We start from the raw sequence: 72,089 nt of genomic DNA, 5'->3' as shown, positions 1-72,089 counted from the left end.
GATTTGGCAAACTATTCTTCGGAGAAAGTATATCGGCTCGAAGACATTATCCCAAGTGGTTTGGAAACCTGGGGATTCACACTTCTGGGCTGGTCTTATGGTGACAAAAAATGTCTTTTTTCGCCATGGTACTTTCTCGATCAAGAATGGAGCACATATACGGTTCTGGGAAGATGCTTGGCTAGACAATGCACCCTTAACTGAACAGTATTCTGCTTTGTATAGGATTGTTCGTCGCCAAGGTGATACCATTGCCACAGTAATGGCTACCTCACCTACGAATGTGACGTTCAGACGGGTTTTACTTGGACAAAGGCTTGTGGCATGGAATACCCTAATTCACCGGCTCGGAGATATTCAACTATCACCTGAGCCAGACGAATTTAGATGGAATCTTCATGTAGATGGTACTTTTTCTGTAAAATCATTATACAGTGCGATCCTTCATTCTGATATACCAGTTGATAACAATAAGAAGATTTGGAAGATGAAGATACCATTAAAAATTAATTTTTTTGGATGGTATCTTCGTCGAGGGGTTATTCTCACCAAAGACAATCTTGTTAAGCGTAATTGGCACGAAAGTACACGGTGTGTTTTTGTCATCAGGATGAAACCATTAAACACCTATTCTTTTAGTGCCAGTTTGCGAGATCTATATGGTCAGTCATCCAAGTAGCGTATAGCCTGTATCCTCCGACTAGTGTCGCCAATGTCTTTGGCAATTGGCTTCATGGTATCGAATCAAGGTTTAAGTTGCTTCTTAGGGTGGAGGGCCTAGCAGTTATCTGGGCGCTTTGGCTATGTAGAAATGACAAAAAGTTTAATGATAAAAGTTGCTCTTTGTTGCAGGTCATCTACAGATGTACAGGTATTTTCCGTTCGTGGTTACCTCTTCAGCGAGTGGAGAACCGAGACCTATTTATAGAGGTCTGTACACGGTTGGAGGCTACGGCGAGGGATACTTTTTCCCTACATGGGTGGCAACATAGTCTACGGATAGAAGCCCCACCTACACATTAGGCGTCATATGATTCATCGTTCCGATATGTATCTCGCCTAGTTTTTTTATATCTTTTGACTTGAGACAACAAAACGGCTGTGTGCATCCTGGTTATGCAGAGGTTGGATGTAATTGCTTGTTAAAGTAATAAAGCATCCTTTATCGAAAAAACTGTGTGAAGGAAGCACCCTTCCTGATGTATCTGTAACTTAGGGATTGGTATACTGTGTAACTTCATCCCAGTCTAAGCAATAGCGGATTCAGGAGTCTCCTTGTGCCACCCCGTTGCCACAGCACCGCCCGCGCCGCAGTTCCGCCTCCTCGTGCCGCCCCGCTTACAGCTGTATCCATGTTGATTCGCTCTACCACTCCGCCTCCCACCGCCCCACCTGCAACTATGCTTGTGCATGCTAAAGATACGGTACTGGTGGAGGCCATGTCGGGTGTGCGCCGGTGTCGGTATCTTCATCGCCTATGCCTCCAGCTCCCGAGACCTCCGGTGGTTTGTGTCGTCTCCAGCTCCCGCGGCGATGGCTAGGCCAGGCACTGGCCAATGTTGTACCAGAAGGCCAACGCCCTAGTTGCACGCCAAGCACCCACGGTCCATCGCCTCCATGTTGTGGCAATGACCTCCATCTTTTTATCCTTTTTTCCTGCCATGTTGCATACGCAAAGCAGAGGTTCTACCATAGGTCAATGGCGGTGCTACTATAGGCCGAGGACGGTGCTACATTTCTGTCGACAACATTTGCTACCATGTGTGGCGGAGGTGCTGCAAATGGCAGACGATGATGCTGCAAACGGTGGTTGGGGCTGCTACAAACGGTGCTCGGTGTTTCTACCAAGGGGTCGCGTTTTCGGTTTTTTTTTGTTGTGGATTTGTTACATACTTATATATTTTTGCTATAATAGTTCTATGGTTCTGCTACAATGCTGCAAAAATTTTGCTACATGATATATGTCAATGTCTCCGACAAAGTTTGTTTTGCTACAAGAGAAAATAATCCCCAGCAAGGTATCCGATGATGTCCCCGGCTGTCAATGTCTCCAACAAAGTTTATTTTGCTACAAGAGAAAATAATCCCCAGCAAGGTATCCGATGATGTCCCCGACAAGATCAGTTTTTGCTACAATAGAAAAAAGTTTTGCTACGACGTCTAGTGAGGTCTATGTGTTTCGTGAGTGAACCGTTTTTTTTCTTAGAAGCAAAAGTGAGATTTTGGTAGGAATACATTTTAATCCAAATAAAACATTTTTTGCTACATTATCAAAGCAAAAGCTGGAGAGGATGTCTAATGACTCGATCAAACTATCCAAAATGGTCCAATCAAATGGTTGGGGACCCGGGATATCCGGGGTTTGATCTCCTGGGATGCCCATCAAGCCCCTACGGATAAGGTGCACGTAGTTTCAAAACGAACATTGAACGAAAAAATTGAACACCAACATCTTTACTATACTATTTTGATATCAAATCATACTTTCTAACGATGCTAATTTTATATTAAATATTTCTTATGTGTATGAATTAATTCTTGGTGGAAGACAAATCCTGGAAACGTGCGCGTCTTACTCCTTCATTCAAATAGAGGGGATAGATTTTCCTCGTTATTTTTTACATACGGAGTACTATACCTACTCTAATAAAATTGAACGCCACACCTCTGTACACTTTGACCAGCTAGGTCCTGGCTTCCTGCACATAATAAGTACGGCCGGCGCCGTCCATGACCAACAGATCGAACCCAGCCCACAGTTAAATCCTCCACACAACGAACTTTTTGTTGCAAATGACTCCACACACCAACTTACTTAATACTCCTTCTGATTCATATTGATTGTTTTCAATTTGATATATCTATACATATTTTAGTATTAGAAATAATATAAATCCGAGGAAGTATAACATTTTCTAGAATACAGTGACTATGCAACCGAGTAGCAACTCGAAGAACGCGAAGAACCATCCTGGGTCCCCCACAACATGTTTCATTTCTCCAAGCTTAGTCATGGACGTGCTCATGGGAGAAACCATTTTGTTCCTTCAGTCTCCTACTCTCCTTAGACCAATCACGTGACACTAGCATGCATACGGAGACTAGCACTCTAGCATATACCCTAGCTACCGTCCGGTCTTGCGGTTACCATCGGCGGCACGAGGTTCTGGGTGCCTCGACCGAGCTGCTCGAGTCCAATAGCACGACACTCGGATCGAGGAAGATGAGCCAGGGAGGGTACCCCAAGTCAAGACCGATCGTCCACGCGGTCGGACAGAGCAGCCTCTGTACTTTTCGATCTGGAATATACGCCTTTTCCCTCAACAGTTTCTCTTGGAAAAAACCATCGTGCCGTCGTGAGCTGGTAGTGAAACTCGTGCGCCGTCACAGTTGGCTCTCCCGACCGATCAGATCCTCGTTTCTCTTGTGAGGAAAATAATTAGCACCGTCACCGGCACGAGAAATCATACCTGCTCGATAAGGATGAAAAAGAAAACACAAGAATCAAACTCTTACTACCTCTAATCCAAATTAGCTATCAAAAGGGTTTATTAAAGCTAGATTTTTTTGCCTAAATCCACGATGACGGTTTAATTAGGATCGGAGGGTACTCCACTTATTTACCTGCTTTGAGAAGCCTCAACGATGATTAATCTGAATTTTGGAGGGCACTCCACTTATTTAGCCGCTTTGAGAATGGGTTGGATTGTTGGCAATATGTCGATAGACTGTTGCTTATTAATTTTGTTCTAACAAGTTTGTCTATATTTATGTTATCTTTTTTTTCCTAAATATATCTACGGGTTTCAAAAATATTAGATTTCTCCCGCTCTCGTTTCTTCTGCCAAAGTGATTAGCATAAATGAAAATATAGACTTGCAAGATGGAACATCATTCGTCGATCCAAGGACCAAAGTGGTCTTGGGCTGGAGGTTCTGGAAATTAAGAATACATGTTTGACCAGAAAGTGGTTGCACATATTTCTAAACTAGAAAGGGGTGTGTCAAAGAGTTGCTACGTGATAAACCTCAAGCATAAAACATTCGCTACCGGAACCACCATTCAAGGTGCCGACGGTCGCCATGCCGTTGGCGCAGCCCTGTGCCGACGGCCGCCGTCCGCACAATATGGCCTCGGCACAGACCCATTTTCCATCGGCACAGCCTGATCGTCGGCATAGCATCTTGTGCCGATGGTTTTGTCGTCGGCATAGAACTAACGGATGTTTGGCTGGAATATTAAGAAAATAATTTCAAAAAAAATTAATCTCTCACATGAATCATTTTAACTGTAACTACATTTAATCTTAGGTTGGTCAAATTATCAAACTTCTCAACTTGGTCACCCATCCTCACAATGCTCTAATCCTAGCACACTTAACTTCTTTGTTCCTTTCGGTTGAGCTTTCATGAAAGAAACAAAACCTTATTCCCTAACTCTAACCATATCAATCCTATTAACCCTTAGATGGTAATATCACAACTCTTAATTATTTTGATATTCTAAACAATTGTTTAAATAAACATAAATGATTAAGTAATAATAATCTTTATGCAGAATGCAATTTTTAATTTTAATTTTTTAAAAAATAAAAAATCCTAAATTTCTGGCAAAAACTAAAACCTTCCTCCTTTCATATTTCCGTTCGAAATTTTGAGAATCTAAAAAAATGGCAACCAGGTAAGCCCGGGTGAATTTGGATGTAACTTTTTGAGACGGATTATTTTGATATATTATACATTTTTCCGACGTCGTATGCAAAAGATACAACCATTTTATCAAGAAATATTTTTTTGCAAAAAAATCAAAAATAATATTTTATAATTTTCCTTCAAACTAGATGACATAACACATGCTCATTTCAGAGGATTTTATTTTTTGGATTTTCTTTTATTTTTTTCCAAACTGGAAAGGCGATACCAATCCAAGGAGGGGGTGCGTGGAGAAAAAAAATCTTGTGCCGGCGGCATAGAGCCTACACCCCAACGTTGTTTTGCTCGCTGTCACGGCGGAGGACCTGTGCCGACGGCCAGCCCATGCCTGTGCTCGACGGCCTTTTTCTGTGACGACGGTGGCTGTGCCGATGGCTTCCTTGTGGCGACGGCCTCCTTCGCGGTCTGCATGTTCGGAACTTGTGCCAACGACCTTGATAGAATTTAGCTGTCGGCACCTTGATGTTTTCCTGTAGTGATTTTCACATTTGATGGCTGAACCAACAGATATAGGTTTACCATATTGGGTATTGGACGTTACCATTCCTGGTGCGAATTAAGGAAGGAATAGGTGAATCCCATGAAGAAAATCGCATGGAGCCGAAGCCCAATAACTATGTAAAATAGGTAGGTTAGGCTCATATCGGGTTAACCGACATAGGCAATGTAATCAACCCAAAGGTGGACTTTGATACCTAGCCCACTATATAAGGGCTAGGAGGAGCCACCGAGGGGGGATTCAGATTCACAACCCGCAACACCCAAGTAAACATAGTTTCATAATACAATTTCGGCGATTTTTTGCGCTTGATCATACTTTTCTTCGGCTACCTAATTTGATTGACCGGTCTTCGAATTCACCAGCGCTCTCCTTTCACGAAAACCCAAATCCATCATCAATGGGCATTGGCAAGGTTTAACCTTGTCACCAACTAACTCTCAATTCTAAAAAGGATTAATTGGAGTCAAAGATGAGGTTTTTAGTAGAGAAGTTTTTAGTGTATGAAATGGCCGAAGGACTCGGTTTGGAACGATACTTGGCTAGGTGACACACCGTTGGACAAACAATACCCATTCCTTTATAATATTGTGTGATGCAAAAAATGTTTTAGTTGCCAATGTTTTCACGGGGCTCATCTAGATAGATGGGAAACCTTGCTTCAACTAGTGAGAAAACAAATGGGACTCAATTTAACAACCAAAGAAGATAGATTCATATAAAATCTTTCAACTTCTGGTTTTTCACAGTAAAGTTCATGCATGCGGTTATGATGAATTATCAAACGTTTTTCCTGAGAAAGTACATTTGAAAAATGAAATTACCTTTAGAGATTAAGATCTCTATGTGGTTCCTCCATCACAAAGTTATACTCATGAAAGATACTTTAGCTAAGTGAAATTGGTATCTGCAAGAAATGTGCTTTGTATGACTGAGTGGAGTCTATTAACCATACCTTTTTGGCTTGACCCTTTACTCATCTTGTTTGGAGAGTTGTTCACTTTACCTTTAGTATTCCTCCACCCATCAATGTTACCAATATGCCCAGTAATTGGCTCAGTGAAGTTGAAAAGCAAACTAAAGCTCATATGCATAGAGGCATTTGTGTTTAGTATGGGCGTTGTTCAAATGATATGATCTTTAACCAGGTCGAAACTGCTCATTTGTTACAGGTTATCTTTATGGCTACTTTCTAGATTGGTGAATTGTCCTATTTAATACCGGAGTCGCAATAGACGCACGTGGACTCTGGATGCCAGGGGCGGTTTGTTAGACGTCTTCATGATGCTTAAGAGATTTGTTTTTCACGGGTTGATCCTTATGTTCACCCTAAGTGATCCATGAAGTGGTTAACTGTTCTTGACCCCCAGCCTCCCCAACCCCAACCCCCTCCTCTCCCGACCCCTTCCCAACCCTAATCGCCGCCGCCGCCGTCGGTAGCGCCGCCGGGGCAAAGACCCTCGGGGCGTGGCGGCGGCGGGGGCCTCTCCTCGCCGACGTGCGGGATGGCGGACGGGCTCTCTCCTCCTCGACGCACGCGGCGGCGGCCGGCGCGGATGGTGATGGGCGGCGGCGCTCGGTCCTCCCCCTCCCCCCCGTAGGCTTCCACCCGCAGCACACCGGCAGGGGCTGGTGGTCTGCGGCGGCCAGGCCCTCGGTTAGCACCATGCCCTCCCCCCCCCCCCGCCTCTCGTCGGTGCGTGGAGGCGATCTCGGGCTTCTTCCGCGTCACGAGGGCGCCCGGGGCAGCAGCCTTGGGTTCGACGGAGGAGGTGGCTCTCTTCTACGCCGGAGAGGGTCGGCCTGCGTGGTGGTGGATCTTTTGATCTATCACCGCGATCCGGTGGCGAGATGGAGGGGCATGGAAGCCGGTGATGGTGTCTCCGGTGGAGGGTTGGATTGGCCAGCCCGAGATGGTCGCCGACGTGGGGGTCCGACCTGTTTAAAGGCGGCGGTCCTAGGGCTTCTCTTGCGTGAAGAGGAGTACCTACCGGAGGCCTGGACTCGTGATCTGGCCGGTGGATTGAGTTCCGGAAGGCTCCGCCGGTGAATGTAACAGTGCTTTTCCTGGAGTTTGCTGGATCGGAGGTATTCGGTCGTGCGCACCCATGCTTTTATTCCAACCGATTGGTTCTGGAGGGAGCGGCACGATGCTCTTTTTCTGTGTTGACATCAAGTGACTATGGATCCATGATGAAAGTCGGAAGAAGAGAATTTCATGAAGGCCGGAGGGGAGGACTAGCTAAGGGAGGTTCAAGTCTCCACGCTGTTGAGAGACTTGCTTGGTGTTCCGGGCTTCACAACAGCGGTATGAAAGTGGGGGCGACAACACAGGTGAAGTGCAGAGTCCTACCTTTCAGGGTGAAAACCCAAGGTCTGGCCTTAACTGGTTGTGTCTGGCGATGGCCTTGGTGGAGGCATTGTTTTGAGAGCGGGGACTATCTTCAGGGTGAAAACCTAAGATCTTTGATCGGGCGATGACGGTGTTTGAGCACTGTTCCCTTCTTGGAGGCGTTGTTTTTTGGAGAATCTGTAATTCAGGTGTTGTCTTGGCGGTGGATGTATTGCTGTTGTTAGGCCCGAGATACTGTAGCGGGACTTTTGTTTCTTAGTTTTCTTTTCTTTTTTTGGTTGTGTGCATCCGTAGTGCCATTAGGGTGGTGCGTTGTTGCAGAGGTTGGGTGTAATTGGTATCTTATTGATATTAATATATTCCCTTTATCGAAAAAAAAGTGATCCATGAAGTGTAAACCTTTGTTAATCTGAAACTCTAAAGAATAATGTAATAAAAGGTTGTGTGCATTGATTGGTGCATAGGAAGGAGCTTTGCTTCCCATTTGGAGAAGGGTGTGGCTAAGTCTCGTTTCACTAAGAACCAACTTAGTTCTTGGTATAATATCATCAAATCTGAGTTGCAAGCATGTTGTTGCTCATAGCTATCACAAAGCAAATTTAATAGTTCGGATTATTTTTCTTAGATGCATCACCACTTAAAGCTGAAAAAAACTCAGTTGAAAACTCAGTTGTTATCCAGCTTACAACTCATATGTGCATGAATCGCACCGCAATGACTAAAACCTAACTTAGAGCTAGCAAATCCGTTTGAGGGAAAGAAAGAAAAAAAAAACCTGCGTGAGACTGCCATGTCACCAGTACTCGACAGCGTAGCAGAGTCAAAGTTAACAGATTTGATTTGGGATGCACGAATGCCATCCAGAACTATGGAAAAATGACTACCGGCTCGCTTTCCTGCTTACTTTTTTCTGAGAAGCAAAGGTTGGGTCTTTTCACTCGCTGACGGTGCAAGCGTACGTACACGTGTTGTTAATTTGAGATTTGCAATCATACGACCAGGTGGAACTTTGCAAGACACTTTTCCAAATTTTCATGTCTTCAGATGCATGCCGGTTAGCCTGGTACGAGACACCTGTCCGCCTTTTGTGCTTTGCGCCGCGTATGCGTGCGTGCGCGAGTGGCTGGATTGTTTAGCTGGCCTTCGAGTTAACCTTATTCCTGTATGGTGGGTCTCGGGTCGCATGCACTATGTGGATATGTTTTAACTGATGATTGTACATTATAACGATGTGAAGGGACGAATAACAAAGGATATGACTTGCACATTACTCCACTTTGCAAAAAAGCATACTCAGTCGTGTCTCCTAAACAACTGACCCCAGGGTATATCAGGCACCTCGGACAAAAAACCATGTGCAGCCGCGTGCTCCCAAGAAATTTTTCGTCCAGCGGCACGGTCCAATAACGTGATCGATGCCCGAGGCCATCCTCACCCAACAGGAGATGTCTTGGATGTAGCATACAAAAGTCACGCCCCTCGCCACTCGGTGGGTACCACCTATCAGCGTCACTTCCTATTCACCCCTTCTTCCGCGACGCGCCTCACCTCCCGTCCCTCCCACAAGCCACCACTGTCGTCGCCCATTTCGACGTATGTAGTTCGCCTTACACCTAGGCATTCTTCGGGCCGGGCCGGGTTTTGGGCCAAGCACGAAAAAGCCCAAACCTAATTTCCCAGGTCCGAGCCTGGCCCGGCCCGACAAGCCCGGCTCGAACTAGGCTAAAATCCTGTTTTCTTCAAGCCTGAACCCGGCCCGGCCCGACCTTCGGGCTCCAATTTCAGGCCCGAACCCGGCCCGACATGCAAGCCCGGCCCGGCCCGGCCCAAAATCTCGGGCCGTCCGGGCCGGGCTGCCCATGCCCAGTTGTAGTACTTCACCTACGCATGTTTCCAGATCGCTTCCCCCTCACGTCCCTCCCATTTCCCCGCTTAGAGTTTATCGACGTGTTTGACCGTTTTCTTTGGTAGGCAACATATTTGTAGTTGTTGCCTCTGCTGCTGCCGCTCGTTTGGTTTTTGATTTCTTGTGTTGACTTGTAGTCATGGACTCATGGAATGTGAGAAAGACTGGGACGGACTGTTGGAGAGGGCCAAGTGAAGCGGATACTAGAATCATGACACGAAATAGGTTGGAAACAGATTTATGACTTGTACGTTTAAGAAGTAGAAATTGCAAAAAATTATAAAATAAAATTAACGACATATTCGAAGGACGCGGCTAAAAATGGACGTGCTCCAAACACAACACGAGGTGGGAGCTTACCCCGATCGGGCGTTGGTTCCTAGGACGCTAGCTAGTGCCTGAGCGTGGGTGTTGGCGGGACACCACATCTCTGCGCGCCAAAGATATGTATGCCTGCACGTTGACACGCCCGATCACGAACACAATTAAGCGCCAGCCAGCTCTCTGACAAGGTAGTCCTAGACAGATCATCTCCGATCCAACGGACGGATCCTACGCGAAGGTACGTCAGCTGGACCCAGCCGCCGGCCGTCGCTGTCCCCAAAGCTAGCCAGGATCTTCCGATCGGTGCAGCCCGCGCGCCTCGACGGCGACCGCAATCCGTACGAAGGAACGTCTATCGATCGTGTCAGCTCGTAACTGCTCCCCTCGCCGTCAGCTACCTCCATCGACGCGGTTTGCTGCCCGCCGGAGGCCAGTGCGGCTCCAGCTAGCAAAAGCCTCATCAGCGACGTACTCACCAAATCCAAAACTGGCCGTACGCGCCACCGGCTGGGCTGGCCGTGCGTGCGTCGCCCCCACCGTGCGCGCGCGGCCGATCTCGACGGAAGCTGCGCGCGAAGGCGCATATAAACGGAAAAGAAAATGTTTCCTAGCTACTGTCCATGCATGTTACCGGCAGCTCGATCGATCGGACTTCCTACTACCTTGGTTTGGTAGCGGTGTGCGTGGTTTCTCACTACTGTGCACGCCATGGCCATCCGAGGCCAAGCCCCAGCCGGTAGGTTGGGTAGATCAGCTCGTGCATGCATGCTAGTATTTCGCTAGCTTTTCTGCAACTTTTGCACCTCAAGTCGCGGCAGCCAGCTCGCTAGGCCTGTACGGGGAAGATCGGAAAGGCCTGGCGGCCGGGGCTCTCGCGCGCGTAGAAATTAGTCGCGCGCGCGGGAGTACGTGCTCATGTGGTGTGGCAGCTGGCTACATGTCGAGCTACAACGATTTGGACGGTGGAGCGTGTATGTATAGAGCTCCGGTATGTATATATGCACCTGTAACGGGTTCCTGTACGGAGTCAACACGTACGACATCCGCTCTTCACTGTTGGAAGAAGCTAGCACAGCTGCACCTGCACGCGCGTCACTGTTCGAGGTGAACCACGCTGTAAAAGTAAAACATATGTGCCTGGCCCCGGGGGGAGGGCTCGTTAGAATGACGTCATCCCCGCATAATGTACACATAATTTGTACATGTGGCATGTACAACGGTCAACAAGACAATCTCTCGGGGAGGGTGTTATACAACATGCATGTCATCTGCTAGTGTTGTCTTCTCTACCACCAACAACAACTTACCAAAATACGGCACGATTAAAATTAACCAAAAATTAAACTATAGAAAATGTGTAACTAAGAGAAGTAGTCTTGTGCAATGCAGAGATGAAGTCATTCTTTTTCTTTTTGAAACTTATGAAGTCCGGTCTTCTTTATTAAATTTTTTTTTATCTCAATCTTGGCTAACTTAAGGAAAATGCTCTATATCCTTCGGAGGCTACCAACCTCCCAACCTCCGGTTTCCCCACCGTTGGATCCAATCAATCTGAGTCGTTAGATCGGGTTCTCTGTTTAATTTTGCATTAAATCCCACTTTTGCTTCATTGAAACAAAACACGGTTCGACTAAAAATAAAAACACAAAGACCATTCGGTTGTGGACCTCATCGGAGACTTCGCCGGAGCAACGTACTTCGCCGGATACCTCGCCGGAGCACCGTACTTTGCCAGAGACCTGATGACCCACAAGTATAGGGGATCGCAACAGTCTTCGAGGGAAGTATTACCCAATTTATTGATTCGACACAAGGGGAGACAAAGAATACTTGGAAGCCTTAACAACGGAGTTGTCAATTCGATTGCACTGGAAACGAGACTTGCTCGCAAGAGTTTATCGGTAGTAATGAGTTTTATAGCAATAGCGATAGTGAAATAACGAGCGACGAGTAACAAAGACAGCGGTAGTGATTTTAGTAAACGGCGAGGATTAAAATACTGTAGGCACGGGGACGGATGACGGGCGTTGCATGGATGAGAGAAACTCATGTAACAATCATAGCGAGGGCATTTGCGAGATAATAATAAAACGGTATCCAAGTACTAATCAATCAATAGGCATGTGTTCCAATTATAGTCGTACGTGCTCGCAATGAGAAACTTGCACAACATCTTCTGTCCTACCGGTCGGTGGCAGCAGGCCTCAAGGGAAACTCTCTGGATATTAAGGTACTCCTTTTAATAGAGTACTGGAGCAAAGCATTAACACTCCGTGAACACATGTGATCCTCACATCACTACCATTCCCTCCGGTTGTCCCGATTTCTGTCACTTCGGGGCCATTGGTTCCGGACGGCGACATGTGTATACAACTTATAGGTAAGACCATAAACAATGAGTATCATGATGAAACAATAACATGTTCAGATCTGAGATCATGGCACTCGGGCCCTAGTGACAAGCATTAAGCATAACAAGTTGCAACAATATCATAAAAGTACCATCTACGGACACTAGGCACTATGCCCTAACAATCTTATGCTATTACATGACCAATCTCATCCAATCCCTACCATCCCCTTCGGCCTACAGCGGGGGAATTACTCACACATGGATGGGGGAAACATTGCTGGTTGATGGAGAGACGTTGGCGGTGATGGCGGTGATGATCTCCTCCAATTCCCCGTCCCGGCGGAGTGCCGAACGGAGACCTCGGCTCCCGCGACGGAGTTTCGCGATGTGGCGGCGTTGCGGAGGGTTTACGGCGACTTCGACTTCTCTCCGGGCGTTTTTAGGTCGAGGCGAATAAGTAGTCCGAAGGAGGGCGTCGGAGGCCGGCCGAGGGGCCACACCACCCGGCCGCGCGGGCCCCCCGGGCCGCGCCGCCGGTGGTGTGGGGCCCTCGGGCCTCCACTTCAATTGCCCTTACGGCTCCATTAGTTTCCTGGGAAAATAGGGCCTTCTGCATAAATTCCGAGGTTTTTCCCGAAAGTTGGATTTACTGCACAAAAACGAGACACCGGAGCGAGTTCTGCTGAAAACGGCGTTAGTCCGTGTTAGTTGCATCCAAAATACACAAATTAGAGGCCAAACAATAGCAAAAGTGTTCGGGAAAGTAGATACGTTTTGGACGTATCAACTCCCCCAAGCTTAGCTTATTGCTTGTCCTCAAGCAATTCGATTAACAACCGAGCGATAAAAGAACTTTCACGAACACATTTGCTCATATGATGTATATATTCTCATGCTATGGCTAATACTTAAGCGAGTTCATGATGAGACACATGCAAATAAGATCATCTAACAGACTATGTCAATCATGGAGAGGTACCAACAATTAATAATAAGCATCATGAATCATGTATATAAGCAGGATTGCAATGTTCATAAGAGAGCATGATAAAGTGGTATCTCGCTTGCTCGTATTTGATTGGCAAAACATAAATGCCGGGCACCTTTGAAGTTCATAGAAAGACTAGAAGTAGTGATTGTCAAAGATAAAAGCATCAAAGTTATACCACAATCAATCATATTTTGAGACAAGCATATTATACTAAGAATGACAGGTTGTGCTCTCAAGATAGTACTCAAAGAAATAATGGAGACACAACATAAAAGTAAAAGATTGACCCTTCGCGAGAGGGAAGCGAGGGATTAACATGCGCTAGAGCTTTTCATTTGTAAAGTAGGAGTAAAATTATTTTGAGAGGTGTTTGTTGTTGTCAACGAATGGTAATGGGTACACCAACTACCTCGCCAACCGGACTTCCAAGAGCGGCTCCCATGAATTATTGCATATTTGTTTGGCACTCCTTCCAACCTTTCTTACACAAACCATGGCTAACCGAATCCTCGGGTGCCTGCCAACAATCTCATACCATGAAGGAGTGCCTTTTTATTTTAGTTTTATTATGATGATGACACTCCCCCAACCTTTGCTTACACAAGCCATGGCTAACCGAATCCTTCGGGTGCCGTCCAACAATCACAAACCATGGAGGAGTGTCTATTTAAGTTAATTAATTCGGGACTGGGAATCCCATTGCCAGCTCTTTTTGCAAAATTATTGGATAAGCGGATGTACCACTATTCCATATGAGAGTCCGTCAAAAGTAAATGACAAGGTTGAAAGCTAAACACCACATACTTCCTCATGAGCTATGAAACATTAACACAAATTAAGAAGCATTTTAAAGGTTTTAAAGGTAGCGCATGAGAATTTACTTGGAATGGTTTGAAATGCCATGCATAGGTATTTATGGTGGACACTCGGAATAACTTGGTTTTCATGTGTTTGGAGGTACGAGCAGCGTTCCCGCTCAGTACAAGTGAAGGCTAGCAAAAAGACTAGGGAGCGACAAATCAAGAGAGCAATGACTCGTCATAATCATGCTTGCGGCAAAATAAATTAACCGAGGCATAAAAGTGATACAAGAACTACGAAGCAATGTAAATCATTGAGGCTTAATTGACTTTTGTTCAGTCATATGCATGCGTGAGCATGTGCCAAGTCGATATAAATGAATTATTCAGAGGAGGATACCACAATGCCATACTTACTTATGAATAAAACAATGCAAGCAAACATCCATGACATGCTACTCATATTAATACATTGGAGCTAAACATGAGAGATCATAAACTACTAGACTTTCTCAAATAACATATACCTCACATGAACCAACTAAGCATGCTCACATGGATGAGTATATGTACAAAAATGAAAACAAATAGAGTCCATACCAGCCTCTCACCACAATCAGATTGTCGTAGATCGTCATTATTGCCTTTTCACTTGTGTAGCTTGGATAATATGAAATGAAAACCACGCTCCAGCCACCGAGGACCATTGAACTCATAAAGAACTTTACAAACCAAAGAAGAACAGCAAATATTTTTGGTGTTTTCAAATTGCAAATAGGAACAAGAGGAAACAAGCAAACAAAACAAAAATCTTTTTGGGTTTTCTTATAGCAAACTAGCAATAGCAAATAAAGCGAAACAATTGCAAGGAACCAAGATAAACAAATGATGAAGAGAAACAACAGAAATATTTTTGGTCTTTTTGTGTTTTAGGAAAGAAACAAAGTGGAAACAAGAAATAGCAAACTAAAAGAAACACAGAAAAGCGAGATGGCAGAAATCTGCCAAAACCTGACAGCAGTACAGAAATCGATTTTTACAAAAATCTTACGTTGCTCAGTTCAAAAAGTGTTCAACTAATGAAAGTTAGATAACAACCTGGGGAACATGCACAAAAATTTTCAACTTAAAATAACGTTCTGGCTGTGCACACGAATTTTTACGGTAACAGCCCAGAATCTGTTTTCAGGCAGCACTTCCCCAAATATCATCTTCCTCTTGTTAGAAAACCATTCAAACGAACAAAGCAAGTATATACAAGTATCCAGCAATCATAATATGCAAAGAATGAGTGATGCCGGTATACCTCCCCCCAAGCTTAGGCTTTTGGCCTAAGTGGAGTTCAACCCCATCGAGGGTCCGGATTCCATGCCGGTGGATCATATGTGGAATAGTCATAATAAAGCTCCTGCGCGAGAAGAAAAGCGTGGAGGCTCCGCATATCCATCATGTTGGCGCGAGGAACTTGCTGCATCGGATGATGAGTCGAGGTGCTCCTCGACCTCTATGTCGTCTCTTGCATGTTGGCCTCCTCTCTCTATATGTGCATCTAGTGCACCTTACGTGACCGACCAATCTCCCCGGAATCAAGGTTAGACAAAACAGGCGCGAGCAATCTTACTAGTTTCTCGGTTTTCTTAGTTATTCTCCAAACTTTCTTATAAAATATCATCTTATAATACAGGTTACCCAAGTTGGAGGAATCTGAAACGAATTCATGTTTAATCATAGAGGCTATGTCAAGTTTTTCTACGGGGAATGGAATATCAAAATGATGAGGTTCTATATTATGAAAAGCTAGTAAACGGGAGGCGATGAGGCCTCCACACATTCCACCTTTCTCACGGTTAGTAGCAAGTCTATAAGCTATTAATGCCCCCAAATTATAAGACCTACTATTTTGCGAGTCTGTTACGACTAGAAAAGCCAAATCCGGGATAGAAAGTTTACCACCAATCCTTTTAGCGAGAACGCATTTGGTAATAAAATAAGCAAAGTAGCGGATAGCCGGGAGTTGAATACTAGTGATTTTACCACTTTCACCTGAGAAACTCCTTCCATCGCAAATCATCTTGTAAAGATCCGAGAGTTCTTGCGGCGATCCCCTTATCTTCTCGCACGACCCCCATTGCGGTATTCTAATTGCTTGCACAAAAAGCACTAAATGGCAAGTTGACAGTTTTATTGTAAATTTTATACTTGGACCGTGGGGTTAGATCGCGACCAATTAAACTTGAAGTCCTGCACAAAAGCCATAGTTAATTTTACATATTGTCTTGGTTCTCCTTCAACAAAGTCACTCAGTCCGCACGAGAAATTTAGAGTTTGAACATCTTCAAATATCCCCGCGCTTCTCATGAAATCCGCGCACGGGTAGTAAGAGGGGTATACTCCCTCTTCACGATTGACTATCATAACTTGTTGGACTTCCAACTCTTGCTGGTTCAAGTGGTATCTATTCCGTTCCATTTTCTGAAATTTCAACAAACAATATAAAAAATTTGATTTGGTGACATATAATTGAGGGAAACTACCATAGGAACTTGCTAGAGTACTAATCATGCATCAAAACTAATTTCTACCAATTAGAACAAGCATGCAAGCTCACCAAACATGTTACCTACAGCAGCAAAATATTCAAGATATACTCAACCAAATGAAATTCTACTTGGATGGGTGGAGGAGTCACATACCGAAGAGCAAATGTGCCAAATTTCAGACAGAAACTGCGGGCTGAGCAAAGAGATCGAAAAATCTGGAGCTCTGGAGCAAAAACGCGAGAGAGATGAACTTGGTACGAGTTTTTTCGGGAGAGAGAGTGTGCTGGGAGGAAGAGATGACGAAGTGGGGCAGAGGGGAGCCCACACCACATGGTGGCGCGGCCACCTTGCAGGCCGCGCCGGCCTGTGGTTTGGCGCCCTCTGGTGCCCCACAGGTCATCCCCTGGTGCTCCCAGGTGCCACGTCGAAAAATAGGACCAACGGTATAATTTTCGCGAATTTTTGAAAACTTTGAAAAATGCACATTTTCTGGGTATTAAGTTTATTATTACTGGCCAGGAAAATTTTAGAAATCTCAAATCAACTAAGAAACTTTGCAAATTAAAAGTGCTACAGCAACTAAAGCAAGTGAAGAAAGAAAGAAATGTTGTTTACCTCCTCTATGCATATAAAAGGTATTTGTTAACAAGGTTGATCAAGTCTTGCCACCAAATAAATTTTACATAGCATATGAAGAAATAAACCTCAAATCAATCATGTTACCTTGAATTGTATTGATATGGATCCAATCACAAGAGTTTGATATTCTTCTTTAGGCTCATATATAGGACAATCGATGGTTCCCACTTTGATAGTTCTCACATGAGAGATAGTATTAACTCCGCACGCTTTTTCAATCCTCTTGGGGAAATAGACGGTGTGTTCCTTATCATCAACATTGAAAGTAACCTTTCCTTTGTTGCAATCAATAACAGCCCCTGCGGTGTTAAGAAAAGGTCTCCCAAGAATAATAGACATATTATCATCTTCGAGGCATTTCCAACACAACAAAATCGGTTAATATCAAGCGAGTTAGTAGTAACTTGAACAGGAACATTCTCACATATACCAACAGGAATAGCGGTAGATTTATCAGCCATTTGCAAAGATATATCGGTAGGTATCAACTTATCTAAGTAAAGCCTCTTATAAAGAGAAAAAGGCATAACACTAACACCGGCTCCCAAGTCACATAGAGCGAGTTTTAACATAATTATTCTTGATAGAACAAGGAATAGTAGGTATACTGGGTCGCCCAACTTCTTTGGAATTTTGCCATTGAAAGAGTAATTAGCAAGCATAGTAGAAATTTCCTCATTGGGGATTTTCCTTTTGTTAGTAACAATATCTTTCATATACTTGGAATAAGGTGGCAATTTAATAGCATCAGTTAAAGGGATTTGCAAGAATAAAGGTTTCATCCAATCACAAAATTTATTATAGTGTTCCTCTTCCTTTGATTTCAGTTTCTTAGCGGGAAAAGGCATTGGCTTTTGCACCCAAGGTTCTCTTTCATTACCATGTTTCTCGGTAATAAAATCTTCTTTAGTATACTTTTTATTTTTAGCATGCTTTTCGGGTTCCTTTTCAACCTCTTCTTTATCGGGAGTATCATTCTTATCATTATCTTCATTATTATCATGTTCATTGCCACTTTCGGTTTCGGCATCGAAATAGAAATACTATTAGGATCATTAACGAGTTCGAGAGGATTCTACAACATTTTTATGTTTCTTCTTCTTTTTCTTCTTAGAATGAGCACTAGGTTCAATGCGTTGAGAATCTTGTTCAATTCTTTTGGGATGCCCTTCGGGATATAGAGGATCCTGGGTAGAGACACCACCTCTAGTTGTTACTTCATAAGCATGTTTCTCTTTAGAATTATTCCCTAACAAGTCATTTTGCACTTTAGTGAGTTGATCAATTTGAGTTTGAATCATTTGAAAATGTTTAACAAGCATCTTAACATCATTGGAGGTTCTCTCCACAATATCATGCAATTGACTAATAGCTTGAGAATTTTCCATTAGATGATTCTCTACTCTCATATTAAAATTTTCTTGCTTAACAATATAATTATCAAACTCATCTAAGCATTGCGCGAGAGGTTTCGAATATGGAATATCTTCCCTAGTAAAGCGTTGAAGCGAGTTTACCTCAATCATGGATGAAGGGGGAATTATCTCACATATATCTTCTATAGGAGGTAGATTCTTCACATCTTCGGATTTAATACCTTTCTCCTTGAGAGACTTCTTGGCTTCCCTCATATCTTCATCATTCAATTTAATTAAACCCCTCTTCTTCACTATTGGCGTTGGAGTTGGTTCGGGCGTATTCCAATCATCATAATTCCGGCCTATTTTAGCCAATAATTCTTCGACGTCGTCCGGAGTTCTTTTCTGAAAACACAACCGAGCACAACTATCCAGGTATGCCCTAGAATCAATGGTTAGTCCACTATAAAATATATCAAGTAATTCATGCTTTTCTAAATCATGGTCGGGCAAAGCTCTAATAAGAGAGCAAAATCTTGCCCAAGCCTCGGGCAATTTCTCTTCATCTCCCCGATCAAAACTATAAACTCTTTGCAAAGCGAGCATGTTGAGCACTAGCGGAAAGTATTTCCGAAAGAAAACGACAAGCAATTCTTTTGGACTTTTAATAGAACCAGGTGGCAAATTATTATACCAAGTTTTAGCGTCATCCTTTAATGAGAATGGAAATATTTTAGCAACAAAGTAAGTACGCTTCTTAACATCATCAGAAAACAAGCTACTCAAAGTAGATAACTCGAGTCATGTGTTCAACGAGCACTTTCTTTTTCGAGTACCACAAAAAGGTGTTTTCTTAACAATAGCTATATGAGATAGATCAAGAGAAAAGTCATAATCTTTATCCCTAATGTTTATAGGAGATGTGGCAAATTTAGGATCGGGAGACAGGTTTATATCTAACGAGTATGTTCCGCAAGCAACTTTTTAATTTTTCTTGCATCGGTAGTAGCATGGCATTTTTCAATAAAATCATCATCAAGCTCCACATAATCTTCATCAAGATCATCACTAGAATATTCAAGTTCGAGGTGAATTAACGAGTGTAGTAACATCGGGAATTTCAGCATTTTCAATTTGTCTAGACCTAGCAATGGAAGCATCTAGAAAAGTTCCCAATGAACCACTATCATCAAGCACAGCAGAAATGTTATCGGTATTATGAGAGTGTTCAGATTCAGCGAGATGTACCCGCATGCGAAGCATGTGGCGGTGAAACAAGTTTATCAATCACGGATGGTGAATCAAGTGTAGCGGAGGTACTCGGAATTGTACCTTTTCTTGTAGTGGATGGTAATATGGCGATCTTAGTATCGCGAGGTTTACCCATGATGGAGAATTTGCAGCGAACAATATCAATCCAAGTGAACTTCCAAATAAAGCTATGCTCCCCGACAGCGGCGCCGGAAAATAGTCTTGATGACCCACAAGTATAGGGGATCGCAACGGTCTTCGAGGGAAGTATTACCCAATTTATTGATTCGACACAAGGGGAGACAAAGAATACTTGGAAGCCTTAACAACGGAGTTGTCAATTCAGATTGCACTGGAAACGAGACTTGCTCGCAAGAGTTTATCGAGTAGTAACGAGTTTTATAGCAATAGCAGTAGTGAAATAACGACGACAGAGTAACAAAGACAGCGGTAGTGATTTTAGTAAACGAGCAGGATTAAAATACCGTAGGCACGGGGACGGATGACGGGCGTTGCATGGATGAGAGAAACTCATGTAACAATCATAGCAGGGCATTTGCGGATAATAATAAAACGGTATCCAAGTACTAATCAATCAATAGGCATGTGTTCCAATTATAGTCGTACGTGCTCGCAATGAGAAACTTGCACAACATCTTCTGTCCTACCAGTACGGTGGCAGCCGGGCCTCAAGGGAAACTACTTGGATATTAAGGTACTCCTTTTAATAGAGTACCGGAGCAAAGCATTAACACTCCGTGAACACATGTGATCCTCACATCACTACCATTCCCTCCGGTTGTCCCGATTTCTGTCACTTCGGGGCCATTGGTTCCGGACAGCGACATGTGTATACAACTTATAGGTAAGACCATAAACAATGAATATCATGATGAAACAATAACATGTTCGGATCTGAGATCATGGCACTCGGGCCCTAGTGACAAGCATTAAGCATAACAAGTTGCAACAATATCATAAAAGTACCATCTACGGACACTAGGCACTATGCCCTAACAATCTTATGCTATTACATGACCAATCTCATCCAATCCCTACCATCCCCTTCGGCCTACGAGCGGGGGAATTACTCACACATGGATGGGGGAAACATTGCTGGTTGATGGAGAGACGTTGGCGGTGATGGCGGTGATGATCTCCTCCAATTCCCCGTCCCGGCGGAGTGCCAGAACGGAGACTTCTGGCTCCCGCGACGGAGTTTCGCGATGTGGCGGCGTTCTGGAGGGTTTCGGCGACTTCGACTTCTCTCCGGGCGTTTTTAGGTCGAGGCGAATAAGTAGTCCGAAGGAGGGCGTCGGAGGCCGGCCGAGGGGGCCACACCACGGCCGCGCGGGCCCCCCAGGCCGCGCCGCCGGTGGTGTGGGGCCCTCGGGCCTCCACTTCAATTGCCCTTCGGCTCCATTAGTTTCTCGGGAAAATAGGGCCTTCGCATAAATTCCGAGGTTTTTCCCGAAAGTTGGATTTCTGCACAAAAACGAGACACCAGAGCAGTTCTGCTGAAAACAGCGTTAGTCCGTGTTAGTTGCATCCAAAATACACAAATTAGAGGCCAAACAATAGCAAAAGTGTTCGGGAAAGTAGATACGTTTTGGACGTATCAAGACCTCGTAGCAAAACATTTATACTAAAGTAGAGACATGACAGAACAATTGTAGAAAAAAAAATACTATTACATCATTGCACCATTTGTACTAAAAACAGGACCTCGTCGAAGAACATCGCCGGAGACCTTGTAGCAAAACTTTTCTACTAAAGTCGCAGAATAGGGGAACAATTGAAGCAACAATATTGTACCATCGTAGCATCGATGCCCACTCCTTGAAGCACCGCCTCCACTAGATGGAGTGCCATCGCCCCGGCTTGTAGCACCACGTCACTGGCTTGCAGCACCAACGTTGCCGGTCACAGTATCCCCCTCTGGTGAATCTCTGGCGAGGTCTCCAGTGAATCTCCAGCGAGTCTCCCGACCTGCTCCATCCGACATGTATTTTTATTTTTTGTATTTACGTGAACCATTTTTGCTTCAATGAAGCAAGGATTTTTTTGTTGCAACGAAACAAAGTCTGAACGAGTCGCAACACTCCTTCTATTTTAGTCGAACCTTTTTTGCTTCAAGGAAGCAAAAGCGGGAGGTTTTTTATTGCGATGAAGCAAAGTCTAAATTTTAGGTGAAAGTGGACACGTGTCACGCATGCAAGCAGGAGGCTAGAAAGTTTAAAGCCTCCGGAGGATTTCTAGCACTGCCCCTAACTTAAGCATGTTTTTCTCTCTACTCCGGCCCAACAATCATCCTACGTGACTTTGCCAAATATATAGTCTCATTGTACATTGCCCTAGAGTGCACCAATCTAGTAGCTAATAGGTATGCCCTTTTCAAAAGCGCAACCGCATGAATAATCTAAACGTTGCTGCTAATTTAACACGCATAATGAAAGATATAGAGGCTTTATCACACCCACGAATCGTGATCATAACTTCCCTCGTGCATGTATACATCGGTAGGAAGAATTACATGCTAATGCAATTTTTTTCAGGGGAGGGGGGCATTGGCCCCCCTTTGCCTCAGTTTAAAGCTCCAACACGATTGGATTTGCGGTTACCATGGTTAACGGTATATGCCCAGTGAACAATACAAAACAACAAATATGATGTATTGTAGTATAACGAAGGCTCTTGTATGATCAAGAGATAAAAAAAAAGTATTACGTACATTGTAACAAATCCATTATTCAGTCACAGCTGTATGTGAGGGTGTGAAACAGGCGCAGTTGCAAGCATAGGTTCCCAAAATTTACTAAGTCTAGTTACTATTACTGTTAAGCTTTTTCAAAGAAAAAACCAATAATATTAGTACTACTTGTGTCTATAAAGAACTAAAGTCTTTATGCCACTCACACAGCAAGGATATTATAGAGTAAGTATAATGTAATATAATACGAGTAGTATATGATAAAACAATGATACTTCCTCCATACCAGTTTATAGGGAAATTACACATTTCAAGAAAAAAGTTTGACTACAAATTTAGTTAACAAAAAATAAGATATGTGCCATAAAAATCATACCAATGGAAACTTCTTTTGAATATGAATCCAATAATATAATTTTTGAGGCATATATCTTATTTTTTGTTGACTAAATTTGTAGTCAATTTTTTTCTCGAAATGCGTAATTACCCTATAACCGGTATGGAGGGAGTAGTATCTTAAAGATATCTTTTAATAGTATATAAACATGGTGACATTTACGATGGACCTATCCTCATTAAAAAATCGTATTGGGCGCCATTATATCATACAATATCATAATATGATATTGCTACTACTATTCTTTTTTTTCTTAACTGCAATGCAACCTCATCTTTTTTTTACTTATATGACATTGCATCGTGCCAACTATGATACTAACATTGGGGGAGGCCTTACTCATATTGCACAAAAACTAACATGTTAAGATTCTTTTGAGATAGATTTGTACCACATGCAGCGGGGGTGGGGGGGTACCACCAAGTTATTATAATATATTTCAATTTTTATATACTTGGTATTGCATACAATATTTTGATCCACATTTGGACCATATGTGTACTACTCCCTCCATTCTTATGGTATTAGCATAATTTTTTTCCAGGATTTTCGCCAAATTTTGATATGCATATTTACCACATGGGTAGGAGTAGGGGGTTTGGTTTGGGGTACTGCCAAGTTATATCACAATTTTTACTTGCTATTGCATACAAAACTTGTATCCATATTTCTACCAGATTGGTACTAGTAAGTGGGTGGGGGGAGGGGGAGCTTCTTTGGACTCAATATTAAGCTCCGGCAAAGTTTTGCCTACCAAGTGAATACTTTTACGGAGGGAGCTAGTATTTGTAGTACCTTAATAGGTTGCTACTATCAAGTTATATTACAATTTCGCTATACTTGACCATGACATGCAAAATTTTGATCAACATTTATACCACATGGGTAGCAGTAGGGGGTTGGGAGAAAGGACACACATACCGCTTAGAGGGGGTTTGAATAGGCAGTGTAAAACTTTTACGATGTTGGTTTGAAGAAATGCAGAATAAAACTAGCATTTAAATCGTCAAGCATAAAACCTATATATACTATGTTTCACATATATGCACCAACAACTTATGCTAAGCAAGCCAAGCAACTATGTGATAGCAAGATATATAACTTTAGGGGTTCATAGCAGAAAACAAAAAATTCTATCTAGCGCATCTTGTTTGCATATATCTATCTAGGAGTAATGTTGTAACGGAGATAGTTTCGATGACATGCCCTCGTAGACCGAAGGGGGTTAACGTTCCGCTAGAACGTGGATGATGTAGTCGTACTTCACCGCCGACCTCAGGGTCGAGTTCAATCCTCCCCGCACAACGTGTAGTGCCGCAAGTGCATCACCTCATAGTTTCGCAAACATACGGTGCTCCTTTGGACTCAATATTAAGTTTCGACAAAGTTTTGCCTGCCGAGTGAATAATATTACGGAGGGGGCTAGTATTTGTAGTACCTTAATAGGTTGCTACTATCAAGTTATATTACTATTTGTCTATGCTTTACCATGACATACAAAATTTTGATCAACATTTGTACCACATGGGTAGCAGTAGGGAGTTGGGAGAAAGGACACACATACCGCTTATAGGGCGTTTGAATAGGCAGTGTAAAACTTTTACGATGTTGGTTTGAAGAAATACGGAATAAAACTAGCATTTAAATTGTCAAGCACAAAACCTATATATACTACGTTTTATGTATATGCACCAACAACTTATGCTAAGTGGCATAGGTATGCCTAACAGGCATGTCGAATAAAGTACCCTGGGTCTATAAGAAAGTACGAAACCCATGGACTCGGAGCTTTGGAGGCCCAGAAGGTTAAAGATCTTCGGGTTAGAAAAGTAGAGTTGTAATAGGAAATTTGTATCAATATAGGAAAGGCCCAACACGGCCCGAATAGTTTGCAACTTGTACGACACGAAAAGCCTCAGCTTTGCCTCCAATATAAAGGGGAAGCCGAGGGAGGAAGAAGGGATCAAAAATCATTGTAACCCTAGCTACCGTAATCTTGGGAGTTGAGCACCTTTGTTCGGCTAAACCTTCGAGATCTACTTACCCTCTACTTCTTACGAAACCCTAAGTATACAATTTGTAGGGATTGGCGAGTTAATCAGTCGTCAATTGGCGCCGTTTGCAGGAATTGGAGGTTGCAAGGTCCTGATCTCGATGGCATCTTCAACATCATCGTCAACAGCAAGCAACACGATAGATGGAGGTAAACGAGTCCAACCTGATCTCACCGATTTTGTTCCTCACCCGCCTGCCCGTTTGCATGCAAATGCCGATCTGGAGGAGTCGACGAAGATGACGTTCGAGAGCTTCTGCTTCCTCGTCGGGAAAGAAGGATCGTATCGTCTCGCGGCACCAAATTTTCGGGACCATTGGTGGTCGATCCCGATTTCTCGGGATCGTCAACATCATCTGTCGAGTTAGGCGACAAGGAAGTTTCGTCGCCATGCTTCACCAAGCCCGCTAGCGGCGGGGCACTCGTTAATCTGTTCGGTGACATGACTTTCGGGTCGTTCACAGAAACCGATCTAGAAAGCGACTCGAAAAGCTTCACCAACTTCGACTTCACCAACACCAATAACTCAACTGCTAGTAGGGAGGTCTTCACCGATCTATACAACGGTGTCACCAATCCTGAGGCTGATGAAAACACAACTGCAACATATCACCAGATCTGTTTAATCACGGGAGTAGGTCATCAAGAGGCTGAAGAGTCTGAGGCTTTCGACGATTTGGGCAATCCCTACATCGATCCCGCAGATCTCACACGAGGAACATAAAATAAATACATTGGAACTGGCCCACGAGAAAAGGTATAGCTGTCGCAGGAAGCGTGGGATAGAGCTGCAAGAGCCATGAACGGCACGGAGCCGATGACTACACAAGCTTATCCGGAGAAGCAGCAGGAGGAGGAGAGTTTGTATGAGAAGAGCAAGAACCTTGTCCTGACTCCAAGACTTTGTCAGAGGAACCCGCACTCTTATCAGATTCTACGGGTTCGCTCTCGCGAACATAAGTTTCTTGCGAGTCGTCGGTGATGATGGCTCGCTCGGATACATGTCCACCTTCAGGTAGTGGAGGAAGGGAAGAAAGGGTTTGGTGATCTGCTTGTGACGGTAAAGCACACGTCCGTTGGGAACCCCAAGAGGAAGGTATGATGAGTACAGCAGCGAGTTTTCCCTCAGTAAGAAACCAAGGTTATCGGACCAGTAGGAGATGAAGATCACGTGAAGGTTGTTGGTGAAGGAGTGTAGTGCGACGCAACACCAGAGATTCTGGTGCCAACGTGGAACCTGCACAACACAATCAAACTACTTTGCCCCAACTTAACAGTGAGGATGTCAATCTCACCGGCTTGCTGAAAACAAAGGATTAAACGTATGGTGTGGAAAATGATGTTTGCTTGCGGAAAACAAAAGAGAACAATGATTGCAGTAGGTTGTATTTCAGATGTAAAAGAATGGACCGGGGTCCACAGTTCACTAGTGGTGTCTCTCCAATAAGATAAATAACATGTTGGGTAAACAAATTACGGTTGGGCAATTGACAAATAGAGAGGGCATAACAATGCACATACATATCATGATGACTACTGTGAGATTTACTTAGGGCATTACGACAAAGAACATAGACCGCCATCCAGCATGCATCTATGCCTAAAAAGTCCACCTTCGGGTTAGCATCCGCACCCTTCCAGTATTAAGTTGCAAGCAACAGACAATTGCATTAAGTACTGTGCGTAATGTAAACAATACAAATATCCTTAGACAAATATTGATGTTTTATCCCTAGTGGCAACAACACATCCACAACCTTAGGGGTTGCTGTCACTCCCCCAGATTCAATGGAGACATGAACCCACTATCTAGCATAAATAGCCCCTCTTGGAGTTACAAGTATCAACTTGGCCAGAGCCTCTACTAGGAACGGAGAGCATGCAAGATCATAAACAACACATACATGATAGATCAATAATCAAATTGACATAGTATTCCATATTCATCGGATCCCAACAAACACAACATGTAGCATTACAAATAGATGATCTTGATCATGATAGGCAGCTCACAAGATCTAAACATGATGGCACAATAGGAGAAGACAACCATCTAGCTACTGCTATTGACCCGTAGTCCAAGGATGAACTACTCACGCATCAGTTCGGAGGCGGGCATGGTGATGTAGAGCCCTTCGGTGATGATTCCCCTCTCCGGCAGGGTGCCGGAGGAGATCTTCTGAAGCCCCCGAGTTAGGGTTGACGGCGGCGTCTCTGGAACTGTTCTTGTATTTTGGCTCTCGGTACTAGGGTTTTCGGGGACGAAGGAATAAATAGGCGAACGGGCAGCGTTGGGGGAGCCAGGGGGCTCGCTCCCCACGTCTCGGCGCGGCAGTGGGGCCCCCCGCGCCGCCATATGGGGAGGGCCCCCTGCTGGCCTTCCTCGACTCCTCTTTGGTCTTCTGGAACACTCCGTGGAAAATAGGGACGTGGGCTTTTGTTTCGTCCAATTCCGAGAATATTTGTAAAACAACTTTTCTGAAATCAAAAACAGCGAGAAAACGAGAAGCGGCACTGTGGCATCTTGTTAATAGGTTAGTCCCAGAAAATGCATAAAAACATTATAAAGTGTGAATAAAACATGTAGGTATTGTCATAAAACTAGCATGGAACATAAAAAATTATAGATACGTTGGAAACGTATCATGATCCTGCAGGCAGAAAGAGCGGGAGAGCACCGCATAATTATCAGACCCGAAGAAAAAACAATTACAATTAAAAGGAGGAGTAAAACTCGAAGGAAAAACACTTACAGAAACACATGGACACCACTGAATGGTTCCACGCGACAGGAAGAAGGAACTTCACTCTTTTTGCTCAAAGAGGTGAAGTGGCATACTAGTTTCTCCAAATCCTTCAAAGAAAGACCTTCGGAAGATCTGTCAGTGTCTTCAGCGCGCGAATACAACCAAAGGAGATTTTTGCGAGCCTGAAGAGGTTGCACTCGAATACGCAGAAAGTGTGCAATGATATGCACACCCGATAGTTCCTCCCTTTTAGTGTTCTGGAGCTCTTGGATGCGAGCAATTAGAGACTCGGTGGCCGCTATTTCTTCGGTTGTAGCTTCTGCGTCCCAAGACTTGCGCCTTTGAATGTCTTCCGACGAGTAAAAAGAAGCAAGGCCATACTCTTGAGCATCCGAGGATTCATCCTTGACGTAGAGTCACTTCTTGCGCCAGCGTTGGACGGAGTTGGCAAACTTCAAGTCAAAATAGCCGGCTTCTGGCCGCACACAGATACAAACACCACCTACATTGTAGATGTTGTTCTTCGAGTTGTTGTGGCGGAGATTAAAAAAAAGTGCGTTTCCATAGGCCCCAGTGAGGGTGGATGCCCAGGAAGCACTCGCATAAGGTGATGAACATGGAGATATGGAGAATAGAATTGAGGGTCAGATGATGGAGCTTAATCCCATAGATGAAGACAAGACCACGGAGAAATTCATGGAGAGGAACAGATAGTCCGCGAATGAGGAAGTCAACGAAGCTTACCTGGAAACCTGTCGGAGGACGAGGAGTACTCTCATCCCCTGACATCTGCATCGCCTCCTTGTTGAACAGGCCCAGGTTCCTGAGCATCCGGTGGTCCTAGGACGAGATCTTAGACCTCTCCCATCCGGAGATCTTCTGCTTCTCCACGTGTTCGCCGGTGCCGGGAGCGACATTCCTGGTGAGTTTGGTCCATGGAGGCATGGTGGCGGAGTTGCAAAGCAGAGAGAGGAAGAAGAAGATGGTCGCATGTGATGCTCAAGGAAGGAGAAGAGCAGAGCAATGGTAGAAGCGAATGTTTGTGCGGCGCAGTGAAGGGAAAAAATGAAGCCCATGGTAAGACTTTATAACCTGGAAGACGATGAGGCTCGACCATTGGATGAATGGGGGAAGATACTGGACCATACACATGTCTGCATGGTAAAAAAAATTTACAGTTAATTTTGGAGAGAAGGAAATTACCACGCGCGTGCTGGGAATATCGGAGGACGTGCAAGTCCCACTCGCGCGACGTGGGGGACGAGCAGAAATTTTGGACCCACAAAACAGAGGTCCACCAGAAGACGTGTCTTCCCGAGGTGGCCACACATGGTTTTTGTCAGCATTGACGTCATGGCGATGAAAAAATCTTTGAGTTGCTGAAACAATACAAAGTCAGAGGCAAAAATTTCAGGAGCCTATGTTCAGATGCATGCACCTATTCATATGTTCGGGGGCTACTCTGAACAGAAGTATTCAGAAGTTTAGCCTACAACAGAGTGCAAACACTCGGTTGTAGCCTCGGGGGCTACTCCCATTGGGAGCGTTGGTCCCGCACCCGATGAAATATAGAGGGAAAAGAAGGAGAAGTAAAATAACAAGTCAATATAGAGCTGAAGTCGAAGAACTTTTACATACATCTTCGAGTTACATATAACTCATCATGTACTCCCATCGGGAGGTCAAGATATTGTTTAATGTGTCGACTCGGAAAAATGAAGAATTCCACCGTACAAAGGCACTCGACAATATATTCTCGGAGCGCGTCCGCCGTGGTAAAAACTCTGAATGCCGTGAATTGAAAAAGAGTACGTGAAGGTAAGACCCCAGGATCCTTCATGTGCGGTGTGGCATCGCACATGAATGCGCTCTCCCACTTTATCCGCATCAACAGATGTGAAGAAAAATCCCGACGGACGCGTTGGGTACTTGATAAAGTAAAGCTGGGATTCCATTCACGATAAGTCCTGAAGCGGCGCGTGTCGAATTACACCAGTATCCTAGGTTCGAGTCCAGTGACTTGAACTTAAAGTAGGTTTATGCGGGTTTGCCACGAGAGAAATTAACTGGTACCTGATCCATCAGATGAGCCAGCTTCATTTACCATTATCCTTGTACAAAATAAAAATTAAGTAAAAAATTCAGCATGACTCGAAAGTTTTATTAAACAGACGTACGATGGATATTTTACTCGACTCTACGATTCAAGCAAAATCTCGGAGGCTAATGACATAGGTATGCCTAGCAGGCATGTCGAATAAAGTACCCTGGGTCTATAAGAAAGTATGAAGCCCATGAACTCGGAGCTTTGGAGGCCCAGAAGGTTAAACATCTTTGGGTTAGGAAATTAGAGTTGTAATAGGAAACTTGTATCAATATAGGAAAGACCCAACAAGCCCGAATAGTTTCTAACTTATACGTCACAGAAAGCCTCGGCTTAATTCGCCTCCTATATAAAGGGGAAGCCGAGGGAGGAAGAAGGGATCGAAAATCATTGTAACCGTAGCCACCGTAATCTTGAGTTGAGCACCTTTGTTCGGCTGAACCTTCGAGATCTACTTGCCCTCTACTTCTTACGGAACCCTAAGTCTACAATCTGTAGGCATTGACGAGTTAATCCCTTGTCACTAAGCAAGCCAAACAACTATGTGATAGCAAGATATATAACTTCAGGGGTTCATAGCAGAAAACAAAAAATTCTATCTAGCGCATCTTGTTTCCATAGATCTATCTAGGAGTAATGTTGTAATGGAGATGACATACCCTCGTAGACCGAAAGGGGTTAACGTTCCGCAAGAACGTGGATGATGTAGTCGTACTTCGCCACCGACCTCAGGGTCGAGTTCAATCCTCCTCGCACAACGTCCAGTGCCGCAAGTGCATCACCTCATAGTTTCGCACACATACGGTGATCAACGATGACTCCCGGTTTATCGATCCAGCAGAGAGTGCGGAAGTAGATCTTCTGGATCGGAATCCCAGCCGCGCAACGACATAGTGGGGTGGAGTTGACTCCCTCCATGCACAATTCTTCGAGGAACCACGCGCGGGAGAGAATACGAGAGAGAGAGAGAGAGAGAGAGATAGATAGATAGAGAGAGAGAGAGAGAGAGAGAGAGAAAGAGAGAGAGAGATGCGCCTCATGGAGGCTCTCATTTTCCCTCAAGGGGGGATTGTGTGTGCTCTCCTCCGCCCAAGCCTCCACTTATATATGGGCGAAGGGGGCAGATGGCCGGTTGGGCCCAAGGGAAGGGGGTCGGCTGGCCAAGGTGGCCTATGTGCCCTAAACCCTAACCCTAGCTGCCCCCACCTCATTGGCCCATGGGAATGCCAGCCCCTTAATGGGCTCCCCTCCGGGAGGGGCCCATTAATGAGGGCTGCCTTTTCCTTTATTACATGATTATATATTTAATATTAATTCACTTAATTAATATATAATACATATTATTTAATTTTTAAGTGATCCAAAACTCCCTTCAGATCACTCCGAACATCCTCCAGATCTTCACGGAACTATTTCGGTTCTCTCTTCTCTATTCTCCGGTGTTTCCAATGATACCAAAAACATCTCCAAGCATCACCGAGCCCTTAAGCGTGTTACCCTACGGTTCGCATGACCGAGACGCCTTGATAATCCCCAAGTGCAGAAGATCACCGTAGTACAATTCGATAAGTATTTGATTGCGGGTGCTAAGTGTATGAGTAAGTTGAGTAATCTTGTGCTGAAAGAATAGAAACCTTGTCGTATTTTCGTATTTTTACTTTGTTGTTAAACTTTATCTTAATTAATTGATTGGGATAAGGCTTTTGCCCCGTTTCAAGGAAAAAAAAAACCCTTCTAGCTGTAGAACTCAGAATGCTGATCATTTCCAAGTAATCATCGGTTCGAACAAGATAAGGCCGGTGCCAGCGCAGGCGGGAGCGGAGGCGGTAGCGGCGGCGACGGGGCGGGAGAGGGGCGGGAGGCGGGCGGGACTGGAGCGGCGGGCGCTGGCGGGCTCGCCCGGCGGTAGCGCCCGCTACCGCCCGGCCGTCGCCCGCGTTGGCGGCGAGATGGAGGCGGGAGCGGGGCGGAGGCGGGGCGGCGCGATGGCGACGCGGGCGAGAGGAGGGACGAGAGGCGGGGCGACGCGGGCGAGCGGGGCGGGAGGCGGTTTTTTTTCTTTTTTCTTTTTTTCTTTCCTTCTTTTATTCTTTAAATGTCAGTTTTTATTTTATTTTCTTTCCTTCTTTTATTTTCTTTCCTTTTTTTACTCTTTCAGTTCGAAATACAAACACAAGTACACACTTGTCATATAGGCTATTTAGAAAAACAAGAAACATAATTTGTATTTTTATTAATTATTATGTAATCCGTAACATTTTTTGTTGAATACTTTTTTTTGCATTATTTTGAATGTCTACAAAAATTCGGGTGAAATAACTTAATGTGAAAAAGAAATGGTGATGTGGAGGAGAGAGAAGTGAGAGTGGGGACTATAGCCCATGCATTGGCAAGGTGGGGTGAGAGTGGGGTGAGAGTGGGGTGAGAGTGAGAGAAAAGCTGACGTGGCGGGGCGGGAGTCGGGCGGTGCATTGGCACCAGCCTAAGAGACGGCATGCACACCAACACCTGCACAAATCATAACGAGCATGCATCTGCTGCAGCTAACTCATCCTTGCTTAATTTTGAGTGAACTCTAAGAGGTCGTTTGGAAGCCAGGCTTTCATTTCGTTTGTAGCATTTTAAAATGAATACATGTATTCATTTCATTTACATTGTAATTTCAGAAATATACACTTGTTTGGTTGCCACAGGAATTGCAAATGACAGCAGAATTCAATATTGAATGTGTAGAGGCTTCCATAGAGAATTGCAAATGACAGGTTTCAGCTTGGAATCATGTTTACCCATGGAGTCATTTTGCTGGAATTCCTAAATGAAATGACAGCACAATTCTGTGGCAACCAAACAGCCCACCTATAGAATTCCAAAATGAATTCCAGAATTCCAGGCTCAAATGATGGATACCAAACGACCTCTAAGCAAAAAACGTGTTGCTGCCGAGGCGCTGACATGCTGCATACGTAGGTAGGACTGAATTAGCTACCACGATCCTTCCTTCCTTGGCCACTCTATAGGATTCCTCCGTAGGGCATTTTCCTCTGAATTATTGCAGATGCATTACGACAGAAAAACAAATAGTCTAGCGTACGTATATCAGCGTGATGTGGACGAAATGGTTATAATACAGACTACAGACACACAACCAATTTCAGGTGAGACAAAGAATGCAGAAATATTGAGTTCACAAATGCGTAGGCTGATGCGGCTGGTTCCTATAAATAAGCCATCGGACGCACCAGCCACAACAACACTCAGCTCTCACCTACACACCTAACCACTCCTACTACCTGCACTGGTTCTTCTTCCTCTTGCACTCTCCTTCCAACCATCAGCATCGGTCGCACATCAAAGTTCAAATCAATTAGCATCAGAGGAAGGAGCTAGCGTCAGTGAGTGAGTGTGATCGATCGTGGAAAAATGGTGAAGAATGCGCAGCAGGAGGGACAAATGAACGGCGGCAATGCTGCTGCGGCGGCGGCGGCGAGGCAGAGGCAGCATCAGCAGCAGCAGTACAAGGGCGTGCGGATGCGGAGCTGGGGGTCGTGGGTGTCGGAGATCCGGGCGCCGAACCAGAAGACGCGGATATGGCTGGGCTCCTACTCCACCGCCGAGGCCGCCGCGCGCGCCTACGACGCCGCGCTGCTCTGCCTCAGGGGCTCCGCCGCCGACCTCAACTTCCCCGTCCACCTGCCCTTCCACGTCCCCGCCGCCGCCATGTCGCCCAAGTCCATCCAGCGCTTCGCGGCAGCGGCCGCCTCCAGCCCCCTGCAGCTCACCGCGCCGGTCTGGAACGCCGGCGCCGCCGACCAGCCTCGCGGCGGCTACGGCTACGGCGACGCGTCGTTCGGCTCTTCCACGGAGGAGGAGGAGGCCGGCGACAACGGCGCCGATCACAATGGCGACATCATGGCGCAGGACGAGGACGACGTGGACTACGGCGCGCTGGCGGACCTCGACGCCTTCTTCCAGTCGCCCAAGTGCATGGACTACTGCATGGACCCGTGCAGCACCTTCTTCGCGCCGGCGCCCACGGCCATGGCGCCCGGCGCCGAGTGGGAGGAGGAAGGTGAGATCAGCCTCTGGAGCTTCTCCTCCTCCTACAACTGATCCTGCTCAGCCCGTCAGACAACTCCGACGACGAGAGCCAAGGCCATGGACGCCAATTCAAGCTTCCAGTGGTCAAATTCACACTGACACATTAATTACTACTACTACTACCCCTACGTGATCAAGAAGAACTGGTCTCGGTAAAATAATCGCGCGCCATGATCAATTATCATCTCATGGTCTCGCGAAAAAATGATGATTATTTCATTCATATATCCCTAGTCAAATACTAGTACCACTACTTATTGTACTGTTGGTGTACCTGCACGTACTAGGCTAATTATGCATTTGTGGGGGGAGCTCCAATAGAGCTTACATGTTTTAAGGAAGCTTCCCATGGAGCTAACTCCCCTCAACCAGATATATTATTGTAAAAGTTGTTTCCCCAAGTATGCAAGCAATGGGTTTTGAATTTGATGTACTCCCTCGTTCCATGCAGATTGTCTGAGATTTGTGAAAATTTAGATGTATCTACATACTATTTAGTGTTTAAATACATTCAAATTTTAATAAATTTTACATAACCTACTAGAGGGAGGAAGTACTATTTATGTTTACGGCCATTTTTCTTTCTCATGGAGCTAATGAACTCCGGTCTCTGAATTGCTGTGACATGCTATGATGTAAAAACTGTTTTTCTGCGATTGCAAGTAATGGGTCATCATGATGTGGTACTTCTATCTTACTCATGTCCAAAGCATTGTCCTTTTACTAGTGCATTTGAGGTATCATGTGATCTAGTCCACGCAGGATTTCTGGGATCCTCGGTCGTGTCTGCAGCTAACAGTTCAGTGTGGGTCTGCATTAATCTGTGGAGTATTTGCAGACTGCAGTAGAGCGTTACGATTGACTCGATATGTATATTCTTAGATATATTGTGAAAACCTATTCTACTGGATGTATCCTCGATGATAATTCCCTAATTCCCGCGAGAGTTGATCAACTGTTAACTGAATCCATGTGGTTCTGGTCCGAGCTGAGCTGAGATGCTGCAGTCGCTATCAAGTAGGGTTTCCAGTCAAAAGCAACATAGAGTATCCTCTCGCTGTCATGTAAAACAGCTGGTTATCACAGAAGATTTAATTCAAAATTATTTGTTTAGTCGGACCAGGATGTGGAAAGCAAGGTAAAAGATTACATTTTTTTCGCTTGAAAAGAGTATCGGCTGCGATTCGGGTCCGGCAGTGTTTTAACCAGCCCGCATCCGCATCCGCCTCCGCCCCCAGCTCTAGCAGTTCGTGTGTGTGTTTCCCTGACCGTCTCCGTCTCCGCCGCCGCCGCCGCCGCGTCGCCGCCGTCAGCCATGGGGTACACCAAGGACGACCTCCTCGCGCGCCTCGAGGTACCTACTGCCACCTCTCTCTCGCCCCCGTGCCTTCCCCGGCCGCTTCCTCCGTGCGCCGCCTCCCCCTGGGCTGCGGAGATCGCCTCTATTGATCTCCATCACCCGCCGGTGCCCCTGGTCGTCGAACCGACGAGATTGATTCAGTGGGTAGCTAGCTGTTAATCTTAGCGCGTGAAGGCGTGGCTACGGCCGAATTTAGTTTCGCAGCTGTTAGCAAAGGGGACAGTAGGGTTTTACATCACACGACTACGGCGTTATCTTGCATTGGTACTTCCTAGCTTTACAAATTTGCAATGTAGCCAGGGCTAACTTTGGTGTCCTGTTCTCTGCAGGAGCTTAAGATCGATTTTGAGCGCTACGACCACCCAGTTGTGCTGACGGTCGAGGAGCAGGTCTGTGAACCGTGGAGTTCATGCTTCGTTCTGCAATGGCCTCCAGTTGATGATATACTGTGATTTGATTTCTAACTGAACTTCTGCCATGGCAGGCCAAACATGTGGGGAATCTGGGAGGTGCTTTGACTAAGAACCTGCTTTTGAAGGTATGCATGTTGTTGGAACTAATGGACGGTCAATTCCTTGGAGCCCGATAGACTTGTATTCCATTCACTGATGCCCGAGAGTTGTCGGTTTCAGGACAAGAAGCACCGGCTGTACATTGTTTCCGCACTTGCTGACACCAAAGTTGACATGAAAAGTAGGTGAATTCGTTGATGTTTACAGTTTTCTGGTGCTTAATTCGTTATCAGGTCAGTTAATCTGTTTTCTGTAAAATTATTAGTTCTGTCCCAGCGTCTTGGTTTGGGGAAAGGTGGTGTACGAATGGCTCCTGAGGATAATTTACGTCAAGTGCTTCAGGTCAGTTGCAGTTTATGCATAGTTTTGATTCCGTGATTTTGGATGTAAGGTGGCAAGTAGTGTCCTACTGTCCTGTTAGTTTGTCAGGTTTACCCAACAACATGTCAAGAATGGCTGATAAAATTTTGTACTCCCTCTTGTCCATAAAAGGATGTCGGAGATTTGTCTAATTCAGATGTATCTATACGCTAAAGAGTGTCTAGATACATCTAAATTTAGACAAACTTGCGACATCCTTTTATAGAAAGAGGTAGTAGTTAATTCGGAAGGCTTCCTTTTTATTGTTAAGATCGCCATCCTTACAAAAAGCTGTATGTCAAAATTTGTAGTGCTGGGTAAATTAAGCAAGAAGTCTTAAAATGAAAACATTTATCTAGTAGTAGTAAATTGGCTCGAGACATACAATCAACCCTACTTGCTGGTTAGCTCATTTATTTACATTAGAGTTTCATGTTTTTCCACATGTTAATGTGTTCCTCGCTCCTTGACTATGTCCAGGTACCGTTAGGGTGCGTTACTCCATTTGCGCTATTCAATGAGACCGCGAGGTAAGGTGGCTCCTCCCACCGCCATTATTTTTTTCTACTTCGCAAGCCATACCTTTGACAGACTTATAAGGATGTTGAAAACTGTCCACTTCCTGCGTTCCTAAACAATAAATGGTGCACTGTTTAGGATGGTCCGGTCATGTTATGCCATCATGAGCATGACAGAACTTTCTACTCCATTCCATGGTAGGAATGGCAACGGGTCTGCCCCCGCGTGGGGACTGTCTTTTCTTCCCCGTCCCGTGCTTGTGAAATCCACCCGTACCCATCCCCACGCCCCACCTTGGGGACTATTTTTTCCCGTCCCCGCCGCCCACCGGGTATAGCAGACCCACAGGTTGCCTACCCTCGACTCAAATAGACACACAATCATCCAACATAGATGGATCAGGCTGATAAAAAAATGCAGGCATGCACTTTTCAGTAGAGAACAACTACATCACTGCCGATTTCAGTAGGGAACACTTGTAGCAGCAGCGAACACCAAGTATGAAGCAAGGGGAAATTATTAAACGGTAAGTATGAAATAATAGACATACCATTAAAATATTGCAAAGATTCAAGTTCAAATATAACTTCCATACGTGCAGAGTCACAGCACCACACACTGACACACATAAGACATAAAGAGTACTTGTGTTTGACTCACATAGTTCACGTGATGCCACAGAAGGGTGTGACACACGATTTAACTTTATGAGTAGCAAAATAATTTATTGCAGACCAGCAGCAGCAGAGGACCAGCATCTTTTTTATTCTTCTTCCAATATTTGAAGTGATGCAAATGCAACTCAATCACAGACAGGGGCGGAGCTGGCCTTCAAGCCACCGTGATGCACCACTCTAATATAGCATAAACTTTTGAAGCAAAATTTGCCACATAAAAATGTGTTAAATGACTTCTAGCATAGATTATAGGAGATGATAAAAGACAATGTATACACAAATTTTCACATAAAACCTGTGGTAGTGATTTTGTTTTTTAGAACAGACTTTTCCATAGTGTACACGTGTTTAGTGCCATATTTGGAGCTGGCACATAATAAATGAACCTAAATAAAACAGAAGACACCATTGACGGTTTATTAGAAAACAGATTAACAAGTTCAGAAGGAAATATTTATACTCTTTGTACTGCATCATAGGATTCATATACCTCATACAAACACTCGTAACTTCCAATTATCATCAATAAGGTGGGCTGTGATAGTATCCCTTCTTTTGATTATCAGATGTCCATACACCAGTTGTGATGGCCACTCTGGATCTGTTGGTAACCATGAATTCAATTGCCGTCTTTCTTTCTTTCTTCTTTGTAATTATCAATAGTGTCCTGCCTATAAAATTGAAATCGAGAATCAAATTTTGCATTAATATAAATTGAAGTAATGTACAACATAACAATGATGGATAGGTCCTGAAGTGCATACCTAATAGTGTTCCGTGTGACCATTTTGAAGAGCGTCTGAAGTGCTGTAACAATTCCCTGAAACCCTGTATGATCAACCATAGAAGATAACGTATATTCGTCGCAACACAATCATGCTAGCAAACTCCCTCCTAGCAATTTCCTGATCGAAAGTGTAGTTCTCGACTGAATTTTTTCCTTGATCTCCAATAGCCTTGGCCTCAACATCTTCTTCTTGTCCCTCACCATCATCAGATATTTGTACAGCCACGTTAGCACTTTCCTCTTCACTTGTTGCAGGTTCTTGAACATCCTCTTTTGCCTCTTGGCTTTTGTCGGCACTCCCACTAGGTTCGCACAATATTAAAAAACTGACCAATGACTTGAAACAACTGAATTTCAGTAGTATCAAACAACATGCCAAATTGCCGACTTCTTAGATTAGACCAATGACTTGAAACAACTGAAACTACTTACCAGATTACCTGTCCCAGAGAATAACAGTACATAGTGAATCAATACAACAATGACGAGGTGAAATATCTAGGAAATCTAACTTCGTGGAGTTCTAAAACTGAACATGTAATGAAAGGTCAGCGATGGAAGTATTGAGTATCAACTAATTTAGTTCCTAGGTTGTGTTATATGGGTGCAAATTAGACTGCATCATACTTCAGACTTGTGCCTCCAAAAGTTCAGTAGTGATGCCAAATTGTTTACAGATTTTTTTTTTCTGTATTGTCCTTGAATGGATTCTACTGAAATTCAGTTGTTTCAAGTCATTGGTCAGTTGCTAGTCTGACCATACTATCAACAATAGATCTGTACATAACCTTCAGCTCGATTAAAATTGATTATGTATTATGGTCCTTCTTAACACTTTTAGCTTCTAACAAAAAATATTAACAAATGTATCACTGCTACACAGAATAAGGATTTCATTATCAATAATATGCATCATTCACTATAAAACGTGAGCCCTAAAACTGACGACTGAGATTTCCATCCAGTTAGCATGTTAAATAAAGAATGAACAGAGTACAGTGTGTACATAAATCTGTATATAAATTAATTATTTCACTGAATAGTTGGGCAAATTAACCTATAGTACACCTTAATCTAAACTGAATTTATGAGACGACAAATGGTTAGCATTCAAGCAAACTGATCTGGGCATTACCGATCCACACAATGACATCCACAATGTCTCTAATCTATGCAAATAAAAACTACGCATGTTGTGGATCAGTGATTCACACAATCATGTATTTATACATGCATCTAATCTAAGAAGTTGTCAATTTGGCATGAGAAGTTAGACACTCACGTGTTGGTCTTCTTCTTCTTGTTAGCCCGGACAGCAGTGGAACCTACAGCAGCAGCAGCATGTTTGCTCATGTAGTTGAAGCATGCAGTGGTGGGCGTCCACCTGGGATGCATCCAGGGATTAGGCCGCTCCCTAGATGCCGGAGGCGGAAGACCGAGTGCTTGCTGACCTCAGCACTGGCCGGCCGACGCCGAACGCCCAACACTAAGCCCTCCGCGGCCTCTTATCTGTCTGGGGCGGCTGGTTGTCGGGAGTGTAATACTCCATCTCCCTGCGCGTCCTCGTGATCGGAAATAAACAACGACGGTGGTCGGTGGAATGGTCGAAAACAGGGATAGAAAATTACGGTGAAAACGAGGGTTTGACCAAAGGATAGCTTATATAGAAGTAAATTTGGTTATAAATCTCACTATTAGCAGAAGTTAACAAGCATTAACGAATGCGTGAATGTCTGATTATTAGCGGAAAATAAGCAAGCCTTAGCGAAATTTTGCGATCTGTTCAATACAGATGGGGGTCCGTGGGGTTCGGGTCTGGGGACTAGTGGAACGCTCCCCGCCCCACTCTACCCGATGGGGAGGCTATGGTGCCGTGAAGGTCCCCATGGGGGCAAATTACGTACCACCTGGCCCCTAATGGAGGAAAACCTTGTCGGGTTCCGGTGTAAACGGTCCCCATTGTTCAGTTTGAAGATGAGAAATTGTATTGATGAACCAGCTGAAATGCTTATAGCCATATGCAAGATTATTTGGAAGCTCTTTGATTTTCACGTGTTCCGTATTGGTCTTTCGTATTGATCTGTATTACTGTCCTATATTATATTTTTTTCTTTGCCTTCCCAAGTACTCTGCTGTTAATGATTCATATACTTTTTTGCAGTGCTGTCTCATTATTACTGGACCAAGGGTTCAAGTCCAAAAAGAGCTGCTACTTCCATCCACTGACAAATGATGTGACTATTGGTATGAAACATTCTACCATCACTTCCCTCACTTATAATTTTTCATTACGTGCATTTAATAAATAGAATCACACTGTTATGTTACCACACTTTCGCAAAGGCTGCCCAGATGATGTATCTTTGTATGGCTAATATCATGGTTTTAAAGGCGCCAAGGCGTCCTAAGGCGAAGGGGGGGCGCTCTGACGCTTAGGCGACGCCTAGGCGGACGCTTTGGACGCCTAGGCGCCTAAGGCGGGCGTTTTTCTAAGGCGGAGGGGGAGCGCTTGGACGCCTAGGCGTCCCTAAGGCGACGCCTAGGCGACGCCTTTAAAACCATGGCTAATATTATGCATTTTGGCAACAATTGAGGGGCGCTTAATGCTGAACTTTTGATTAATTACTTGCTAATTCCCGATTAATTCATCTCAGCTCTCAGTTCAAGCAACCTTGACAAGTTTCTCCTCTCCATTGGGAAGCAGCCAGCTTATGTAGACTTGGAGGTAATCTTTGGATCACCAGCTTATCATTTCTTAGAAATATTTGAGAGACTAACATCATTGTTTTAATCCAGGCCTCACCAGTGGTAGGCAAAGATAATCCTCCTGATCTAGCAGATCTTGTGCCTTCTGGTGCACTCAGTTTCCCAGAAGAATCAGTTGAGAACGTGACACCTACACATGCTCAAACCAAAGACGTGCCCAAAGAAAAAACATGTCTACCAGGTGAGCCATTGCCATGCATCATGTTCTTTATTTTCTGTGCGTTGGTCAGACATTTTTTATTTGTATAAACAGCTATATTGGTAAACAAATGCTGGCTGATTCAGTTGTATGGTCCTCTGATGAATCAACAAAATTTAGTTGACTCGCTCTGTTCGCTATCTGCTACGCGGCACCGATACAGACACGGGTATCAGTATCAGGCCGATGTAGATACTGAAATACGACATTTTGAAAAAACACAAATACGCAGATACGTTTTAATAGTTTTTAAAATCTAGAATGTACTAGCTGGAAACAAATCAAACAATAGAATAGCAGGTTACCTTGTTCCTAAGAGCATCTCCAGCCGCTGGGCTCCCCAGGCCAAAATCCGGCGCTATTTAGTGCCGGATGGATGTAAAACTCGGCCTGGGGAGGCCCATTTTCCCAGCGGCGAGCCGAGGGGAAAGACCGAAAGTATTTGAATTCAAACAGAAATAGACGAAAAACGTTGAAACTTAGGCGAAATTTTGAGATATCTAATATATATAGGCGAGTTTTACATATATAGGCCGAATCTGTAATATATTTGAATTCGGCCAGAGGGAAACATAAACTAAAATTTAAAAACGGTGTTCTACATGCCGAAACCTTGACGTCGACCCCGACGAGGACGTGTCAGCGCGACACGGAAGGCACCGCCGGCGGCGGCGGCATCCCCAGGACGGGGGAGTTGCCGTCCTCGATGTGCGCGAGCACATTCTCGAGCGTGCGGCCTGGCGCGCTCCACCAGCGGCGGCGGCTGGCGGCGTTGTTACGCGCTGGAGGAGGGGGAGGACCGTCGTACGCTGCGAGTTCCCGTTCGTACCGGCGACGGAAGAATTCGTTCCAGGTGTCGTAGTTGTCGGGGAGGTACCGCTCCTCCGCGCGCTGCTCGTCACTGAGGGTGACTCGCACAGCGTCGATCGCGGCGTCGAGCGCGTCGCCTCCCACCTGAGGCGGCGGGATCGGGACGCCCCCGGCGCTCAGGCGCCATCCTCCGGGCGCGCTGGGTAGCCCGCCATGTGCAGAAGTCCCGCCTCCCACTGGTGTAGGGAACGCCGGCCGAAGCCGTTGTTCGCCGTCTCCGTGGACCGCCATTGCTCGCTGGAGGAGGATTGGGGAGAGAAGACTGGGCTGGGGAGAGAAGGGAGACAGCTGTGGTGAATGCGGCCAGACGCGGTAGTTCCGCGATAAATAGAGGGAGCCGCGCGTGAATTCGAGACGACGGCATTAACTCGCCGCGTGGAAGCTACGCGTTCGGCGAAGACTGACCGGCGACGATTGGCCTTTCTCGCCGACAAGTCGGGGCCACAAGCCGCGCGGGAAGTTTTCTCGACGTTTCCCGCGCTTTCGTTTCCTCCGGACTCCCCGAGCGCTCCCGGGGGGGGGGATGACCTGGGCTCGCCGGATGGATGAAAGCCCAAATCCGGGCGAAATCGAGGATCCGGGGGCGCGACTGGGCCGTTTTCGTCCAATCGGGCCTTCCCGGGGAGACGGCTGAAGATGCTCTAAGCATCCAAAATCCAACTCCAAGCTAGCTTCGATGTTCCAACTACAAGAGTACAAGACCAAAGACAGACAGATAGAATGTTAGTTAACATTTTAACACTCACTCATCACTTGAACTGTAAGCTTATAATTTAAATAATGAATGGAATAATGGACTCAACTTTGTCTAGATACATGCATCTAGTCTAAAAACTTAACTAGATACATAGGATTCTAGACAAAGTAGAGTCCATTAATATGGACCGGAGGGACTACAACACTTGACAATAACATAAATAAGTTCAATATTACATAGGACTATATGAGTGGCAGACTTGCAGTTCAAATATTACATTGGCTGATAGCAAATAGCAGTTTAGATAAGTGGCAGACTGGCAATACAAAGTTGGACATATTACAATACCACATAATACATGAACATTTAGGCTTCATCCTCTTCCTCCAAATTGAGCACGCTGGCATCCACATCTCCAAATGAGATAGCTTGCAACTCTGGCTCATCAATTGACAAATTGGCAACTTCAAGTAGACCAACATTCGTTAGAGACTCAAAAGCTTCTCCTCCCACATCCCACATAAGTGATTCACCCTTCTTGTATGCATCTGATCTTCGTGAGAGCAATCTCAAATTATAATGGGTATACACCAAATCATGTGCACGCTCAGGAGTTAAGGCATTTCTGCTGACACTATGTATAAAGCTATAAGTACTCCAGTTTCTCTCGCAGCAAGAAGATGAGGCTGGTTTGGTTGATCAATTTAATAGCCAAGCTATGCAATAAAGGAATTGATGAACCATGCCATTGGACTGCTCATCCATCTATCATTGATGGACTCACAATCGTTAAATTCTTCGGAAGAAGTGGCAAACCTGGTGTACTCATTCTGGAAAAACTTCCTGAAACATTTCCTCATTCTGGACACCTCCTCATCCTTGTTGTGTGTGTGGGTGGGGTGGGTGGGGGGGGGGGGGGGGCTCACGGTTTTTATCTTGTGCAAGCCACTTGGCACTATAGTATCAACAAGAGAGTAGAAGCATATTTCAAAATTTAAAACTCATAACATGTAGAGAACTAGAGACTATAGAATTATCAGAATTCAAACATGGAAAACAAGCAAGATGGAGTACCTTGGATTGAGTGAATGGGCCATGCAATGGAGAGGGATATTTCCTTTTTGCCCACCTTGAGATCAATATTTCCTTAATAACATTGAAGAAATAACAATCCGTATCCTCTAATTCATTTCCTTCAAAGAAATATATTTGTTTCTTCACATTCTCAATCATTGAATCCCACGTCTCATAAATTAGATGAAGACATTGGGTGCCCGTGTCCGCCAAACGTATCATTCCATAGATAGGAGCGGTAAACTTGAGAATGTAGTTCACCTTATCCCACCACACATCACTGAGTATCTTTTCCCTGACTAGCTGCAGCTTGAACTTCCTTTTCCAGAACATTCTCTTTGTAAACTTCCCACTCAGGACTAATGACCATGTTTTGGAGAGAGCTCTTCACTTTAACAAGCCTGTCCAACATCACCACAATTGAGTTTGTGTAGCATGCCTAGATTGGTGTGGTTGTTAATGGGTGCGAGCGAAGTTTCTGTAGCATGTACTAAAATATAATGCAAGGAAACATAAAGGTAATATGTATCACCAATATCATTGCTAGTCATGTTGGGTACTTTGAACTATGTCTAAGACTGTGCCGTCAAAGATGGAATGAACTTGCACTTGATATGGTTGTAGAACTAGGGTTGAGAGCTGCGAAGACATGTTTGTTACTTCCTAGGAGATCAGCTGCCTGTTTGTCATGTACCTTTGTTTGTTCACCAGCAAGAGAGTACACTGCCCGTCAGCTAGAAAAATTTAGGTATTTACCCAACAGCTCATTTCTCCATGGAAATGGCCAGTTATGTGGGCCTGTGGAGCAATAGATCTGGTACAATCTGGGTAATTTGGTTTACCTGACATGTATGTTCTAATATACCTGGAATATTATCACACATTTCTTATCAGGATAGAGACTAGCCAACCGTAGCACATCAATCAATTTCTAGGAGTAATTTGATTTCTGAAGAAATATCTGTAAGTGGTTGCACGAGATAGGAATACTGAATACTGTGCAGGGAGAATACACCATCTTTTGTTGCTTATTGTCCTATGCTTCTAGGCATTCAACATTATTTATGAGCTTTCTGAAGCTTCTCAACTCTCAAGAGTAAATATGGCATTTCTGTTCTTCAGATGTGAAAGCTAAGTCCAAAGTTCAGAACAAGGTGACATCAAGTTCAGAGGGTAAAGTTCCTACTAATGGTGCAAATGTTGAGAAATTTGTAACAGATGTGCTTGAGATCATCTCCCCATTGTTCATATCTGAGGTAATCTAGTGACCTTATCATGTAATTTTTCTTAGATGGTGCTTGCCCCTTGTGTTGATAAGTATTCTCCTGCAGGTATCAAAGAAATTGAATATAAAGGAGGATGAGCTTTCTCCAATATTGGATGGCCTTAAAGAACGAGCGGCTCTAAATGTCGATAGTTTAGCGGTTAGTTTCTCTTCTTCTGTTTGTTAGAGCATCCCCACTCGTTGGCGCTCCCCACGCCCAAATCCGGACGAAACAACCGCCGGATTGGACGAAATTAAGTCGTGGGGAGTACCGTATTTCCAGTCGTCCACCCGGAGTTCGGCGGATAGAGTTTAAATTCAAACAAATCGCCGTCCCGCGCTACAAGTACGGCCGATTGATCGGCAAAAGGAGCAAAAGGATCAGCCACGGATCGGCGATCGGAGGGAAATTACACGGAGACGAGCTCGTCGGCAGTCCCGGCCGGCACGGCGGTGTCCGGACGGACCGAGTTCCTCACACGCCGTGGCCGAAGCGGCCGCGGCGGCCGACGAGGAAGCAGCGGCGGTGGACGTCGAAGCAGCCGCGGTCGACGAGGTAGATGGTGAGGTAGACGAGGTAGGAGCCGGCGGAGACGACGAAGGACCGGCGGAGGGGCTCGGAGGATGTCGGCCGCGGTGGCCCCGGTACCAATTCCTCGTCTCCTCGTCCATCGGTTCCATGTCGCCGCCGCCCATCGGGAACGCCAAGTCCGTGTTCCTCTTCTTCGCCGCCGCCGTCGTCTTCGACGAGGGCGATCCGGACGCCTTGGTTGGCGAGCATCTCCCGCCACCTGCCGTCGAACTTGTCATTCCTCCCGTCGGCGTGCGACCTCAAGTCGGCCCAGCACTTGTCGATCGACGCCTGCATCCTATCGGCGGGATTGTCCGTCCGTTTGAGCGCTTTCAGCTTCTTCTGGCCGAGTTTAGGGCGCCCTTCCGCCGCGCAAGCCGCCGGAGCGTCGGGGTTGTACTGCTCGGTCTTGCTCTTCGAGAGGGTCGTGCGAGTTTCCTTCCACTTCTCGCAGTTCTCGAGGCGGGCGTAGACGTTGAGGAACTTGAACTGCACGAGCCGGTGTCGTCCGTGTACATGTCCAAAGCTCGGCGCAGGCTGAGGAAAAAAGAGCACGGCGATACGGGTCGGCTAACGACGATGTACCTCGGTGATGCGGGGTCGACGGAGCATACCTTTTGCTCCAAGTCCCGGCCGCCGATCGGCCGTTTGTCGACCTCCTCCCGTATGCCGTGCCATTTGTTGCACGCCGTCCGCATGATCCCCCAATGGGTGGCCATTGCCTTGTCTCCCGGTACACGTTCATGTTCGTCTTGTTGAAGTAGGGATCGACGAGTTTGCGCTCCTCGTACGCCCGCCTCACTCGAAGCCGCATGTGTCGAACGACCGATTGGCCCCGATTATGCCGTTCGTGGACACGGTCATCCAAGCTTCGGCGAGGCACTCCTCTTCCTTCGGCGTCCATTTGATACGCGGTTCGGCGAGCGGCGAGTCCTTCTTCCTCTTCTTCTTCCCCTCGACGGGTTGGCGGCGGCTTGTGTTGGCTCTTCTTCTTCCTCATCTTCTTCTTCGACGGCTTGGCTTCCGTCGGCAACATCCTCCCGATGCTCGTTGCGCGCCGCCACGCGCTGCCGTCGCCCTCGCCTCCTCTTGCGTGAAGAACCCCGGGCACGCGGCGGCGGCGGCCATGAAGAACCCCGGGCTCGCGGCGGCGGCCATGGAGCCGGAGGTGATCATCTCGTGGATCTCCTCTTCGTTCGGCGCCGCCGTCGCATCGAACGGGAGCGGCCCTCGTCGCAGGGCCGGCGAGGTGCCCTCGAGCCGGCGCCGCCGCCGGCGTCCAAGCTCGGGCGGCGACGGCGTGGACTCGGACGGTTGGACGTAGGCGCCCTCTTGGAACACGGCGGTCGGCGACGGCGAGTACGGCGAGGGGAGAAGGACGACGGGAAGCCGGGTTGTACCTTGCGTCGGCCATTGGCCGGGAACATCGCTGCCGCCGCTCATGGCCATGCTCGATCATCCTCGCTTGTTCGTCTCGGGCCGCCGCCGCCGCCCTCTTGGCGGCGGCTCTTTTCACCCTCTCCGCCCTGTCGCTTGTTTCCACCTCGCGCCGTTTCTCGTCCGCCGCCCACTCTGCGTTCGACATGCCCGGCGGCTTCGTCTTCTTCGCCTGCATCTTCCTCGCCGGCGCCTTCGGCGGCATTGTGGTGGACGAGAAGACGAGGAGGAGAGTGGTGGTGGACGAGAAGACGCCGCCGGGAACTGGAGCTGGAAGACGAGGAGATTGGCCAATTTCGGCGGGAGAGAATGGGGATATGCAAGCAAATTGGAGGGAATGGGGATATGCAAGCAAATTGGAGGGAAAATCGACAGGATTTGGTTTTCCAGTCGCCGACTACGCGGGTCCACACGACGTTTCGCGCCAAAATCTTTCGTCCGGAGTCCCCGAGCGCGCCCCGGGGGCCGGGGATGGTGTGGGATCGCCGGATGGATGAAGGGCCAAATCCGGACGAAAACGAGGAACCGGGGGCGCGACTGGGCCGATTTACGCCGTCCGGATGTAAAAAAGGCTCGCCGGGGGCCTGTTCGGGGGGACGAGTGGAGATGCTCTGAGTAACTAGCATTGCTTATTACTCCAAATGATATAAATTTGAAATCCTGGCTTCCACTAAAAGTAACTGGATTGTGGATGCTGCTAAAGGATGGCATAGAGTACAGAAAATTGCATCTCCCGTTCCAGCACATCACATTATGCTTTTTCCATTGGAAATTCCAATCTTAGCTTGATAAAATCATACTTAAGGTATCTCTGTCATTGTGCTAAAAGCGGATGAATTAAGATGATATCTTGAGCCATGTGACAATAGAATTATCTACTCATAGGAGTCCCTTTTTTCAGATGCAAATAGTTTATCCTCCTGCTGTCCGAGTCATGTTTATGAAAAATTGTCGGTATCGCAAGATAGAATTAATTCGCCTTGCTTCACACAAGTTCTGTATGGTGTATTGCACTTTAGACTTCAGTTAATCTGATCCAAAGTTCAGTTTATCCCTGTAGTAGACATGTGGAGGGTGTTTTGATGATATATGTGACACATAACATATACATTGCGACTGCGGATGTCTAATGTGAATGTTTAAATGCAGAGTTTGTTCAAAAGTGCAGCATACACCACAGGATTTGATGCCGGCGTCAAGACTATGCTCAATTACGGTAAAAGTGGATTGCCCTCCCGGGAATAAATTGGTTAATTCGATACAAGAGACAGTGGGTTGATTTTAGTCAATTTTGTATGCCCATCAGTGTAAAATCTAATCATAGTATATATACTTCTTCGTTGATGTTCCAATTTGATATATCACTTGAAAGTATTGGTGATTGTTTATGGATTTACTCAATTGCTTCCACTCCTGCTGGGAGTTTACCGTGCGGGACTGCTTCAGTCTCTAGGTTCTCTTCAACTGGGCTACTATAGAATAAGAACTCTGCATAACCATTGATTACATTGAGCGTTGCACAGTTACATTTTGGGCCGTTCTTTTCCACCTTGTCCAGTATTGCATGGATTGCATCAAAGTGACCTCTATTTCATCTACAGCTTCTAATTACAGTAGCAGTTCTGCAACTCCAGTGCATCCAGAACATCCACCATTGCGGTTGAACTCGCATAATGATTTTACAGGGGCGTCATGTTTTACCTGCAATTAATTGCCAACAAAGTTTTGAAGTCAGTAAGCATGTATGTGCGGCAGATCTTTGTTGATTGCATGAATGGCAGGGACCTGTTTCGCCAAAAAAAAAAATTTGAAGGGGCTGATACCTGATGACTTGACCAAATGTTGAGGTTTTCTTGGCATAGTGACTTGCATCCAGCTATAGAAGAAACAGAGAGCGCCACCAAGCGTAGAAAGCTGAAAGAAAAATGCAAAAATCAGATTATAACATATCAAAAACATTATGTTTTTGTTTAAGTGGGAAAAATAAGCATTATGTTAAACCCCCAAAAAGGAAGAAAAAGGAAAGCGAGGAAATTATTTACATGTTCTTGCACTGAGGATTAGGAGTACATTAGTGGCAAACAGCATCGGTGATTAGAGTTTTCAGATGGCTCTGCCTCTTTGGGTTTGGTCAGACAAAGAAAGAGAAGAAGAAAACAGAAATAGCGACGACAACGAAAGACTGGAGTGCCGACAGGTCATTACCGCCGGCGTCGCCCGCGTCAGGCCTGCCGTGGGCGTGGCCATGCCCATGCCGGCCGTACTCCCAGCCGTCGTCCGGGTCCTCCGTCCCGCGCGGCGGCCACATCCACGACAAGGGCCCCCATCGCACCATCGTCGGCGGCTCCCTCTCCCCACGGCGTCCGCCGTTATTGCTGCCGCTGCCACGACGTGCGTTGGAGGAGGCGGCACCGGCGGCGCCGGGCAGCTGGAAGCGGCAGACGGGGCAGGAGTTGTGGAGGCGGAGCCAGGGCACGATGCAGTCGGAGTGGTAGACGTGCTTGCACGGCAGCTGCCGCGCGGCCTCCCCGAGCTCGAAGTCCTCCTTGCACACGGGGCACTGCGAGCCGCCGCCGTCGTCCGACGTGTGGGTGGAGGTGATCCGCACCGTGGGGAGCGAGTCGATGGCCGATGTCGCTGCCGGCGCGGGCCCCGGCCGGTCGTTCTGGGTGAGCTCCTCGACGAGGCTGCTGAGGTCGCCGCCCGTGAAGTAGTCCCCCGGGTCGATCGCCGGGGGCGCGGACGGGCGCCGCTGTACCGGCGCCGGTGGCGGAGGGGAGGGCACGCGTCGGCGTGAAGGTGCAGGTACCCGCGCCGGCGGCGCTGGTACCGGCGGGGGTAGCTGGCGGAAGGCGCGTCCTGGCAGGGCGGGCGTGCCCCCGACGCCGGTGCCGTGGACGACCCAGCTTCGCGGGTTCCCGTCGTACTGCGGCGGGGCCAGGTGGTAGGGGAAGAAGCCCTGCGGCGGGAGCGCGGGGCGCGGCGGCGGGTCGATCTCGTGGAGGAAGCGGCCGTAGCAGCGCGGGCAGAAGACGTCGGTGGACGGGTAGGAGATGATGCGGAGCGCCCTGGCGCACTCGTAGCACCAGTACATGCGGCATGTCCGGTGCCGCACGGCGCCGCCGTACCCAGGCATCATCGTCGGAAACCTTTCGAGCCAAGGCAGACAGACGTACGCTTCGGTGATGATCGGTGGGCTAGCTAGGTGTAGGTGGAGTGCTCGCGGGTTCTTGGGAGATTGGGAGATTGCGTCGGATGCATGGAGCGCGGGGGAGGATGGTTTTAAAGCAAGGTAATGATCGAAGCAAGGGCGAGAGACTGTGATACGGGCGGGAATTAAAGGATGGCTTTGCGGGGGAGACGAAAGCGATTCTGCGGCGATCGTTTTGGTTTGGTTGGTGATGTGCCGAGGCTGTACATGGTGGCGGGCGTGGGTGACTTGTGCGTGGTGCAAACTTAGGCGAGGCTGCATGCAGGTTGCTTGCCGGCCAGGAAGAAGAAGGCGGTGGCGGAGTAGGAAGGCCGGGGCTGGCGTTGGCGTTGGCGGGAAGTAACTGTGGAACCAATTGATTGAGTCGGGGCTGGAAGGGGGAAATGATTATGATTAAATGATGAGATCAACCGAGCTTTCTGCAATTCTGAATTTCTGATGCATCCGGGGCAGTTTTCACGGAAATTCCTTGCGGACCCGGACGAGGCACAGGTACGCAGCTGCAGAACCAACAATGATACGTCCACGGAGGGTGTGGCGTTAAAAAAAACTGAAAATAGTATTTTAAGATTTCAAAAAGTTCTGAATAAAATCCTAGATGTAGGTAACCATGTATTCTATAAACGTGCAAAAATTCAGCTCGAAATACCTTCTATTCTAACAAGTGCAAAAATAAAAGAAAATGAAAATCTAAAGTACGTACAGTGCAAACTTTGAGAACTCCAAAAATCGTCAGATTTTATCATTTTTGTGTGGCCTAAAATATAAAAAGTGTTTCGAGTTGAGGTTTTGCACGTTGCTAGAATACATCATTGTCAACATGTAGATTTGTTTTCAGTTTTTTTACAACTTTAAAACGTTATTTGTTTTCGTTACTTTTGAGGAAAAAAAAAACGGTCTACATGTAACCAGCACAGAGATACATTTGTTGTTTCCATGTCTACGGACGGGTTCTTAGGGAAATTCACTTAAGAATAGACGTGCTACACGTATGCTCGTAGGGTGTCCGTGGACTGCGTAATCCGCGTAGGAGCAACTCTGGCGTATCCCGTAAAAAGATATTAGGGTTAAAATTGTTTATGGCAACCCGAACTGTAAAACCTCTTCTGCTGCCATTTGAGATATGAGTTTGCATCTCTTCTCAAAATGATATCTAATTGAATAGCAATATAAATCTTGCAACAAATAATCCAAATTACAAACAATTGTCCGAATTCAAATAATTTAACAAATAAAGAATGATTCCGAATGCAAATAATGGTTCAAATCACACGTGAATAAATGTGAATAGACAAGAATAAAATGATAGTTTGTCTCGCAAATAATCGCCGTTGATACTCAGTGAGATCACCGCCGAAGCTATGCGGAGCCCGGTGATACGATATGAGGGCGGCCCGATCTCACGAATCGATGTGGCTAGGTGAAAACATGATGAACATGAACGTGATGGGCACGGCGAATGCGAACACACCTTACACGATATACAACATGTTGCTCTCATTGGCCCTGATTCATAGACCAAATAGAATCCCGGGAGGGAGAAATTGGCGAACCTCACTAGGATCTCAAAGATGGAAGAGATTTATCTCTCAATAGAATTCTAAGGGAGAGATTGGGGGAACAACAAAATTTCACAAGAGAGAAAGGCTATGGAAATCTACTTAGGAATGGGGGAGCATAGCTCAATTCTAATATCATATCTTGTCAAACCCTAATTCAAAGGGAAGGGCGCCCTTTTATCGTCTAGCCATGGAGGGATTGATGCAAGAGGGATACATTGGCATTGGTATGTTTCCTGCGCACCTATAAATCCATGTCCATTTTCTACATAATAGTAATCTTAGGCTTGTTTTCTCTTATGTTTTTCTTTACATTTATTGTTTTCTACATTTTACTTTCAAGCAACAAATCAATCTCTATTGTTTATTAATTTGTTTAGTGCCCAGATAAATCGAACTATGACACTCTAGTTTAAGACAATAAATAGCTTTTACCTTCTACCTTATGAGGTTCGATACCCTATATGTACTCCCACATTTAGAAATTCTACAACTACTAGCTCCTCCACTTGGGGGTTATAGTACGCACGCTAGATTTTTTTTAGGGCCTGCGCACGCTAGATTCAGGTGTTGGCCAAGTCAAACTAACAACCGCTTGAAGTCTAGTCTCCAAACTCTTAAAATTTTGTTAGTTTGCTCGAATCAATTGATTAACATTGCTTTTCACTTGATATGTTCACTAGTGCAAAAACGATGCCGTTGACGCCTCGTTTCTGACAACCCTAAGAAATCCACTAGCATTGTCCTCAGCAGCAGTGGTGAAGCTTGATGTAAAATCTCATGCAACTAGCGGAGAAAATATGATATATATGGAAAGTAATATAACTAACAATTTTTACCCTTACATTGGTCCATAATGTATTTCTACAAAGTAATGAAAAAGTGGTACTCTCTGGTGCAGAATAATTGCCAAAAACTGGATGTAATATATAGAGCATAATATATTTGGTAGATATATCGTGATAAAACTACTGCAAGTAATGATATGGGTTTTCTTTATCCAACCATTATCCACACTGCTCATACCCTACCCATTACCATCCTTATGCACAACACTTATCCACCAAGTATGAAGCTGGAGCAACCATTTCAAAAACAAAAACACCTCATCCAAAAGTTTGATATGTCCAACTTTAATATGCTTCCATTGTTCCTGTCTTGCCACGTAAGCCTGACAGTGGGACCCATTTGTTAGAAACCTTGTTGACGTGTCTAAAACAACAATCAGCTCATTGCAACGAACCAACGCAAAACCAGCGAAATTTTGCAATTTCGTTCAATGGTGTTGGTTTTGCAAACTTACCACTTTAATGTTGTGGTTGTTTGGAATTTACTCTATGATATCAAGCTTTCTTGTGGTGTGTACCTGAACTGCATGTTCATCTGCGAGTGTAGTTTGTGAATCCATGCATGTCTGCATACCTGGTTTACGTGACCTTCTGTTTTCGCAGCATGCAGTTATACGTTTAAAATGATGACGACCATTCGCACTTTCAAAGTTCAATATCTCTCAGCCTTGGCCGTGCGAAGTGTCGTTGCCGTGCGTTCTGCTTGCTGCGCACGGCAAAGATTTCTTTGCCGTGCAGCGGCGCACGGCAATGATTTGCTGCACGGCAATGGCGTTTTTTCCCGTAGTGTCACCTAGCCGACCCCTAGCTGAGGACGCCCTGTCGGAGCTCACCCGCCCGGCCTCTGGCAAAGGACGCCCACTCTAGCCCTTGGCGAAGGTCGCCCGCCTAGCCCTAGCAGGAGATGAGGAAGGAAATGGCCCTACCCGGATCTTTTTTAGAATATCTTGTGTCTTTTAATTGGGCTGGCAAATGGCAGCAAAATCGGCTCTGCTAGGTGGGTCCCATTAGACATAAATGTTGTCAATTCGCGTGTAATTCTAGATTAGTGCACATTGGAAAAAAAAACCTGTAGTAGAGTGGCAGATTTTTACTAGAAAAATGTTAAGTGGTAGTTTTCCGAATATTTTGCATAAATATGGTAGTTTTATGCTAAAAACTCTCTCGATTAGTGTTAAACCTAGTAGGCTTGGTGTGCATGCAAGATACATTAGCTGCTGTACGTGGTGAATTCACACATTCACGGTTGAATATCTCCTGGAATTTTCGTTTACTATAGTTCATAGGTAAGCACCGAGCAATGTTGAGTGAAAGAAATAGCTTACTTGAGGATGAGCCGCAGTTTCGAAACGTATCTGGTAGTTGCAATGGTGTTTCGTGCTTAACCTTCCGGCGTCTGCGTTTGCAATTTTGTTCGAAACCAACCATAGTATATATGAGCATTTGGTGCAAGTTTAAGCTATCTCGTGGCTGGGAATGGCATGATGGATGTAGCTACGAAACGTTACCATGCACAGCTTCACATCCAATAAATGCGACTAGAAATCCAATTCATTGCAGCCAGAAATTCACATAACATCCACATTCACATAACAGACATTTACATATCTCAGTGCGACAACATGATGGATAGGTCACTGTCAAAGGAAGATCACAGCAAAACTGTCTGCAAAACTGTCTCAGTAGCTCTTCATCGTTGCATCGAAAGAAGTGTACCAGGAGTGAAGGCGTCGAGGCCTAAGCTGCCCATCCAACCTCCAGTATCAAGTGACCATAGGCATAGCCCTGGAGCGTGGCAAGGGCAGCCTGGGCGTCGGCCGACTTGAAGAAACTAACAACTCCAGCGCCCTTGCTACGACCTGTCTTTGAATCTCTCGAGATTGATACGCTTCTGAGTGGTCCAAAGCAGCTGCACAGGTTCTTCAGGTCAGTCTCGTCAGCATCGAGGCGGAGGTTATTCAGGGTCAGTGCCACCTTCGCGCCACGCCTAGGCGGCATTTCGGCGGCGAATCTCCTTGGCGGCACATAAGCACCAACCGCTCTCGCAACCGGCTCTGGCATATAACTTAGGATTAGCCACAATTGAGTAAAAGAAGACATCAAAGTAAAGTGATTTTTCTAACGGCACCATGATGACCTATCGGTCAAGTTTCTACCGTCCAATTCTCCTCATGATTCATGTAACAGAATACATGGGCCGTATGATTAAGTTTCAATATTTGTAACTTAGTTTGTGACTTAATAGTACACATAGAAATGCAAGAATCACGATGTTGTTCAATGGTGGAATCTTGACCGGTAGGCCACAACGGTGTTAGAATTGCATTTGAGAACACTCAAGAACTAGCATGTCGACAAGCAAATTGTAATTGATCCAATACCCATCCCGACGCGCCCGCACGCTGGTAGGCTGGGCAGCTAGACGTGCCACGGAAATTCTTCAACCTAACTCAACACAACTATTAAGTGACGGACCTATAATTCTTGCAAAAGGTATGCCGCACCAAAATGTTGATGGGGCGTTCTAGTATTGAACAAAATTCTAGTATTGAAGTATATATTTTGACTGTATATGTATGTTTATACAACGTGCAACCATCTTAAGATTAGACAACTATTATCAATGAGCAAAATGCATTGAGCAATAAGCAGGGGCACGCGCCCCGGCCTACATGCGCGCACTCGGCATCCGGCACCGCGGGCCGCGCGCACACTCTGGCGTGCGCAGTCGCTCCGCAGCACCCACACACACACGTACGCACCCCCGCACCGCATGTCCCACCGCCGTGCACTGCACACACCGCCGGGACATGCCTTCGTGCGCGCGCCGCGCCGCCGCGCACGCAGGTGGCGCACCAAACGCACAAGCGGCACGTCACAGCACACAAACCGGCCTGCGCTCGTGTTCAAGCAGAGCTAGATCCATCTAATGACTCGAATCTAGGAAGAATAAGCATCCTGGCACGAAATCAGAAATTTCGACTACGAAGAACCATCCAATCGAACAATGCTCACACGACGCACGCCACAGATAGATGCACAGGACACAAAATTGGCATCACAATCGACCTAGAGAACTGAGATAGCAAGACGGGGGAGGAGGAGGACGATACCTGCTGAGCGCTGCTCGAGGTAGATAGGGTCACGGGACACCTCCGTCACCGGAGACGCGCTGCCGTCCTCAACCGCGTCCCCGAACTTGAGCCACGATCGCCTCTCCAAGATGGTGGCGGCGCGCCCTGGTAGCTGCCTGCGGACCCTGCGCGTCGGCGTGGTGACCTCCACTGTTGTATTGTGATCCAAATTCATATACTAAAGGGAGGCTAAGAGCATCCCCACTCGTTGGCGCTCCCCACGTCCAAATCCGGACGAAACAACCGCCGGATTGGACGAAATTAAGTCGTGGGGAGTACCGTATTTCCAGTCGTCCACCCGGAGTTCGGCGGATAGAGTTTAAATTCAAACAAATCGCCGTCCCGCGCTACAAGTACGGCCAGTTGATCGGCAAAAGAAGCAAAAGGATCAGCCACAGATCGGCGATCGGAGGAAAATTACACGGAGACAGACTCGTCGGCAGTCCCGGCCGGCACGGCGGTGTCCGACGGACCAGTTTCCTCACACGCCGTGGCCGAAGCGGCTGCGGCGGCCGACGAGGAAGCAGCGGCAGTGGACGTCGAAGCAGCCGCAGTCGACGAGGTAGATGGTGAGGTAGACGAGGCAGGAGCCGGCGGAGACGACGAAGGACTGGCCGGAGGGGCTCGGAGGATGTCGCTGCGGTGGCCCTGGTACCAATTCCTCGTCTCCTCGTCCATCAGTTCCATGTCGCCGCCGCCCATCAGGAACGCCAAGTCTGTGTTCCTCTTATTCGCCGCCGCCGTCGTCTTCGGCGGGCGATCCGGACGCCTTGGTTGGCGAGCATCTCCCGCCACCTGCCGTCGAACTTGTCGTTCCTCCCGTCGGCATGCGACCTCAAGTCGGCCCAGCACTTGTCGATCGACGCCTGCATCCTGTCGGCGGGATTGTCCGTCCGTTTGAGCTCTTTCAGCTTCTTCTGGCCGAGTTCAGGGCGCCCTTCCGCCGCGCAAGCCGCCGGAGCGTCGGGGTTGTACTTGCTCGGTCTTGCTCTTCGAGAGGGTCGTGCGAGTTTCCTTCCACTTCTCGCAGTTCTCGAGGCGGGCGTAGACGTTGAGGAACTTGAACTGCAGGCCGGTGTCGTCCGTGTACATGTCCAAAGCTCGGCGCAGCTGGGGAAAAAAGAGCACGGCGATACGGGTCAGCTAACGATGATGTACCTCGGTGATGCAGGGTCGACGGAGCATACCTTTTGCTCCAAGTCCTGGCCGCTGATCGGTCGTTTGTCGACCTCCTCCTGTATGCCGTGCCATTTGTTGCACGCCGTCTGCATGATCCCCCAATGGGTGGCCATTGCCTTGTCTCCCCGGTACACGTTCATGTTCGTCTTGTTGAAGTAGAGATCGACGAGTTTGCGCTCCTCGTACGCCTGCCTCACTCGAAGCCAGTATGTGTCGAACGACTGATTGGCCCCGATTATGCCGTTCGTGGACACGGTCTTCCAAGCTTCGGCGAGGCACTCCTCTTCCTTCGGCATCCATTTGATACGCGGTTCGGCAGGCGGCGAGTCCTTCTTCTTCTTCTTCTTCCCCTTCGACAGGTTGGCGGCGGCTTGTGTTGGCTCTTCTTCTTCCTCGTCTTCTTCTTCGATGGCTTGGCTTCCGTTGGCAACATCCTCCCGATGCTCGTTGCGCGCCGCCACAGCTGCCGTCGCCCTCGCCTCCTCTTGCGTGAAGAACCCCGGGCACGCAGCGGCGGCGGCCATGAAGAACCCCGGGCTCGCAGCGGCGGCGGCGGAGCCAGAGGTGATCATCTCGTGGATCTCCTCTTCGTTCGGCGCCGCCATCGCACCGAACGCGAGCGGCCCTCGTCGCAGGGCCGGCGAGGTGCCCTCGAACTGGCCGCCGCCGCCGAGGTCAAGCTCGGGCGGCGACGGCGTGGGCCTGGACGGCTGGACGTAGGCGCCCTCTTGGAACACGGCAGTCGGCGACGGCGAGTACATCGAAGGGGAGAAGGACGACGGGGAACTGGTTGTACCTTGCATCGGCCATTGGCCGGGGAACATGCTGCCGCCGCTCATGGCCATGCTGATCATCCTCCCTTGTTCGTCCTGGGCCGCCGCCGCCGCCCTCTTGGCGGTGGCTCTTTTCACCCTCTCCGCCCTGCCGCTTGTTTCCACCTCGCGCCGTTTCTCGTCCGCCGCCCACTCGGCGTTCGACATGCCCGGCGGCTTCGTCTTCTTCGCCCGCATCTTCCTCGCCGGCGCCTTCGGCGACATTGTGGTGGACGAGAAGACGAGGAGGAGAGTGGTGGTGGAAGAGAAGACGCCGCCGGGAACTGGAGCTGGAAGACGAGGAGATTGGCCAATTTCGGCGGGAGAGAATGGGGATATGCAAGCAAATTGGAGGGAATGGGGATATGCAAGCAAATTGGAGGGAAAATCGACAGAATTTGGTTTTCCAGTCGCCGACTACGCGGGTCCACACGACGTTTCGCGCCAAAATCTTTCGTCCGGAGTCCCCGAGCGCGCCCTGGGGGGCCGGGGATGGCGTGGGCTCGCCGGATGGATGAAGGGCCAAATCCGGACGAAAACGAGGAACCGGGGGCGCGACTGGGCCGAATTTCGCCGTCCGGATGGGAAAAACGTCGCTCGGGGGCCTCGTCGGGGGGACGAGTGGAGATGCTCTAACTTCTGACGAGCGGAGCGAGGCCCGTCGCCGGAGGCTTGGGCCGAAGCGTAGCGTAGTCAGAATTTAGCCCATACGTCGTGCCCTACAGGGACGCTTGCGGGGGTGCAGGGGGCGGCAGCCCCCCGCGGTACGGTACGGATCGTTGGCACCGCCTATATATACATCTTGTAAGCCGCTGGCTAGGGTTTATCATATTATAAGATAAACCACGGCGTTTGTAAACACCTCCCGATATAGTGAAGTTTTGCTGGCTGGCGCCCGTGGTTTTTTCCCCTTCTGTGTTGGAAGGGGTTTTCCACGTTAAATCTTGTGTCCCCTGCGTTTGTTCTTGTTTCGTTCTTCGTTATTTGCTTGTTGCTTTTATAACAAGTGGTATCAGAGCCCGTGTTTCAATCTAGGGTTTTGCGACATGTCTTCCTTGAAGTTCGATCTACCGCAGCTGGATTACACCACGAGATTTTCTCTGTGGCAAGTGAAGATGAGGGCGATACTTACCCAATCTTCTGATCTGGATGAAGCTCTTGATGGTTTTGGCAAGAAAGATGCCAAGACCTGGACCGACGATGAAAAGAGGAAAGACCGTAAGGCTTTTTCATTAATTCAGCTTCATCTATCCAACAATATCTTGCAGGAAGTGCTGGCTGAGAAATCCGCAGCGGCATCGTGGTTGAAACTGGAATCGATCCGCATGTCCAAAGATCTAACCAGTAAGATGCACGTGAAGATGAAGTTGTTCTCGCACAAGCTGCAAGAAGGTGCGTCAATGATGAATCACCTATCGATCTTTAAAGAGATCGTTTCGATTTGCTATCCATGGAGGTAAAATATGATGATGAGGATCTAGCTCTTATACTTGTTAGTCTCGTTGCCTAATTATTTTGCGAATTTTCGAGACACCTTGTTATACGGTCGTGATGAACTAACCCTTGCCGAAGTTTATGAGGCCCTCCAGCAGAGGGAAAAGATGAAATCTATGGTGCGAGCGAGAGGGTTCATCATCTAAGGCAGAAGCACTGCAGGTCCGAGGCAGGACCGAGAACAGAAACAACAACTACAACAACTACAATAGAGATAAGAGCAAGACCGACAGAGGTCGCTCAAAGTCCAAGGGGCGAGATGGTAAGTTCTGCAAGTACTGTAAGAAAACTAGCCACAATATTGATGATTGTTGGAAGTTGCAGAACAAAGAGAAAAGAAACGGTACTTACCAACCGAAAAACAAATCGAGGGTGATGGTAAGGCTGCTGTTGTTTCCAGTGATAATTCTGATGGCGATTGCCTAATTGTGTTTGCTGGTTGTGTTTCTGGTAATGATGAGTGGATCCTTGATTCTGCATGTTCGTTTCATATTTGCTTGTAACAAAGACTGGTTCGGTTCTTATGAGTTTCTGCAGAGTGGAGATGTTGTGCGTATGGGAGATAACAACCCACGTGAGAACGTGGGCATTGGCTCCGTTCAGATCAAGATGCATGATGGCATGACACGCACTCTGACAGATGTGAGACACATACCTGGCATGGCCAGAAATTTGATCTCTCTCAGTACCCTTGATGTTGACGGGTACAAACACTCCGGTTCTCGCGGAGTTCTGAAGGTATCAAAAGGTTCTCTCGTTCACATGATTGGTGATATGGATTCTGCAAAGTTATATGTTCTTAGAGGTAGCACTTTGTCCAGGTATTGCTGCTCTTGTTATTCCCGATGAACCTGGTAAAACTAATCTGTGGCATATGCGTCTTGGACATATGAGTGAACATGGCATGACAGAATTGCACAGGAGAGACCTGCTAGATGGCTGCAATTTGAGTAAGTTTGAGTTATGTGAGCACTGCATTTTTGGTAAGCATAAAAGAGTTAAATTCAATGCTTCCGTTCATACCACTAAAGGGATTTTAGATTATGTACATGCTGATGTGTGGGGACCTTCCCGCAAGACTTCTCTTGGTGGTGCAAATTACATGCTTACTATCATAGATGATTACTCCGGAAAAGTGTGGCCTTTCTTTCCGAAACATAAATCTGATGTGTTTGATGCTTTTAGAAAGTGGAAAGTTATGGTAGAGAAGCAAACGAGAAAGGAAGTTAAATTGCTTCGTGTCGACAATGGCATGGAGTTTTGTTCTACTGTTTTCAATGATTATTGCAGCGACGAAGGCATTGTCAGGCACCACACCATCCCATATACTCCTCAGCAGAATGGTGTGGCGGAGAGGATGAACAGAACCATCATCTCCAAGGCTCGCTGCATGTTGTCTAATGCTGGTATGCATAGACGTTTCTGGGCTGAAGCAGCCTCCACCGCCTGTTACTTGATAAACGGGTCACCTTGTATTCCGCTTGATAAGAAAACTCCTATTGAGGTATGGTTTGGTTCACCTGCTGATTATTCACAGTTGAGAGTTTTCGGTTGCACTGCTTATGCTCATGTTGATAATGGAAAGCTAGAGCCTAGGGCTATTAAGTGTGTGTTTCTTGGTTATGGTTCAGGAGTTAAGGCATACAAGTTATGGAATCCTGAAACTAAGAAAGTTTTGCATAGCAGGAATGTTGTCTTTAATGAGGCTGTTATGTTTTATAAGAGTTCATCTACAGATGTTACTGATGCTGTTGATTTTTCTGATAATTCTGATGATGAACAACAGAGGATTAGCGTGCAGGTGGAGCACGTGGAGGAGAAAGAAAATGATGTTGCTGAAATTGATAACATTGTTGTTCAGCACTCACCACCTGTTTTGCAGCAAACAAATAGTTCCATTGCTGCTGATAGACCGAGGCGTAACAAAGGTCCACGCCCTCGTTTAATTGAAGAATGTAATCTTGTTCATCATGCTTTGAGTTGTGCTGAACAGGTGGAGCATGATACTGAACCTGCTACATATACTGAGGCCGTTGCATCCGTTGACCGTGTGAAGTGGATTTATGCTATGCAACAGGAGATGCAATCGCTTGACAAGAATGGCACATGGGATGTTGTGCCCTTGCCTAAACAAAAGAAGGCTGTCCGCTGTAAGTGGATATTTAAAAGAAAGGAAGGTTTGTCTCCTAATGAGCCTCCGAGGTATAAGGCAAGGTTAGTAGCAAAAGGTTTTAGCCAAATTCCAGGTATTGATTATAATGATGTATTCTCTCCGGTTGTGAAGCATAGTTCCATTCGTGCATTCTTTGGTATTGTGGCTATGCGTGATCTTGAGCTTGAGCAGCTAGATGTAAAGACTGCTTTTCTGCATGGTGAGCTTGAGGAGGAGATATACATGGACCAGCCTGAAGGTTTTATTGTGCCTGGTAAGGAGGATCTTGTTTGCAACTTGAAGAGGTCCCTTTATGGTTTGAAACAGTCTCCAAGACAGTGGTATAAAAGGTTTGATTCGTTTATGCTTGCACATGAGTTTAAGAGATCTAAGTATGATAGTTGTGTTTATATCAAGTTTGTTAATGGATCACCAATATACTTGTTGTTATATGTTGATGATATGTTGATTGCTGCCAAGAGCAAGAAAGAGATCACTACTTTAAAGTCACGAGTTAAGTAGTGAGTTTGAGATGAAGGATCTTGGTGCTTGCTAAGAAAATACTAGGTATGGAAATTACAAGAGACGAGAAAATCTAGTGTGTTATTTCTTAGTCAGCAAAATTACATTCGAGAAAGTTCTTCATCGTTTTAATATGCATGATGCAAAGCCTCGTTAGTACACCAATTGCTTCTCACTTCAAATTGTCGGCATTGCAATGTCCTAGTACCGATGAAGATATTGAGTACATGTCTCGAGTTCCATATTCTAGTGCTCGTTGGTTCTTTGATGTATGCCATGGTTTGTTCTCGTCCTGATTTATCATATGCTATGAGTTTGGTTAGTCGATACCTAGCTGATCCTGGTAAAGAACATTGGAGAGCTGTTCAGTGGATTTTCAGGTACCTTCGTGGCACATCTAAAGCTTGCTTGAAGTTTGGCAAGACCGGTGAGGGACTCGTAGGCTATGTGGATTCAGATTTTGCTGCCGATTTGGATAAGAGAAGATCCCTCACAGGTTATGTGTTCACTCGTTGGTGGATGTGCCGTGAGTTGGAAGGCAACGTTACAATCTGTTGTTGCCCAATCTACGACCGAAGCAGAATATATAGCAATTAATGAAGCTGGTAAAGAGTCTGTTTGGTTGAAAGGTTTGTATGCTGAGCTTTGTGGAGATGATTCTTGCATTAACTTGTTTTCTGACAGTCAAAGTGCAATATACCTTACTAAAGATCAAATGTTCCATGAGAGGACAAAGCACATTGATATCAAGTACCATTATATTCGCGACATTGTTGCTCAAGGTAAACTGAAGGTATGCAAGATAAGTACTCATGATAATCCTGCTGATATGATGACAAAGCCAGTTCCTGTTCCAAGTTTGAGCTTTGCTCAAGCTTGGTTGGTATAACTGTTTAGCCCAAGTGGCTGTTGGCGCCAGCAAGTGTTTTTCCTTTGTTGTTCAGGAGATTGTTGAAGTTCATGCTACAAGATGGAATTTGTCTCAAGGTGGAGTTTGTTGTATTGTGATCCAAATTCATATACTAAAGGGAGGCTAACTTCGACGAGCGGAGCGAGGCCCCCGCGATACGGTACGGATCGTTGGCACCGCCTATATATACATCTTGTAAGCCGCCGGCTAGGGTTTATCAGATTATAAGATAACCCACGGCGTTTGTAAACACCTCCCGATATAGTGAAGTTTTGCTGGCTGGCGCCCGTGGTTTTTCCCCTTCTGTGTTGGAAGGGGTTTTCCACGTTAAATCTTGTGTCCCCTGCGTGTGTTCTTGTTTCGTTCTTCGTTATTTGCTTGTCGCTTTTATAACATCCACCACGTTGCCGTACTTGTCGATGCGGTTCGTCTTGACGCCGTCCTCGTCCGGGCCGGTGAAGGCGGGAGGTGGAAGAGGGTGGTCGAGGAGGTGACCCTTGCGGTCGGGCGCGACGAGGACGCGCGGCACGAGGGAGCAGTCGGCGAGGTCTCCGACGCGTGGAGGGAGCGGGCGGCCGAGGAGGTGGCCCTTGTCGCCTGAACCGTGGAGGACGCGCAGCGGGACGTAGCTGTCGGTGAGGTCTCCGACGAGCGGAGGGAGCGGGCAGTCGAGGAGGTGGTCCTTGTCGTCGGGCGCGACGAGGACGCGCAGCGCGAGAGAGCGGTCGGTGAGGTCGCCGACTCATGGAGGGAGCGGGTGGTCGACGAGGTGGCCCTTGCCGTCGGGCGCGGCGAGGGCGCGCAGCGGGAGGGAGAGGTACGTGAGGTCTCCGCCGATGGGCGGTGGGAGAGGGCGGTGGAGCTGTGGCTCACCGTCGTCGTCGGGCGCGACGAAGGCGCGCAGCGGGAGGGAGAGGTCGGTGACGTCTCCGCCGATGCGCGGCGGGAGAGGGCGGTGGAGCTGCTCCTCGCCGTCGTCGTCGTCGCTGAGGTTGCCCCACCGGGCTCCCTCCCTCCCGGTCTTCCGGTTCTCCGAGCCCATGCTAGCCAGGATCTGGTGGTGCGTGCGCTACGCTAGGGGTTTGCGAGAGCTTAGTTGAAAGGGCGTCGTTGTGGTGACCCGGCATACCACTGCATGGTGTAGTATGCAAGTCTGATATAACACCAATGAAACACTGTTCCACTAATATTATATCGCTCAGAGTGGTACAACAGAAACATATGCAGGTCCAAGGCATGTCTATAGAATTACAACATTGACTTTGTTACATAAGATCATCACAGCCTCCTACTTTACAATGAGGTAAATCTGCACATAAACTCCAGAAGAACGACTCGTAGTCTAATCCTATCACGAACTCTATTTGTAGAGTATTTAACTAGCCATAGGGCTAAGAATAGATTCTAGCTAAGTAGGAGCTAGGTATAGGAAGCTAGTTTCTTTCTATGGCTAATCGAGGTTTTCTCCTTATTGGATGTGGTATCTGACTCCTCTGACAGGGTCCTGTCTCTTGAAGTAGTTGTTGACTCCTTGGTCTTCAAGTTGCACTGTAGATCCTCCTTCGATGCCTCCATATCTAAGCAGGGGATTTAAGAGTGGGATGAGTACGAGCGTACTCAACAAGTTCATTATAGGAAAGAGGTGTTTAGTGCACTAGCTACAACATTAGACCAGAAAGTCTAATACCAATGCAAGTTTTCATAACCATTTCTTCAATAGGTTGCTTTTATTTAGAAGAACTATGTCCGTCAGCCTTCACCGGTTTACTAGAACTTCATGGAGCTCCTTTCCGGCAGCGTTCGCAGTTCCATATCCCGGAACGGGGAGTGACGGAGTCACGGTTCTTTACACTCTGCGAGAGGTGTGTTGCTTTACCCATAAGAGATCTTAACCTTGGTGCCAACCGGGTGATCTTCCCGTCCACACTTCCTATGGTGTGAGGCCCGGTATAAGGTCATAGTCAATCATATTCCTCCGCTACCTCGCACACCCACCCTTTGTTGCAAACCCCGACCCTGGGTCCTCGCCGGTCCCATTATTCCCGTAATTTCAGGGTGGACCCCGACCACGACAACGATTCACGGGCTCTACCATAAACTCCTTCGCCGGCAGCTGCAACCCATCATAGACCACATTACCGTGGGGAATTAGAATGGGATCCCCACCCTCCGGTTGTTCCGCAAGACACAAGCGCTACGGTAAGCATTGCATTACCGTGGGGAATTAGAATGGGATCCCCACCCTCCGGTTGTTCCGCCAGATACAACTGCTACGGTAAGCGCATCCGTTGATGTACAAGAGGTGGAAATACAATTGACTATTCCATCCCACTCCAGATCTTATGGTTAACACGGGTATTACGGCACAAGAATCACTGGCGACATTTGTTGTTTAATCCTAGATGGATATAAACCCTTGCAATGGAACCTCCACCATATCAACACAATCCATGGTTCCATTGCCCACCACATAGTCATATTCATAGTTATGAAAATAGTGGTTTTGGTTTTTATGCAATAGTGATAACCATAGTACTTTGCAAGTAATTTGATAGAAATACTCAAATGACATGAGCAAGTGATGAACTTGCCTTTCTTGGTTGCAAGATTATGCGGGCAAGGCCTTCGATACTGCGAGTAACTCCAAATTCTGAAATAGCATCATCGTCCGGTAAGGACGATGTTTAAAAGATTGGCAAGGATGCAATAATGCATAAAAATGAGATGCAATCGCTCTAAGCGTGACCTAACCCCGATGATTTAGGATTAGTGAGTTGTAATGATTAGTTCAGGGTGTGTTGCACTTTTAGAGTGATTCACAAACAAGGTTCTTATTAGGGTTGAATACTTGGTATCATAAACATGTCTTTGGAATATATCATACTAATAGCATTAATAGCACACAACAATAAGATTTGGTGTAATCCTAACATGTAATGAGTAGTGGTTGGTTTTAGCACTATATGTCATGGTTAATGATTGATTATTATATACTTAAAAAGAATAACTTTTGAAGAACATGTTATTTAATAAAGAACAAGTATAATAATCAGGGTTGTGGAGTTCCATGGGTTATTATGGTTCTAATTGGTTTCTGGAGGGAGTAGTAGATGGATCACAACATAGTTGGATTCATCAAAAGCTAGCATTTGTAAGGTTGAGCTAAGCCTAAGCATCTTAAGTAATTAATTACACATGGGTGCTAACAAGGTTGGTTGTACCTTACTGATAATAGATAGCTAGGGTTTATAGGTCCTATTAGGTAGGGTTGATGAGCACTCTCTATTTATTTCAAAAGAATAACTTTTGAAGAACATACTTCTTAAATAATAAGAAGTATATTAATTAGGGTTTAGGTGGTCTAGGTTTTACTGTTGGTTCTATTAAGTAAGGAATAATTGGTTCCTAAATAGGACGGTTGATAAGTATCCAACACTAGTAGGGTTTAGTGGAATATGGTTAGGTAATGTAAGATAATGTGCATGGTTGCTATTAGGGTTCATCACAATGGTGTGATTCTAAACAGGAATGAATAAGTGTGATGGCTTTGGTAATAGGATCTAGGGTTTACACTAGGTTGACCCTACTTGATTACTTAGGTCTGATGAAGATGAACACATGGGATACCCATATATTAGTGATAGGTCTTCTACATTTTATGTGTCCAAGACAAGTATTTAGTTGCTACTATGGTTCTACGATTTGATAGTAGGTACCATGATCACATGCTCTAACCTAGGGTTTAGGTTAGAAGCATTTTAGGGTTCACATGTAATAATGGTACTAGGGTTCCTAATTAATTTAGGTTTTTAGGTTTCACATGAAATGATAGGGTTGTAATATCATTCCATATGGAATTAGGGTTTGCTATTAACCATATAGTTCTATGATTAATAACTTCATTATAAAGTTGAAGTTATTAGTAACTTGAAAATAAAAAATAATATTGGATCTGGCTTTTTATTATTTTTAAATAATTTACTAATTAGGGTAATTATTAATTAGGGTTTAAATTCTTCTAATAAGGATTTAACAAATTGACAAATAAAGAAAATTAGCTTTAATGTTTTCTTTATTTATTTACTGGTTTTTTATTTAATTTGGAAAGTTTTCCTAATTATTAAATTTTAATTGAATTTAGAATGGATAAATAGGGCTTAAATAACAAGTATCAAATAATTGAATTTTTATTAAAAATAAAAATTTCATTTTATATTTTTATTGGGTAGAGCTTATCTTTATAAGAATTTTGATATCTCATATATATTTTTCGGACTTAAATTGAATTTTCTATAATTATTTGAAGTTGCAGTAATTATTCAATTTAAATTTAAAACAGAAAATGACTAAGTGTACCCGGCCAGGGCTACCCACAGCCACTGGCTAGTGGGGTCTAGACAACGTCAGCAGCCACATGGCGATGACGTGGCTAGGGAAGCTCCCTGCCGGCGGTTTGCCGGCGACGGCACCGCCGTTCCTGGGCTCGAGCGGACGGGACTCTCATATCACCAGAACGAGCACGACGTGGTGAGCATAATGGTACCAGCGTCGCCCCTATTAGGTCGCCGGAGCAAGGCCGGCGGCGTGGTTCCGCGGCTGAGGGCACGGGTGAACGACACGGCGTCTCTACGATGCATAATTGAACGAGGCGGGCATGCTATGAGCTTCAGCGGCTCACCAGGGTTACGCATGGATTGACGGCGTGGTCAGGGATGGCCTGAGTCGCCGGAATCGACACCTCCGGCCGACGGAAATGGCGAGCTCGGTGAGGGCGTTGCAGGACGCTTCGGCTCAATTCCTTTTGCACCGTGAACATGTCGAGGACGGCGGAGACGATGGTGGCTACGGCTTGGCCAGGGGAGGTCTCCACCGGCGGCGATTGAAGATGGCCGGCTAGTTAGGGTTTCGGGCATGGGGAAAAATTGAGACGAGGAGAGGGAAAACGGTGCTAGGGTTCGTCCAGGGGCCTTTTATACCGTGCTTGGGGTGCGCCTCGTCACGAGTTCGAGGAAGGAGGAGGCGCCGGCGCCGAGAAGAAAAGGGGCACGGCGTCGTGCTGTCCACCACGCGAGGAAGACGATGAGGACGACGCCTCCAGATCTTTTTTAGATGAAGGGGTAAGTGGGCTGGGCCAGGCCGGGGTTTGGGCTGTGCTGATGAACTGCTAGTGGGCTTCCACGGCCAAGTTAGGTCTGGTAAGGTTTTTCTCTTTTATCTCTTTCTGTTTTTATTTCCTGTTTTTTTATATTTTCAATTTGAATTCATATTTGAATCCAATACTGTTTGCAATTATTTCAATTATGTTGTTTTAACCAAAATTTAGTTTCCTGACTACTATTTCCTCAATTCTACTTGGACAATTCATTTTGGATGAGATTATATTACATACTTATGAATAATAATTAATCACAAATTTTATATGTTCCCTTTAATTCTCTTTTTACTATGCAATCAATTCTGTTTAGAATTATGAGAGTGGATACTGTCATCTCAAAGTTTTTCAGAGCTTGTTATTATGTCTTGGTTTCCATTTGAGGAATTAATCACTTGCATATTATCTCATGTGAGCAACATTTTATTAAGGTTTTGTAAGATTGATGATAGTCCATATTAAAACTAACATTAGTGTTATGGTCTCTTAATCCTTTGAAATACCTAGAGTAAATATTACCCTCCTCAAGAGTGGGTCTTAATTAGATAGGTAGGTAATTGATAATCACCCTTATGGTCTTATTTATAAGGTGTAACACAAGGGGTTTTCTCAGGTTTAATAAGTGAAGCATAAGATTTCATTAATATGCCATACTATGGTTCTAATGATATTTACATAATGGCCATGGGTTCGATTCTCAATTATGGCCTAGGGTTTATTTGTGATCACCCAAGTGATACTCAACTAGGGTTGAGATTTAATTCTAGGGTGTAGATATGGGATGACACCATAGTGTATTGGCTAAGGTTTAATCTCCCCTAACCATGGTAATATGGTTACTTGCTTCATATTTTATGTGCTTCTTTAATCACTAAGGATTTGAGAGTTGGTTTTATCTTCTACCCATTAACTTCTTTTAGTATCCTCAATTAATCATTGAAATACTACAATGGTTATAGTTCTTTTTATAGTTAACTTTGGTCATATGGATGGATGGTTTCTCACCCTATAAAGTATAGAGTATGACTCTAAAGGTTTTCTTGTGGTTCTTAAGTGAAGAATAGGTGGAATGTAAATGTGGTAGGATTCTACTTATGATCACCAAGTGGTTCACAAGTAAAGGTTGGGATATAAGTCTAGGGTTGCTTACTAGTTACCTCCCTATGATTTCATGTGGTGAATGATATCTACTTATCCTATTAGGGTTTAACTTATCCTCACATACCTCAAGAGCATGATCATGGATTAGGCATGATCAAATTGTTCTTAATATCTCTACCTCAAGTTCTTAAGGTTTATGGTCATCACTCAATTTATAATGATCAAGGTTTTGCTTCCTAAGGGATCTCTCATTAAATGGGTTTCTCACTTCCATGATCAAGCATTGTCTTGATGAGCTAGGGTATAGTACTTATATTTCACTTTCTAGGCAATGTGAGTTAGGGAAATTTCGACATGATCTCTTTTGTAGCTTGTTACTTTGGGGAATGATTGCATATGATATGTGTTAAACATTTAACTAAAAACATCACATAATATAAACAATGAATTTAAAATTCAAACACAAGATATAAAATTCAAATCACTTTGAATTTCAAAGTGAATATCAAATAATATTTCATCAGGAATATAAGTATTACATAATACAAAGCTCATAAACCAAAACTTGAGCTTTATTGATATACAACACAATTACAAAGTCTTTACAATATTCTTGATACAAGAATTGAGATGTAATGATCAGAATAGAAAAGAAAAGGAAAATTACAAGTTCAATTCTAAACTAAACCTAAACTAAGTGTCTTGAGGATGATCTTCTGGCCGTAGCATTATTCAAACCTGCAAAATAAAACAGAGAACAAGAACTAGCCAGAATATAAGTGTTAACACAAGATTCAGTTTGGACAGTTAGCAAAAATAACACAAGATTCAGTTTGGACAGTGCAAACTGTCACAACACACTTGTGCTTGTCCAAAATCCTGGACAGCACAAGATAAACATAGGCAGACCAGCACTGAGCAAGCCACATTGGGCTCAAGTTTCACCATATGAAGGCTATTGCTAGGCAAGCAACAGCAAGGCAATGCAAGGGGTGAGTCATAAAGTGAATGAGCTTGTGTGTCATGGCCAGGGAAGAAGTAGAGGCCATATAAATAGCACACAAACCCTAGAACCATGACAATCGACCACATTTGCAAATCACCAGGTAAGGGTGAAGCAAGAACAAGCATCAGTTCATCCAGTTCATAACCAAGAACAAGAAACAAACACAACCAACTTAGCCACCAGGAATCATGGTGACCTGACAAGATCAACCAGATACTGGAGGTGAAGGGCTGTGCATAGAAACCCCAAGTCTGCATCAACCAAATATTTCACCCTAGGAGCTGGAACAAGGTATACCAAGTTCCTGGACAGATCCAATGGATCTGATCCATCATATGCATGAGATAAGCATGGGAATGAGCAGATGCTCATATGGGTAGATCATCACTTGGTTTTCACCAAGGATTACTGCCAGTCAAAAGCTACTAAAAATAGAAAGTATCTAGGTACAGATCTTGTACACAGAAACTAGCACATATGCACAGATGCACACACTAGCCAGCTCAGATGCACAGATAGCACCAGTAGATGGCAAGGATTAGCAGCTAAGACTACACAGTAAATCCTAAGCTATGAACCATCAGTAAACCCTAGATATTCATCAGGCAAGAATATTGGCATTCATCTCAAGGATGATTCCCAAATATACAAGCAAAGGTTGAGTAGCCACAAGATCCAACTAATTAGGTGAGCAACCAATCAGTAGCAAGGCCACTGAGGTCACATCATCCTTAGCATCAATTAAAATGAAGCCAAACATAGCCCATCATTATCCAGAAATGGATTCAGGTTCAATTGCTTGCTAAACACTCATGAATAGCCAAATCATTTGCAAGCAAATCATTTAAATCATTACTGCACAAGCAGTTCATCATAATTTAATTAATACAAGCATGAATTTATCACAAGATCCATGCTTAGCACTGACAGTAGCACACTATTAAGCAACACAATTTAATCACTGCATCATAACCACTGGAGCAAGTCCAGTAGCTTGAGTAAGCAACAACATAGTGATGCTTGAGCATCAGCATCACAAGGAACTTGAATCACTTAGCCACAGTATTAGCCAGTAAGCTATCACTGACAATTGAATTGATCAAATGGATCAATTATAGCAAGCCAAGCTACACAGGGAGGTTAGCCAACAAGCAAGGAATGATCCAATGGATCATTGGCTTGCATAGGAAGCACTGAAGCATACCACAGGCACCACTGGCACACACACAAGTGTCACTGATGCATCACAAATACACCTAGACAAGCAAGCATGATATACCAGTAAGCACAAGCAAGCCATAATCAAGCATAGCATGGCATAGCTAGTTTTTGAGCAAGCACAGTAGAGCATGGCAAGTACAGAGCATGCTAGGAGCGACGAGAGAAGCAAGCACGAGCATGAATAGCAAGCAAAGCAGCATGTGCCAGTACCAGTAAATGGTAATTGGGTCATGAGCTTGCAGTAAACAGAAGCACAGGCAAATTGCGCAGCAATAGCATGGCTCTGCGTGATCACAGGACCACCAGAGAGCAACAGAGCATGAGGAGGAAGAAGAACAGTAACAAGGGGAGGCGCACATATATGGAGAAGAGGAAGAGGAAGTGCAGCAACTTACTTGCGCTCGGAAGCGAAGCTAGGGCATGGCGAGGCGGTGCTCGCGCGGCCCTAACAGCTGCGAGTGCAGGGTAGGCGCCGACGTTACGCCGGCGAACCCAAACACGAACCCAGCACCACCGTAGCAGAAGCACCTGAGGCGACGGCACGAGTACTGCGAGCAGCAACCGCGCCAGGTCAACCCCAGGAACGCACCCATCGTCGGCGAAGACGAGAACTCGCCGGAGTTCGTCGAGGCGATTCTTCCCGAGATCCAACACGGAGGCGATTCGCCAGGAGAGGAAGAGAAGGGGAAAACTACGCGGATAGATCGATAGATCTGCACGCGGCGGTTCTAGATCGGTAGGTGGCTACGGCGGAGGAGCACGGCGATGGCCGGAGCGAGGCGGCGGCCATGGCGGCGACGCCATCGCCAGGGCGTCGCAGAGAAGCTAGGGTTAGAGACGAAAAGCGAGAGAGGGCCGAG

At 45.9% G+C, this 72,089-nt stretch overlaps 3 protein-coding genes across 3 annotated transcripts; 2 read left to right on the top strand and 1 right to left on the bottom strand.

Annotated features, from left to right (window-relative positions):
- The first annotated feature begins 33,001 nt into the window (after positions 1-33,001).
- LOC124688543 (ethylene-responsive transcription factor ERF014-like) lies at positions 33,002-34,052 on the top strand. The gene has a single exon (XM_047222207.1). It carries the CDS (start codon positions 33,158-33,160, stop codon positions 33,845-33,847), a length of 690 nt encoding a protein of 229 aa, XP_047078163.1. The 5' UTR covers positions 33,002-33,157; the 3' UTR covers positions 33,848-34,052.
- Positions 34,053-35,115: 1,063 nt separating this feature from the next.
- Positions 35,116-48,309, top strand: LOC124688542 (prolyl-tRNA synthetase associated domain-containing protein 1-like). Its single transcript, XM_047222206.1, has 12 exons — positions 35,116-35,189; positions 35,525-35,584; positions 35,680-35,733; positions 35,828-35,888; positions 35,973-36,049; positions 36,548-36,597; positions 40,212-40,294; positions 40,705-40,775; positions 40,847-40,997; positions 44,779-44,912; positions 44,988-45,080; positions 48,078-48,309. The coding sequence occupies exons 1-12, from the start codon at positions 35,151-35,153 to the stop codon at positions 48,171-48,173; spliced, it is 969 nt and encodes a 322-aa protein (XP_047078162.1). The 5' UTR covers positions 35,116-35,150; the 3' UTR covers positions 48,174-48,309.
- A 495-nt stretch (positions 48,310-48,804) lies between these two features.
- Positions 48,805-50,067, bottom strand: LOC124690771 (E3 ubiquitin-protein ligase RING1-like). The gene is made up of 2 exons (XM_047224108.1): positions 49,134-50,067; positions 48,805-48,842 (listed from the first exon to the last, which is right to left on the bottom strand). The coding sequence occupies exons 1-2, from the start codon at positions 50,065-50,067 to the stop codon at positions 48,805-48,807; spliced, it is 972 nt and encodes a 323-aa protein (XP_047080064.1).
- Between the last annotated feature and the right edge of the window lie 22,022 nt (positions 50,068-72,089).

Source organism: Lolium rigidum, chromosome 2 (assembly GCF_022539505.1).
Source record: "Lolium rigidum isolate FL_2022 chromosome 2, APGP_CSIRO_Lrig_0.1, whole genome shotgun sequence".
Lineage (NCBI taxonomy): Eukaryota > Viridiplantae > Streptophyta > Magnoliopsida > Poales > Poaceae > Lolium > Lolium rigidum.
Note: the sequence above shows the minus strand (reverse complement) of the source record. Positions and strands in the feature narration are given on the sequence as shown.

Coding starts and splice junctions, on each gene's coding strand:
- LOC124688543 (XM_047222207.1), top strand. CDS start 33,158: ATGGTGAAGAATGCGCAGCAGGAGGGACAAATGAACGGCGGCAATGCT.
- LOC124690771 (XM_047224108.1), bottom strand. CDS start 50,067: ATGATGCCTGGGTACGGCGGCGCCGTGCGGCACCGGACATGCCGCATG. Junction 48,843..49,133: donor TGACGCGGGCGACGCCGGCG/GTAATGACCTGT, acceptor TTTTTCTTTCAG/CTTTCTACGCTTGGTGGCGC.
- LOC124688542 (XM_047222206.1), top strand. CDS start 35,151: ATGGGGTACACCAAGGACGACCTCCTCGCGCGCCTCGAG. Junction 35,889..35,972: donor CACCAAAGTTGACATGAAAA/GTAGGTGAATTC, acceptor TAAAATTATTAG/TTCTGTCCCAGCGTCTTGGT. Junction 36,050..36,547: donor ATTTACGTCAAGTGCTTCAG/GTCAGTTGCAGT, acceptor GACTATGTCCAG/GTACCGTTAGGGTGCGTTAC.